At 39.0% G+C, this 62964-nt stretch overlaps 1 protein-coding gene across 1 annotated transcript; it reads left to right on the top strand.

Moving 5' to 3' along the window:
* Nucleotides 1-15793: 15793 nt before the first annotated feature.
* On the top strand, nucleotides 15794-48403 carry SHCBP1 (SHC binding and spindle associated 1). Its single transcript, XM_032486242.1, has 13 exons — nucleotides 15794-15935; nucleotides 19023-19190; nucleotides 19360-19475; nucleotides 20846-21054; nucleotides 25226-25318; nucleotides 28471-28704; nucleotides 28796-28964; nucleotides 29256-29376; nucleotides 31727-31858; nucleotides 32508-32626; nucleotides 44858-44944; nucleotides 45311-45452; nucleotides 47050-48403. The coding sequence occupies exons 1-13, from the start codon at nucleotides 15827-15829 to the stop codon at nucleotides 47373-47375; spliced, it is 2025 nt and encodes a 674-aa protein (XP_032342133.1). The 5' UTR covers nucleotides 15794-15826; the 3' UTR covers nucleotides 47376-48403.
* The last annotated feature ends 14561 nt before the right edge of the window (nucleotides 48404-62964 follow it).

Here is a 62964-nt window from a genome sequence, read left to right as displayed (position 1 = left end):
TTGTTTCTTTGCCTAGAAACACATGATTCTGGCTGTTTCTCTAGCCATGAGGTCGGGAGCCATCAGGTTAATGAACCACCTGTCCCTTAGGGGCCCTGACTAGGTTGCAGGCTGATATAACTGTATCAGTGTAGCTAAAGGAGGTGTCTGACTTGATCAGACATTGTAAAGTGTTTTAAAGGACAATGGTGAGGGGTCAAAGTACAGCCCGTGTGCCACTCCTGGAGCCACTGAGAGATGCACAGACCGTGGGGAATGAATGGACCATCATCGTCACTGAGAGGGGATTTATACTATGTCTAGATCTCAGAGGGCTCTTCCACTACATTTGCTCTCTCTCTCTTTCTCATTGGGAATCCAAGGAACGAAGTTCAAGTAGGATGCAGTTGAAAGGATTCCTCCAAAAATGTCTCTGATGATGGGACCACATACTATAAATGAAAGGTGCTAGGTGACAAGATCTGAGGAGGCCTTCCTGTTTGCCAGGGTGGGTCCCGTGGGGAGGCCCTGGGGACGGACAGCAGACACTGATTCAACTTACCAGTATCTACTCATTTGCTGCACACTTGAGTGACCTGCCCTAGTTTTGATTAAAGACATACGTTTCCTGGCTTGTGGTAATTCAAAATACGTGATTTGTAAGTGGCCTGGGATAGATCTCTTACTGCTGTTCCCTCTCCCACATCACCCTGCAGGGTACTAACAAAACTGGGTCCAAGCCTCCAAGACCTCGAGGTGGATTGTACAGTTTACCACTCCCTGCAGCATTTAGCCTTAGGTCAGAAGTGTCTTCTGATGTAGTAAAATCTTAGGCTGTGACTTAAATCCATTTTCCTTCAGCAGAGAGAGCTAAATGCAGAAACAGAGTGACTAGCTCCTGGCCATCAAGTATATAATCTCTTGCGTTAGAAAGGAGCACATTTGTCTGGTGTGTTTTTATAAATGTAATGTGAAATGTGTTTCCCATGTTTTGTAAACAAGTTCTATTTTTTCAAGACTTACTGTCTTTAATTATATACACAAAAGCAGTGGAATACTTGCTATTGGAAAACTCAAAAAGGTTGAGCCTTATCAAGAAATAAAACGGATTGATAGGATAGTATATGCAAATTTGGTAAAATTACATAAACTTGAGTCACAATGATTTTAAGCCTTACATTGGATACCTCCACAGGAAATGGGGGTCACAAGACCATTTTTGTCAATTATTTTTATCTTCCTACACATCCTCTGGACCAGTGATTTTCAAGCTTTATTAAACATACAAATCACATGGATGTCTTGTTAAAATCCTGGAATTCACCAAGTCTGGGGTGGAGCCTGAGAGTCTCCATTTCTAGTAAGCCCCCAGATAAACCTCCTATTGCTGGTCGAGGGACCACACTTTAACAAAGCCCTAGATGACAGTTCCATAGACAGCATTTTAACAATACTTGCAGTAACTTGTTTCACTTGTTTCTTAGATGGCTCTCAAGTTTCCTTGTGGCAAAGAAGGAGAAGGGGGTGACAGTGGCCTAGGGAAATGTTTGTGACTGTCTCCCTTTGTGGGGTATAATGGGCTTAGGCAACCTAGTACAGGAGGCATTTCTGTCACGTACATACCGAGACTGAGCAGAACCCTGTGGGACTCCCCAAGTACGGAGGCCCCTCCCTGTCCCCTGCCTCTTGTTTGTAGGAAGGCTGAAGTCTCTCAGGCCTCCCTGAGTCATAAAAGAGCAGGCTCAAGCAGTTAATGATTAGGACAATAGAGTCACAGAATCTCTCAGTGTCTGATGCACATTCCTGAGCTGTTTTACAGACACTAAAATTGTCACCAGAGGGAAAAACTTCATAGTGACCAGACTGCAGCCATGACATAAGCTGCTCCATCTTGAGCAGGCAGGACTGAATCTATGGCCAGCACAATTCCCAGGACTGGCTTTAAGACAACGGGATTAATACTCTTGCTAATAATCTGTATCTTTGTGGGCTTGAAAATAATTGTAGCTTGCTCTACCCATATGTGTAAGTGGGCAATTAAAATTGTCAGCAAAGAGATGCTGCAGACCTGCGTCACCATCTTCTACTCTGAGAATTCAGCACCTTATATCAGCGTGAAGAACTTATGGAAGATGGACCTTTACCCATGATCCCAAAGCAATGGCATGATGTCTGACAGTAGGGATTTGTAAGCAGCTTTTTGTAAGAAAGAGCTCTTTACAGAAAAGAGCTCTCTACAGGAGGCCCTTTTTGTCTTGTCACTTTAGCAAAACTATGTTTTAACTAACCTGTGGCCCAAGCACACCTTTCATATCTTTTGATAACATAATACTTTGTCTAACCTATTGGTTCTTCCCTTAAATAAATAAAAAAGAAAGAAAGAAAGAAAGAAAGAAAGAAAGAAAGAAAGAAAGAAAGAAAGAAAGAAAGGAAGGAAGAAAGAAGTGAAGACATAATTAATGAATGACTAAATCTTTTCCTCAGCTTCCCGTTCAGTAATCTCATGAACAAGCACGTGAATGAGACAGCATCTAAAGAAAGATCTCAAGCTGCTGACAAGCCTGCTGGCAGTGGGAGATGGGCTATGAATCTGATCCTCTATCTCAGTGATTAAACTGAGATCACTTCCCATTTTCCCTTTAAAAACTGTAATGGCCAAGTAGAATCTTCGAAGTCAGTTCTGGGACACAAGTTTGCCCTCTCCCCAGGTAGCCAGCTTCCTAATTAAAGCAACCTTTTCATTCCTACCAGCATTTGGGACCTAATTAAACTTAAAAGCTCTTGCACAGCAAAGAAAATCATAAGCAAAACAAAATGACAACCTATGGAATGGGAGAAAATATTTGCAAATGATGGGACTGACAAGGGCTTAATTTCCAGAATATATAAACATCTCATGTAACTTAGGATCAAAAAAAAAAAAAACCCAATCCAAAAATAAGCAAAAGACCTAAACAAGCAATTCTCCAAAGAAGAAATACAAATGGCCAACAGGCACATGAAAAAATGCTCAATATCGCTAATTATCAGAGAAATGCAAATCGAAACTACAATGAGGTATCACCTCACACCAGTCAGAATGGCCATCATTCAAAAATCCACAAATGATAAATGCTGGAGAGGCTATGGAGAAAAGGGAAACCTCCTACTCTGTTGGTGGGAATGTAGTTTGGAGTAGCCACTGTGGAAAACAGTATGGAAATTCCTTTAAAAGCTAAAAATAAAGTTACTATATGATACAGGATTCCACTCCTGGGCATGTATCTGGAGGAAACTCTAATTCAAAATGATACAATAGCCAAGACATGGAAACACCCTAAATGTCCATCGGCAGATGACTGCATAAAGAAGTTGTGCTTCCTAGGAAGCATAATTAACTGAGAACCTTAGCTGCTGTGCTCTGACATCCATCCTTGCATTGCTCTGAGGCCATGTCTTGCGTGGGCTGCTCCCAGCCAATGACCGTGCAATAGGCATACTAAGGCATTCCTGGGAGACATGGGACTCCTCTGGTGGCCAATTTTGGCTGAAGGACTCCCGACCACCTTGACAAAACTTAGTCTGCTCAGCAGTTAAGGATGCTCCTACCCATCCTTCCTTCCCTCTAGTCTTCATTTGGAGTCAGACTTGCATCATGTCTGATGGTTCTCCCAGCCTGAGTTCCCTCCCTGTTTTCGCTCATAAGGGTTTTTCCCTAATAAAATCCTAGCATGTTTAATCTCACCTTGGCATCTGCTTCTTGGAGAATCTGCTTTTGTTGAGAGGCCCTTCATCTTCCACCACCAGCTCGCCAGTTCCCAGGACCTGCTCCTTCCTCTCACCTCCTTAGGCCTGGCTGTGATTGCAACTGTTGCTAATCCCTGGGTGGTGTTTCCCTTAGCCCAGCTAGCAACTTTTCAAGAAGTCCTGTTAAACTCTTTAAGTCACTGCTATAGACTGAATGTTTGTATCTCCCACAAATTCACTCGTTCTAATTCTCACTGTGATGGTATTGAAAGTGGGGCGTTTGGGAGGTGAGTAGTGAGCCCTCGTGGATGGGATTAGTGCCCTTACAAAAGACACCCCGGGGGGATGATCCCTTGTCTCTCCACCATTTGATGACACAGTGAAAAGGCAGCTTTCTGTGAATCAGGGAGTAGCCTCTCACAATATATGGAATCTGCCAGGACCTTGTTCTTGGACTTTCCAGGCTCTAGAATTGTAAGAAATAAGTTTCTGTTGTCTACAAACCACCCAATCTATGGTATTCAGTTATAGCAGCCTGAATGGACTAAGACAGTTACCCTTTTTGAATGTTACCACTTTTTTCCTGCCAGAACTCTCACTGATACAGTCTTCCTGCCCAGAGAATAGCCTGTGCAACACCCTGATGTGAGGAAAGACTTGGTGTATGTGTGCAACTGAGGATGGTCGGTGTGGCTAAAATACAGAGAGCAAAGAGGTCAGGGGGAGAGAAGTCCGAGATGATTTGGATCTATATCCAAAAAGCATTATAAAAAACCTTTGAAGAATTTTAAAGAGGGAATAACATCACACTTGCATATTGAGAAGATGATCTGATTGTATTGTGAAGAATAGATTTGGGGTGAGCACAGAGTGGATGGAGGGATAGTAGTTAGAAAGCCATTGCAATGGTCCAGGTGAGAGATGGTAGTGGCTTGGACCAGGAAAACGGCAGTGACAATGGAGAGTAGGAGGTGGAGTTGGCAGTACTCAAAGGTGGATTGGATACTGGGGTTCAGGAAGAGGGAGATGAAAAGAATGACTCCTAGACTTTGGTTTCTACACTTGAATGGAAAGACATAGATGCCATTTGTTGAGATACTGAACACTGGAAAAGGATCAGCTTTCTGAGGGCAGGGTGAGGAGATCACGAGTTTGATCTTGGACATGCTCAATTTGGGGTACGTCGAGACTGCCAAGTAGAGAGACAAGTAAGCTGCTGAACCCAGATCTATGCAGTCAACAGAGGAGGGGCCTGGGGAGGAGACAGACATGCAGTGTCATTTACATTTGGTGTCATGCACAATGAGATTTCTTGGACAGAGAAGAAAACAGAGGAAACGATTTTAGGACCTTCATGACCTCAGATTTGGCAATGGATTCTTACATATGACAGCAAAAACATGAGCAACAGAAGAAAAAGTAAATTGGACTTCATCAAAATTAAAAGCATTTGTGCATCAACAAAGTGAAAAGACAACAGATTCTCCCTACAGAATGGGAGAAATTGTTTGGAAATCATTTATCTGTTAAGGATTAAATATAAAGAATATATAAAAACTCATACAACTCAACAACAAAAGACAAACAACCCAATTTAAGAATGGGCAAAGAACCTGAACAGATACATAAATGGCCAATGAGCTCATGCAAAGATGCTCAGCATCCTTAGTCATTAGGGAAATACAAATTAAGCCACAATGAGATACCACGTCACACCTACTAGGATGGCTATAATCCAAAACATAGAAAATGGTGTTGGTGAGGGAGTGGAGGACTTGAATTCAAGTCCAAGCACTGAAGCCCGAAACTGGGTGGGACCTGAAGACGGATCACTGAGATTCCTGGGACACCACCCGTCACCTCACCACTAACCAATCAGAGGGAGGTCACACGCCCTACAGATCTCCCCCCACCCCACATTTTGCCTATGAAGATTGTCCTGAGACTCATCAGAGAGTTTGGGTCTTTTGAACATAAGCTGTCCAGTCTCCTTTTTGACCCTTGCTATAGACCTTTCTCCCCTCCAAACTCTGACAATTTTGTTTGTTTGGCCTCGCTGTGCATTGGGCACACAAAATTAGGTTTAACAACTTATGGAAAGATTTCTGAGAGATATTAAATGAAAACATCAAGGTGCAAGTTATATAAACATACATAGGAGCTTATCTCTGGGAGCATAAAAAAATAACAGCTCTTTGTACGGAAGTGAACTAGGTGAGTGCAGGATGCAGGGAGCAGAGGAAATTTTTTACTGAAAATGCACCACACTTTTAAAATTTGGAAGCTTGTAGTTTATTATTTATTCAAAAAATTAAACTACAACTAAAATAATAATACAACACAACACATTTACAGCACAGTGCCCCGTACATAGCATGTATTCCATATAGGGTAGCTTATTAGAATCCTCATTATTATGGAATGAGAAAGACCTTCTCCAATTTGGAGTCAGATATATAAATCAAAGGCAGTTATGACACGAGAATGTTCTTTGAGGTTTTTGCTCTTTTGAAAGAGCAATTGCGCATGTGCATTTGGACTTTGGCATTTGAGGTAGACATAATTTTTTTAATGCCTATTGTAGCCATCTAGAGTGGCATTTTGAGTGGCCTCTGCCCATCACAGCAAAATGAATGCCAATTGCCTGATTGAGGAAGAAGAAGAAAAGCAGCACAATACAGCATAAAAGTCAGAGCAAAGTGCAGTGGGAGTGAGAAGATTGCAATTTAATGGGGCTCAATTATTTGATTACAATAGACCTTTCAGTTGCCATAGAAACAAAACCACCTCTTCAAATAAGACACTGATGGGGCTAGGCACATCTTTAATAAAAAAAAAAAACAGACTAAAATGATGCAGACAATGGAAACAAGTGTTCTCGAAATTGTTCTATCTGGATGAATAAATAAGGAAAGAACGAAGATAACAGGCAGGGCAAAACGCAGACACCTAATGCAGGATGACTGAAAGAGCCTCCAAACTGCAAGAGAAATATGATATTTGAATCTTGGGTTCTTTCTCGGTGACCAGATCCCAGGCGCTGGTTTCCTCTGGATTGTGGATGGGTGGGCCATCTTGGGGGTTGGGGTCAGGGCACCATCAAAACAGGAATCTGGATGACATGGTGGAAGAGAGAAAAAAGGAGGGAGGGAGGGAGAGAGAGAGATGCACAGACAGACCAAAAAACACCCAGCATGGTATTGGTACAAAAACAGACATAAAAATAGACATAGGGATCAATGGAACAGAATAGAGAGCCAGAAATAAACCCACAGACTTTGGATCAATCTTTGACAAAGGAGGCAAGAACATACAATGGAGTAAAGACAGTCTCTTCAGCAAGTGGTGTTGGGAAAGCTGGACAGCTGCATTTAAATCAATGAAGTTAGAACACTCCCTCACACTGTTAGAGCAGGCAGATAGCTAGATATGAGCAGAGAAAGGGAGACACAGACCAAATGGCAGGAATTGGGCAGAAAGGAGGGGCACAAGCCAAATGCAGGAAACTATACATCATGTAAGCACCAGGAGTACCGGAGCAGAGAAAGAAAAGCAGGAAACTTTGGCCTGATAAGTGGTCACAACTTTTAGGGGTGATAAGTGGCCTGGAGACCAACAAAGAAAGGTGAGAAAAGGCAGGAATTTCCAGTGTCCAAATGTAACCTTTTGCTCATTTTGCCCTCATTTCAATAAAATTAGCCTTGCAGATCAAAAGTACCCATCATGCACCGACACCATGACACTTCTGATCCAGACTAAATAAGGACAAAAATCCTTCCTCCCTTTGGGAGGGTGGAGTTGGGATGATAATCAGGGAATATGACCCCAAACCCTTCCCTCCCCAATGAATGTTCTGCCCATTCATTTTTACACCCTATGTAGCTAACTTGCCAAAGAAACATAGGGCAGCCACTCACCTGAGCCTGCCCGCTCTCCCCTTGAGAGTGTACTATCCATCTTTTAATAAATTCTCACTTTACTTTTTTTAACCACTATGTCTTGTTTCTGAATTCTTTCTAGGACGGGACAAGAACCTGGAACACTGGCTACATCCACCGGCAACAACACCATACACAAAAATAAACTCAAAATGGCTTAAAGACTTAAACATAAGATAAGACATTATAAACTATTAGAAGAAAATATAGGCAAAATACTACTGAACATAAATCTTAGCAATGTTCTCCTAGGGCAGTCTAATCAGGCAATCGAAATAAAAAAAAATGGACCTAATTAAACTTATAAGCTTTTGCATAGCAAAGGAAACCATAAGCAAAATGAAATGATAACTTACAGGGTGAGAGAAAATATTTGCAAAAGATGAGTCTGACAAAGGCTTAATTTCCAGAATATATAAACAGCTCATGCAACTTAATAATAAAAGAAATAAACAACCCAATCCAAAAATGGGCAGAAGACCTAAACAAGCAATTCTCCCATGAAGACATACAAATGGCCATTTTTAAGTCCAACAGGCACATGAAAAATGCCCAATATTGCTAATTATCAGAGAAATGCAAATCAAAACTACAATGAGGTATCTCCTCACACCAGGCAGAATGGCCATCATTCAAAAGTCCACAAATAATAAATACTGGAGAGGGTGTGAAGAAAAGGGAATCTTCTTACACTGCTGGTGGGAATGAAAATGGGTGCAGCCACTATGGAGAACAGTATGGAGGTTCCTTAAAAAACTAAAAATAGAGTTACCATGTGATCCAGGAATCCCACTCCTGGGCATATATCCAGAAAAAACTATAATTTGAAAAGATACATGCACTCCAGTGTTCATAACAGTGCTTTTTACAATAGCCAAGATATGGAAAGAATCTAAATGTCCATTGACAGATGAACAGATATAGAAAAATGTGGTATAAATATAGTGGAACACTACTCAGCCATAAAAAAGAAATGAAATAATGTCATTTGCAGCAACATGGATGGACCCAGTGATTATCATACTAAGTGAAGTCAGTCAGAGAAAGACAAAATCATGTCATATCACTTACATGTGGAACCTAAAAAAAATGACAGAAATGCACTTACTCACAAAACAGAAAGAGACTCACAGACAGAAAACAAACTTACGGTTATAGGGTGGGGAAGGGGGAGGAAAGGATAAATTAGGAGTTTGGGATTGGCTGATACAAACGATCATGTACGGAATAGATAAACAACAAGGTCCTACTGTATAGCACAGGGAACTATATTCCCTATCGTATAGCACAGGGAACTATATAGCTTGTAGTAACCTGTAAGGAAAAAGAATATGAAAAAGAAAATGTGAATCACCATACTGTACACCAGAAACTAATACAAAATTATAAATAAAAAAATAAAAAAATTTTTTTAATGGGCAGAGGACTTGAATACTTACTTCTTTAAGAAGCATATAAAAATAGCCAAAAGCACATGGAAATCTCCTCAACAGCATTAGTCACCAGGGAAATGCAAATCCAAACCACAATGAGATATCACTTTATACTTATCAGAATGGCTACAGTAAAAAAGATAGACAATAACACAGGTTAGCAAGGACTGGGAGCAAATAAAATCCTGTCACACTGCTGGTAGGAACAGAAAATAGTGCAGTCACTTTGAAAACAGTCTGTCATCTCCTCAAATGATTAAACACAGAGTTACAATATGATCTAGCAAGTCCACTCTTAGGTATACACTCAAGAGAAGTGAAAATATTAGTCTACACAAAAACTTGTACATGAATGTTCATAGCAGCATTATTCATAATAGCTAAAAAGTAGAAAACATTCAAATGTTTATCCGCAAAGCTTTCTCCACACAGCAGCCGGAATGCTCTTGCAAGAGCGTGAGCCAAATCACATCTTCCTCCTTGAAGCCCATCAATCACATCTCATCAACGTGTCGAATGAAATCTGAACTTTTCACAAAGGATGGCCCTGTTACTCCGGCAGCCTCATCTCTGGCCACTGCCACTCTCACACTCTGTGCTGAAGCCTCAAGGACTTTTACCTGTTTCTGGAACACACAAAACTCTCCTGCCTTAGGGCTTCGGAGATGGGGCACCCCTCTTCTTGGATCACCCCACTCTCCTTCCTAGATTCCCCCTTCTTCCTGAATCTCCCGCCACCTCCCACCTTCTGCGTCTGTCTTATCCTGAAGGTTTTAGCCCAACACCCTCTCCTCTGTGAGGTCTTCCCACAGCCTCCCCTACAAATAGGGCCTTGCCTCGGAGTCTCTCTCCTTGGAGGCATTAATTCCAGGTCTGACTACATTCAGTGGATATTCTCTGTTTACTGTGTGTCTCCCCTACCAGCTGGTGAGCTCCATGGGTAAGAGCTAGGTCTACTTGTTCTGTTTTAATCCCCAGAGCTTTGTGCAGGGCCCAGAGGCTCTAGAAGAGACTTGCTGAAAGGACTTCTCAGTGGTTTACCAAGTGCCAAAGATTTATTTTCTTTTGAAAGTTTAAGCTGCCCTCTAGTGGAAAATACAAGCCAAAATTTGGGCCTGGATTTTGTTCTTTGTTTCTGTTTTTATCCACAGGAGCCCCAGACTCTCTTTTCAGCGTGCTGGAGACCTGGCCTCTCTCCTCCCCCTGCAGCGGAGTGGACAGTGTGGACCACCTGCTCACCCTGGGTCCACGTGGGGCTCCTCACAGCTGCAGATGGAGGGACCGGCTTCCCCCAGTGGGACCCCTCCCAGGGTCTGGGGGTCCTCCCCACCCTGCTCTGATGTTTAGAGCTTGTGCTGTCTGTCCTGGTCCTTGTCTGCTCTCAGAAATCCATCCATATAGATGTGTGGGCACATTCTCCAGTGGGACACTGGGGCCTCGCTGGGCTTCTGTCCCCCAGGGGTCAAACCCCTGAGCTGCACACTTTAGAGAGTCCTAGCTGAGCTGGTGGGCGGGTTTGGGGGCAGAAATTCCCCCAAAAAGGCAGCACTTGCAGACCCTGACTTAGGTAATAATATGAATCTGTGATTCTGGGCAGGCGGTCTCTGGGAAGCAGCAGAAGAAATGGCCCAGGCCCAGGCCGCTGGATTCTAAACCTGAGCCTTTGGCTAAGGGCATCATAATATTACATTCTACATAAAAGGAGCGCTATTAATTTTGTTTGTCCCTTTACTAACGGAAGTTTAGTAGTACGTGCCAGCAATACAAAGATGAACATGACAAGGTACTTACCTTCGAAGAGCCCGCAGCCTCTGATGCAAGGTCACGAGTAGACGAGGCCTCGAAAGTTGTGTTACCGAAGGCAAGTTCATGTGCCTGCTGCACTGCAAGGCCAAACAAACTGAAACATCAGAGTTTGGAGCAGAGAAAGATTTATTGCAGGGCCGAGCAAGGAGGATGGGGTGGCTTGTGCCCAAGAAACCCCGAACTCCACAAAGGGTTTCAGCAAAGCATATTTAAGGCCAGCTAAGGGAGGGGGTCACAGGTACGTGATCAGCTCATGCATAATTCTCTGATTGGTTGATGCTGAGGGAACAGGGCGGTCAACACTATCAACCCTTAGGCACCAGAAGGTCTGGAGGCCATGGGCTCTCAATCATCAAGCAGTTAATTTCTTCCCTTTGGTGGTGGTTTTTAACATCTGAAAAACTCAGGAAATATACATGAGATACTATTATCTGGGTGCTTCAGAGAGGAGATGTGGCAGAAGATACAGAGGAAGAATGTGACCCTGGAAGGCCCCACAAGGTCCTACTTGGTTACAGTTGCAAACTGGTGGTCTACAGATACGTTTTATTTGGCTGGCACAGTGTTTATGTTTTTAAAAATTATTTACCAACCTTTTAATATGGGAGATTTCTTAATAAAAATCCAGACTTCTGGCTTCTCTTGGGAAACCAATGTGGCAATACTGGGTCCATGCCCACCACTTTCCACGGGACTTTCTCCTTATGTCACCAGCCTGGCCATTCCAGGCACTACGTGGAGACCCCTGTGCCAGGAGTAGTGAGAGAGGAGCAATTAACACTGGAATTGATGCTGGTGGATGCAACCTGTGTTCCAGGTTCTTGTCCCATCCCAGAAAGAATTCAGAGACTAGACTAAGAGGTTAAAAAAAGTGAAGTGAGGATTTATTAAAGGATGGATAGTACACTCTTAAGGGGAGAGCGGGCAGGCTCAGGTGAGTGGGAGCTCTGAGTTTCTTTGGCAAATTAGTTACATAGGGTGTAAAAATGAATGGGCAGAACATTCATTGGGGAGGGAAGGGTTTGGCGTCGTGTTTCCTGATTATCATCTCGACTCCACCTTCCCAAAGGGAGGAAGGATTTTTGTCTGGATCAAAAGCGTCATGTTGTCAGTGCATGATGGGTACTTTTGACCTGCAAAGCTAATTTTATTGAAATGAGGGCATAATGAGCAAAAGGTTACATTTGGACACTGGAAATTCCTACCTTTTCTCATCTTCCTTTGTTCCTCTCCAGGCCACTCATCACCCCAAAATGTGTGATCCCTTAACAGCCCAAATGTTCCTGCTTTTCTTTCTCTGCCCAGGGACCCCTGGTGCTTACAGGATGTGTGGTTTCCTGCATTTGGCTTGTGCCCCTCCTTTCTGCCCAATTCCTGCCATTGGGTCCGTGTCTCCCTTTCTCTACTCATATCTAGCTATCTGCCTGCTCTAACAGAAGCAGGTGAGAGGGCAGGTGAAGTCTTCCCAGGGGCAGTGACTTCCCAGGTGCCATCTCAACACCTGAATGGGAGATGGTTGTGCCCGTAGGAGCTGTGTCAGAGAGGGTGGGATGAGATGTGAGTCTTACAAGCTGGAGGGTGGGCTGCACTTGGCTTTGCAGCATAATGAATGTGAATGATGCATGAGAATTGCAGGTCAAGTCTTCCAGCAAGAGACAAAGACTGAAATGTCCTCAGGAGAGGAATTGGGTCTGAAGACTTTTGTATCAAACATGTCCCCTGAGGACGGGGGATCTTGTTGAAATTCAGATTGTGATCCAGAGATCTGGGGTTGGGGGAGGGACTCTGCATTTCTAACAAGCTCCTGGTCCCTGGACTGTACTTTGAATAGTTGAGCCTTAGAACACAGTTTGCAATCTAGTGGACTGTGAGCCAAATTTGGCCCAGGAAGTAAGGTTTCTCTGGGTTGCATAGTATTTATATTTTTCTATCATATCACTGTGATATAGGAAAACAAATGTGGGGGCCAGAGGATGGCCATGTCCCAGGTCTCAGTTGCATCCCTGAGACGTGCCCCACCTTGGCTTCACACAGGAAAGAACTCAAGTTCAAGCCACAGTTGAGTAAAGGTAGATTTATTTAGAGACATACACACTCCATAGAGTGCAGCCTATTTCAGAAGGCAGGAGAAAGGCAACAAGGTGTGGGGTTGTTAGTTTTTATGGGCTTGGTAGCTTCATAAGCTAACAAGTGGGAGGATTATTCCAACTTTTGGGGAAGGGGCTGGGATTCCCAGGAATTGGGCAACCGCCCACTTTTTGACATTTTATGGTCAGCTTCGGATCTGTCAATGGCGCCACTAACATTCACCATGCTAATAATATATTACCATGAGTGTATAATGAAGTTCAAGGTCTATTGGAAATTAAATCTCTTCCATCTGGCCTCAAGACCTGTTGGAAGTTGAATTTTCCACCACCTTGGTGTTAATTACTGTGTTATTCCTTGAATGGCTGTGCCTTGACCCCTCCCTTCCTGTCTCAAATAAATTTTATTTTATTTTTCATAATTGAATCTTGCTTGTTAATTGATTTTTCACTTGTTCATTGTACACCTTCCCTAGGCTGTGAAACTCCATGCAGGCAAGGACCTTGCTGTCTTGTTTGTCCCTGTTTCCACTGAGCCTAGAACAGTGTCTGACATGCAGTCTCTACTCTCTACAGTCAAGTCTTATTTATCAAGTGAATTAGCAAGTCTGCTTTCCTGTGTTGCTCACAGTGAGAGCCACAGCCCACACTTGATCTTCTTCACTCACTTATGTTACCTCCTGAGGAAGGTGGACTCAGGATGAAGCCCTTGGGGGCCCCCTAGGTTTAGGGACTCTGAGGGGGAGGAAGAGGAATGAGGGCAGGAAGGAGGACCTGGAGAGTGAGGACCCAGAGGCCAAGGGAGGAAAGACTACAGAGGGTGAGTGCTAGGCCTTCAGTGCTGCAGTGGTGGCTTTTCATGGGAGGGAGGGAGAGAAGGAGGGGTGGCAGGCCTCTGGAGAGAGCTACTGGCTGTTAAGAAAGTAGGAGTGCAAAGGCACTAACTGGAGCAGTTTGGTGCTATCGAGAAAGAAAATTTGGAGGCAGCATCTCAAGATTACAACTGGGCCTTGAGAAGTTTTTAGGGGAGGGCAATTAATTTTGATCCTGTGTGTAGACAGAGGATAGAGACCTAGTGGTGAGAAAGAGAGTTAAGATATAAAAAAGGCTGGGAATAATGGCTGTCACCACACCTTAGGGCAGGTGGAAGGCTGTGATGGGTTGTGGGTAGAGGGATTGGAAAGGAAGAATTTAAAAAAAAACCTTCCTTTAGGATACGGGGGCGGGGCGGGGAGTGGGCAGGCAAAGCAAACTCCAGGAGGAATGTGTGCTCCGCAAAGGTTTCCACTTAGGGGGAATCTCTAAAACCTTTCAAAATAATCTATGCAAGAGTAGGTTAGGAAATGTATCCAGTTTAATAGATGATTTGTCCTTACTGGTGTTTGCAGCAGCATAGATGCTTTGTCTCTGACCCTGTGGCTGCCTGTTCATTTCCAAGACTTTTCCAGAAGCATTGGTTTGGGTAATATCTTGACGGTTGATGAACTGTTCTTGTAATTGAACAAGAAGAGAGTTATGTTATCTCCAGTGTTGAGGGAGATGGGTGAGTAGAGATCCTGCCACTTGTGGAATTTGTGGGCAGGAGGGTGAAAAGGAGAATTATGAGAAAGCCCAATGCTTTCAAGGCCCAATGCTAGTCTTGATTTTATTGTTTTGTGTGTTTTCACCTCGTAGTACTCAATAAACATTTGTTCAATGAACAAATAAATGTTATGTCAGACTCTGTACATCAGAGTCAAAGAAATCTTGTATTCTGGAAAATCGAGCAGGTTTCTCCTGGCTCCATTTCATTGCAACTGTGAGGGATCTGAGAGAATTTAGCCCAAGGGTTTCCTTTCAGGCAGTAAGTGGAAATGTCTTCCCTAGGATAACACTGTCATCACCAACCAGGCTCTTGGCCTTCTGTGGGACTCATCCCACCTGGTGTTCTGGCTACCTTTGCTGTCACTGGCCATCTCTGCTCTGACTAATCATGGCCTGGCAGAGGCATTAAAGGGTGGATTCAGGAATTTGGTTGGTTTCTAATACAGCCTTACTGGGTTAAACTGGGCATTGCTTAATTTCTTGGGGACTCCATTTCCTCATCTATAAAATGGGAATAATAATATCTCCTATCTTATAGGATGGTTTTTGCAAGACTGAGTAAGATACTGCAGATAAAATGCTTGCACACAGTACTCAATAAATGTTAGCTGTTATTATTGGAGATTAATAAACGTGGGTAAAACATACTTTTACATACTAAATACAATTTGACATTCTTTGAAAATACCCTCTATGTGTAGGTACTGAATGAAAGAGAGGAGGGGAGAGAGAGAGAGAGAGAGAGAGAGAGAGAGAGAGAGAGAGAGAGAGAGAGATTGAGAGAGAGACTGAGTTTTGTTGGTGAAAGGTCTGGAGCCGTCTAGGCCAGTATATTATTAGAACTGAAGATGATCTTCAGAGAGTTGAAGTGACGTGCACATGGTGATACCAGTACTACTGGCAGAAATACGTCTAAATACTATGTTTTTTGACTGTCAAGCTAGTGCCTTTCCCGCTCTACTCCATTTCCAGGTGTGGATTTTTAGTTTTTCAGAAATCATGCCAGATTATGTCCCAATTCAACTTTGTCCCAGTTCGTCCAGTAAACAAAAGGTCAAGAGCTTGGCCAAGAACAGCAGTCCGCCAGGCCAGTAGATGGCGCCGAGGTACTGTCACCGGTGGTGGGTGGTGGCTGAAGGGGGCGGTGCTCGTGCGGAAACGGGGACCGAGCAAACCTTCCTTTAATTGGTCCAAGAGCCTCGGCCCACTATCCAATCAGAAGCGCCTGCATCATCACATTACTGGGCTGGGCGGCCGCCCGCGGAAATTTGAAATGGCTGACGGGTTGCTGGCGGGCGGCGGTCTGGGGTTGGAGCTGATGTCGCCCGAGCCCGAGCGCACCGGCTGGGCGGCAGAGGAGGAGCAGGCGGCCCTCGAGAAAGGTGAGCACCCGCCACGCCGGGCTGGAGGAGCTGCCGCCTGCGGCAGACCGTGTCCGCGGCGGTGGGGGCGTCGGGACCCCTGCCAGGGCGCCCGGAGCCCAGGCCTTCCGGACCTGGCTGGTGTGGGTGGCGGTGGTGGCCGGGCGAGCCCCTGACCCACTCAGGACGTTGAAGTCGGGAGGCTCCTTGGGTTCCCCGCCTCCCCTCCCAGTCTGGCCTCAGCTTCCGCGAGCCTGGAGGGAGTTGGGCGGGGCCGGGAATTCCCACTCCGGCTGTCTGGGTGGGCTTCCGGGGGCTTTGCGTGCGTTTGTCTGGCGCATCTTTTAAATTTGCATCCCAAAGGGGATCCTGAACCACACCCCCCTCTCCCTGAAATCTGTTGTCTGGAAAATCTAGCTGAATTAAGTGCAGGTTTCCACAGTCACCCTTCCTGGCTCCATTTCATTGCAGCTATGAGGTATCTGAGATTTTAGCCCAAGGGTTTCCTTCCAGACAGTAAGTGGAAATGCCTTCCCTGGGATAACACTGTCATCACCAGCCAGGCTCTTGGCCTTCTGTGGGGCTCATCCCACCTGGTGTTCGGGTAACTTCTGCTGTCACCGGCCATCCCTGCTCCGACTAGTCATGGTCTGGCAAAGCCGTTAAAGGGTGGATTCAGGAATTTGATTGGTTTCTCCTCTTTCAGGAACGCTTGGCCTAGACAGCTGCACTGAACATTGAGGTCAGGTGACATGCCCAAAGGGAGGGGAGCCAATTTGGGACAGAGTGTAAAAATAGAACTCAGGTCTAATTCTCAGTCCTTTCCACCTCTGCATGGAGATTCCATTTTTCTCCCTCTGATATTTTAAGCTGGTTCAGGTTCTGCTTTAACATTTTTAGTTGTATTGTGTAGTGGAAAGGGTCCTGGCGAAGTGAGAAAACATAGATGTGACTTAATTGCACTAGTAATCATAACCCCTCTTGTGAACTGGCAAAAGTCACTTGGCTTCAGTTTTCCCATTTGGGAAATAGATAATGGTGCTACAGAGTGGTGAAGATGAAGTGAAATAATGTGTGTAAAGTAATACTTTCAAATTGGCCCTAAAGAATTGTGCTCAAGTAAGGTATTCTCCTTTCTTTTTATTGCATTAACATACACGTAACATAAAATTTACCATCTTAATCATTTTTAAGTGTACAGTTCAGTGGTATTAAATACATTCACATTGTTGTGCAGCTGTCACCACCATCCATTGCCATAACTCCTTACACCTTGTGAACTGAAACTATACCTATTGAACAATAACTCCCCAGTCTCCCCTCCCCGCAGCCCCTGCCAACCACCATTATACTTTCTGTCTTTGTGACTTTGACTAGTCTAGGTACCTCCTATCAGTGGAATTGCACAGTATTTGTCTTTCTGTGACTGGCTTATTTGACTCAGCATAATGTTCATCGTGTTGTAGAACTTGTTGTAATTTCCTTCCTTTTTAAGGTTAAATAATTTTCCATGATACGTATATGTTACAGTTTGCTTGATACATATACATATATATTTTTATTTCTTTCCGTTTATATATATATATATTTATGTATCACACTTTGCTTATTCATTCAGCCATCGTTGGACACTTGGATTCGTTCCATGCTTTGGCTATCATGAATAATGTTGGCTGTGAATGTGGGTGTACATGTATCTCTTGGAGACCCTGCTTTCAGTTCTTTGGGGTATATATCCAGAAGTGGGATTGCTGGGTCATATGGTAGTTCAATTTTTAGAATGTTTGAAGAACCACCACACCATTTTCCACAGTGGCTATACCATTTTACATGCCTTCCGACAGTGCACAAGGGTTCCTAGTTCTTCACATCCTCGCCAACACTTATTTTCTTGATAGTTTTTCTTGTTGTTTTTTGGATAATAGCCACCTAATGGGTGTGAGGTGAAGGTATTATTTCTTTAACAAATGTTCATATCTATATATTATGTGATGGGTACTGTTGTAAGTGATTAAAAATAGTTTACTTCTCTTAATTTAATGGAAGGAGGCATATGATTTTCATCTTTCCTTTGTAGGTGAGGAAACTGAGGCACAGTGAGATTGTCAAACAGCAAGTAAGGTCATGATGTGCTCTGAGGCTCAGGTGCACTGGTGTCTGTGAGTGGGAGACCCTTGAGTACACATCCATGGGGGTCACATAATTCTGGTGGCCTGAACAGGGGCAAAGAAATGGAAGGAGGGAGGAAAGGAAGGAGAAATTATGAGAGGTGAGGGAAGAGAAAGACTGCTGCAAATAACAGTCTCAGATACCCTCCCTGAAACCACTGGAAACGACTTTGCCAGTCTAAATGCTACCTACCCTCAACATTGTTTATTTAGTAGTTGTTTTGTCTATTAAAAAAGATCGTATTACCCAGAATTAGATTTGCCACTGACTGAATTGCATCTTGTAAAACATAATTACAAACACCCTAAACCTAATGCGATTAGCATTTTCTAATCCTTTCCTTAGACACAGGCATTGAAATTAGTGAGGAGGAACCTAGTCGCTTTGGTGAAGTAAACCTTATGTGTTATTAAGAATCTCTCATCCTTGTTTATTGAGGGGCACTGGCCAGCTGATACTGTAGAAGGTAAAGGAAGTCTTCAGTTTGTCTGAGGGGGAGCATAGGAAATCAGCTGTTTTTAAATGCAGTTTTATGGAATTGTTTCGGGGAACAAATGACCAAGGTGTTTGACCATTATGTTGCTAGCTCTAGTAAGAATCACAGATAGCTGTATCCTTTGAAAGAGAACTTAGGGCAATTTCCACTGAATTGAAAAACAATCCTGTTCCTCTGCCTTTCTGAGAAACCTCACAAGAAACCTAACTTGTGAAGGAATTTAAGTTCTTATTGTTTTGAAGTAGAATTTGAATTTTGAGATATTTTTAAATTTAGAAAACTGGTTTCTTCTGACAATGATAGAGGTAAGTAAAGGATCATACCCGAATCCTCGTTTATATTTTGTTTGGGATTTCTAAGTAAGGATGTGAAAATAGAAGCAGTCTCTAAGCACCAGAAGGGTCTGGGATAGTTGAGCCTGCCTATTTTTGTCGCTCTCTTAGGTTTGTTCCAAGATGAAGATTCATGCAGTGATTGTAGCAGTCATGATAAGCCAGGTAGTAGTTTACAGAGTTTTGTGCCTGAAGGAAAAACTCACTTTCCAGAAATGTTCCAGACAAGTCAACTTTTGTTCTATGAGCGATTCAGAGCATATCAAGATTACATTTTAGGTGAGTAGGTTCTCTCTTTTGGTTTCTTTTATCTTTTAATTTACAAGTAGATTGTCTCAGTTCCTCAGCCTGCCGTTTGTTGGTTCTGAGAAACTAGATTTAAGAGGATTTATTAACTTCTCTCTGCTTTATGCAGTCCCAGTTCTTATTGTGTTCAATTTGTTTGTAGCCGACTGCAAGGCCTCTGAGGTAAGAGAATTCACAGCTGAGTTCTTAGAGAAGGTCCTCGAACCATCTGGATGGCGGGCAGTCTGGCACACTAATGTCTTCGAGGTGCTGGTTGAGGTAAATTTAATTCTGTTGTTAAGACATTTATTTCTAGCTAAAAACACTTTCCCTCAGACTGTTATGACCAAAATGCTTATTTTTAATTAAAGTTTATGAGCTGATTGAAAATAGCATGTTTTTCACATCTAATTGCCGTGGTGTATGAAGTGTTCTGAGAATTTTAAAGGCAACTGAGGAGGAGCTGGTGGCTTGTCAGTGTCCTCTGACAAGGGGAAGCGGATTATAAGCCTATGATGTGGGGGAGGTACTTGAGACCACTTTAAAAACAATCAGGTCTAATTATAAAGTCAATGGAGTTTGATTTAATTTTTTACCTTCTTAGCTGTAGCCCATTAAAGTAGCTCAAACCAAACAAACATTTTAAAACTAGCCTATTTTTTGCTTAACAAATTTGTAGATATGTGGTTAATCTCTTGATACTGTGTCCCCATTGCAGAAAGTAAAAACAATCTTATTTTTCAACTGCCTGGGTCTTTTACATTAAATTTGCACTCTAACTACAGCTGTGAATTTTTCCCAGCGTTTGTTAACTGGACCACGAAAACCCCAGTTAAACTAAAATGTTAAACTGGGGAGTGTGAATATAAGTTGTGGCTGCAGCTCCTTTAGAAAATGACATCACAGACTGCAGTGATTATGTATGAGGCAACGGTCTGCGAGTAGCTGTTCCTTGGGAATTTTTAAACTTTGGATTACGTGAATATCTTTGGTTGCAGTTCAGGCCTATCAATTTGGTTATGATAGTACCTGCCTCCCCCGCCCCCTTCCGCCAACCTCCATTCTCTAAAAGCAGTGAAAATCATCGTTTTAAAAGAGAAATGAGCCTTTTCTCTACTTAAAACTCTAATGCATTGCGTTTACCAAAGGCTTGGTATTAGCTTTCTGGCTTCTCATTGTCCTTCCGAAGCCCCTCCTGCCGTGGTCTCCTTGCCCCTCTGTCACCTCACCTCCTGCTGCCCCCACCTTATTTCTTTAGTTCCACCAAGAAACACTGCCTCTGCTCCTCCAGCTGCCAGGCTTTCTCTGCCTCAGGGCCTTTTGCATCTTTCCTGCCCTTTAGATTGCTGCTTCCTGTTTTCTTGAAGCTTAGAAATAACTTCCCCTGACCCGCCCAGTTAAACCAGACCACCGCCCCTGCTAGTTACTCTCTGTCACATACTTGTAGCCATCTTGTTTGTTTATTTGTTGCCTCCATTACAGTGTCATCTCCATGTGGGTACAAGCCAGTCCTGGATTGTTTATCCTTTATATTGTGGAAGAAGGCTCCCCATTCCCATTTCATGCTTTAAAAAAATCAGGTTATTAGTAAAGTTTTAGATGTGTATCTTAATTTTGATTTCTATAAGTCACGTTATTTTAAATTTCAGGTCATAGATGTGGACTTTACAGCCCTGAAGGCGGTGGTGAGTCTTGCCGACCCATACCTCTGTGAATCTCAAGTGAGCACTTTTACTTTGGAGTGTATGAAAGAGCTCCTTGATCTGAAGGAACACCGGCTGCCTCTGCAGGAGCTGTGGGTAGTGTTTGATGATTCTGGAGTATTTGACCAGACAGCACTTGCAGTGGAGCACGTCAGGTAGGCAGGAGGTTGATTAAAATAACCTTGTGGCCAGAAACTGGATGGAATGCAGTAATTCTGGTCTGTATTATACCTAGATTTAAAACTCAAACTGTAAGCCTGGTTACTGCAATATTTAAAGACAGGAGAATCTTTTTTAAATTAAAAAAAAAAGGATTTAATGTTTAAGTTTTTCATTTTAAGGTCATTTCAGACTTACAGAAAAGTTGAGAAAAATAGTACAAGGGATTTCTGTATAGCTTTCTCTCGGTGTCCCCAAATGTTAAAAGATGCATGCCTGTGGTTGAGGTACTTGAATATAAGAGGAAAAGAAAGAAAGTGGTATACCATCACCTATGCACTGATGAGACTGACATACAGTGATTTCACGGGTGTGTCTGGCCAAAGAAGGTGTTTTCTCAGGCCACTTCCAGTTCATGCCCTTCAACCTTTTTTGCATAGTTGGCACAGTGCCTGCCTATTCCCTTACGTGATGAGAGTCCCTACCTGGATTAATAGCTATGCTTTTTTTAGTTTTTTCAGTTAAATTTTTTGTCAGATGGCTTCCTGAAAAAGACAGTTCTTTTGAATCTTCTTTTTAAAAATATATTCACTGAAGAAGGCTTATTTTTGGCTATTTAAAAACAGACATATTCCTCCGTGAACTGGAAGACTGGATAATGTAATGGTCATGTTAATAATGTTTCTTAGTGTTTTGTAGTTCAAAAAGTTCTTTCCAGTTTGTATACCATTAATTAGTTAACCTGGTTTTGCAAGGTTAATTTAGATACTCTACAAAGAAGCAGGGTGTCTTGCTTGGGTCCTGCTTCCGACATCCCATGGAAAATTTCTGACCGTGTGTATTCAATATTAGGCCAAACAGTATAAATCTGAAGCACTGGCTTGTGCCCAGAACCAAAATCACTTCCCTTTGTTTCTTTCACTTAAAAAACCTGTAAATTGAAGCATTTGACCGTAAAGGGATAATTGATGAGTTTAGGAAATGAAAAATCAGGTTGCTAATCTCTCATGGGTATAGAAGTAGGTAGAAAGACAAGTATCTGAAATTAGAAATAGTATCATTTGAAGGAGAGCCTGGCTAAATTAGCCTTCATTTTAAGGGCTCAGATTCTGGTCAGTGCCCAGAAAAGTTGAAATGATGAGGGTTTTCATTTGTTTGTTTTATTTAGTGAATGTTCGAGTGCCGGGCCCTGAGTTGAGGTTGAGGTTTGACTGGTGCAGAAAACAGACACAATCACCATCACCAGGGAGCTGCCAGTCCAAAAGTGGGAAACGAACCTTGGTGCAATAATCACATAAAGATGTGCGTGTGATTGGAAACTGCAGTGGGCGCTGTGAGGGACCACAGAGTGTTCTAAGACAAGGTCATGCTGTTGTAATGTGGTCATTTCCTGAGGAAATGGCACTTGAACTTGGGTGTGAAGGCTTGGCTAGGGGAAAGTGGTTGTGGCAGGGCTGGGGAGGGAGCAGGTTCCGCAGCTCAGTGAGTTTCAGGAGCCGAAAGGCCAGTGTGGCTCTAACACAGTGATGCAAGAGACTTAGGAAACCAGCTTAGAGGTTGTCAGGGGTCAGAAGATGCAGGGCTTTTTGCCAGCCAACGAATCATTTTTGTCTTTACGAGCAGTGGGAAACCATTGAAGGGTTTCCAATCAAGGGTGAATATGACCAGCTTTGCATTTTGAAGGTTCATTTTGGCTGCTGTGCAGAAAAGAAGTGGAGGGAGATGTGATAGGGAGACCAGTTAGGACAAGAGAGTGAACTAGAGTAGAGACATGGGGAATACAGATTAGGCTTATTGAGAAAGCAGGACGGATAAGACTTGGGGGTGGAGTGGATATGGGAGAAGTCAAGGCTGACTCCCAAGTTTCTGCCTTGAAAGAATAAACACTGGAGGAAGTGGAGATGTGAATGATATGTGATTGCCCAGTATTGTACTGGTGAGGATATTTGAGCTGGGTTGTGAAATGGAAAGAAGGTGGAAGGTACTTCTGGCAGCCTGACCAGCATGTCACAGCAGGTTTGAAAGAGCTTGTGAAATTGGGAGTTTGCATGCAGGGCTCTGAGGCAAGAGAGGTGCTCTAGAGCCAGATTGTGAGTCCATGTAATATCACCAGGCTCAGGAATTTGGGTTTTATTCTGAGGACAGAAAGGAGCCAGCAGCATTGTTTTATTGAGTAGAGGCATGCTCAGGTTTTTTTGTTTTCTGTTTTTGTTTCTTAAGAGATGGACTCTAGACAGTGTGGCAGTCTAATCTACAAAAATGAGGAGATGGCTTCATTTTCACTGCTCCTTTTCAGCTTTTTGACAGAGTTATATATAGTCACAGTATGTACTTCCTGGCATCCCAATAAAGCTTCTATCTCTGCACAGCATCACTGAAATTGTGCTTTGGTTAACCATATTCTCATATCCAGTCATCACTCCTCTAATCTCATCTTGCCCTGACCTCTTGGTTACGTTTTAGTTATTTGATCTTTCCCATCGTCTTAACACACACTCCTCCCAGCTTCCGGGACACCACCAGTATGATAGGGTGTCATGGCTTGCTTTCTTAGTGAACTTGGCTAGCTCTTCTCCGCATGCTCAAACTTGAGAATGTTGGAGTTACCCATGGGTCAGACTTAGGCTATCTATTCTTTTCTCTCTCTAATCAGGTTTGGAAGCATATTAGAATCTACTGGCAATTTTCTTAGTAGGAGTATTCCAACTATGCAGAAAGAATGATAAGATGAGACTATTAGTATTTTCCAACTCATAATAAAATAGAAGTTTCAGGCAATGATCAATGGCTGCCACAACCATTGGTGAAAAACTGACGAGGAACTTTGTAGTTGATGGATCAGTCTGACAATGTTTGTATCCATTGATCATTCTTAACCTCAGCAGGAGAGATGACCGGGTATCATGTGCTTCCTAATGGAAGTACACTATACTTCCCTTGAAGTATTCTTGCCAATAAGTCTTTCCTAAAGATGATGAAGTCTGTAGTTTTTACTGTCAATTTACTAGAAATAAAGGAAACAAAAGAACATGTTAAATGACCCCATGGGGATGCAATCAGTAAAACTCACAGAGTGTCGGAAACTATTACATAAATTGCAAGGTGGAAAAGAAGGAGGGGTCATCTATAGAGTAAAAATGATTTAATTAAATTTGATGGCTGACCCTTGTTTGGATCCTGATTTGAACAAGCTAACGGTAACAACACAAAAGAGAGAACACTGAACACTGGATATTTGGACATTAAGGAATTAAACTTTTTTTGTATAAAGATTCATTTTAGATTTATTAAAAATTTATGAATGATATGATATTGTCTGAAATTTCCTTTACAATAATCCACTGTGAGCTTGGTGGGGGTAGCAGAACAGAGAAAGAAGTAAGTGGGTAAGGTAGAGATGAAATAAGATTGCCTATGAGGTAATAATTGTTAAAGCTGGGTGATGGATACGTGGTAATCATCATACTATTTGCTTTTGTATGTTTGAAATTTCTCTTAATAAAAATTTTGTTAAATCACTTGGGGAGCTTTAAAAAAGTATGTGTCCTGCCTAGCTCCTCTCCCAGCCCCCACCCAAGAGATTCTGATTTATTGTTCTGAGCTAGGGTTGCAGATCAATTTTTAAAAGCTTCCCAGAGGACTCTAATGTGCAGCCAGGGTTGAGAACTACTGCTTTATATTATGTCCCTGGATGAGCTCATCTGTTGCTTTAATGCCATCAATATGCTGACAACTTCCAGATTTATGTCCCCAGCCCCGACCTTTTCCTTGAGCTCAGGTCTTGTATGTTCATCTGTGCTCCTGACATCATCCACTTGGAGTTCAAATAGGCATCTCATCCTGAACATGGTGAAAACGGAACTCTTTATTTTCAACCCTAAACTTGTTTCTGTCCCTGAACAAATGGCACTACCTTCCACCCAGATACAGATGGTCAGTAAATAGTTCTGATAAAAAGAAGTCCTAATGGAACCAATGTTGTAGAAACATTTCTGTAATCAATCTGAAGAAGTTCTTGTGTGACTCAACGACTGTCAGGTCTAGCTAATATGTGATACTCTCTACCATAGTTGATAGAATTGTTCTGATTTACTTTTTAGCCCTTACCCCTCCAAAACCTTAGCATTTTGCGCCGGTGATTGGATTTGATGCTAATTTCCTTTTCAGGTTTTTCTATCAAAATATTTGGAGAAGCTGGGATGAAGAAGAAGAGGATGAGTATGATTATTTTGTCAGATGTGTTGAACCTCGATTGAGATTGTAAGTATTTATTAGTGGCCTTGCATGTTGGAAAAAATAGCTATTCGTGGTTTCACTTGTGTTTTGTGTGTGTGTGTGTATATATATGTATGTATATATATATGTATATATATATACTCCAGGAGCCTACAGAAGAAACAGACTGATATACAAATATATCAGTATAACCCACTGATAAGTTATTAAATAAAACTCGTACAAGTGCAGAAATACCTACCTTTAGTATTTTTATAAATTGAGTCTAAAAGCAGAGAATTCAAGGACATGTGAATTAACAGCTCACTCTTCTGTAAATCGAATAAAACTCAATTGGGCTAATACATTAAAAAAACCTCTTTCTTAAATTCAAAGACAGTTTTTGAAAAACAGTGAAATTAATTGATTTATAGAAGAATTTCTTTTAAAGAGTACTTTTAAAGACATATGGCTTTACTCTAAGTTCCTGCAGTAAAATATACTAGGCCAAACAGACTTACCTCACGATGTTTTGTCAAGTTCTTGTACTTAAATCTTATTTGATAAGTAGATGAAAATACTAAATAGTTAATATTGATGGTGAATAAAAACTTCCCAAATACCTAAACAAACCTAATACCTAACACATACCTAAGCAAACAAAATACCTATCTACTTTCTTTTGATTTTTCATATTTTGGTAGGGACAAACCCTTCCACTATAAAAATACCCCAGATTAACCATGTAGCCTGAATAGTTGTCCTACACTTTGTTAATTGTGGTTTTTAGTCTTCCACTAGATGGTGCTGTAAGACCAGGTAATTTTTTGGTATTGGTGAGTGGTAACTTAATAGGCAATGCAGCATTTGTAAGAATGAAATTAGACCTTGCATGCCAAAAAAAAATTGTAGAAGGTAATTTTTTCCCCCAATGTGAAAGATTTGGTTACGTAAGATAAAGCAGTAACTCTTTACATTTCTCTGGAACCCAGTTTGATTTAGTAAGTTTCTCTTGGTTTAAATAGCAAATAAATAAAAAAAAAAGTGAGAAGTCTGGTTAATGATTTTACTTGGTTTAGAATTATGTATGATTTCAGCTTTTCATAAATTGGCTGTGATTTCTATTTAGCCTTTCCAGTTTTTCCATTGTGCATTTCCTGTTTTCCCATAGTATATTCAGTAAAATGCCAGAATTTCAGTGAGTTTGCATATTTTCTAGTTTTGATACACTTGCTCTTAAAGAGCAATGAATGGTTTTGATTAAAGTGAATGTAATGGTGGGTGAATATAGTGTATCTGGCAAATCTGATTTTTACTTGGGAAAAAGTTGTATTCCGATTTGACAGCCTTACATGTTCGAATAATGAGAAATGATTTACATCATATCTTGTACATCACTGGCAGGTGGGAAACATAAGGGAGGAATGTTATCAGTTGAGGAGAAGAAACTATGGTACTTGATGGGGAAACTGGACGGTTATCAAATGTAGGCAGACCCTTTGAAAAGGTCTCTGGGCTAAGACAGGAGTACAGCTATCCACAGTCAAGATTTAAAGAGACTCAAACCATATTGTCTTGATTTTTGCACTGTGAAATAAATATTATTTCTTGTTAATTTAAAGCTCTCTGCTTCAAAGGTTATGGGTCTGAAACACAGATGTTGGTTCATTGTTTCCAGACTATGAAGCATCAGTGTAATGAGGAGAAATAAACTGATTGGCAAGGATATTAGAAATGCTAAGAAACTTATTTTAAAATTTGAGTCTTAACCTTCATAACTTAATAGACCTGACCAAGCAGTCATTGGTTGGTCCCAATTTCATGTTTGCAAAGTGGATTTCTGGAATATCTTTAAATGAGTATGGATTAACCAAAGCAGACAAAATCCTTGCTTTTCAAGCTTCACCTAATTCATTTACTTGAAAAGTGGGAAAAAATTTTTTCATTCATTTAAACTACTATTTAAATGTTCCCTGTAATTTGATGTAAATTTGTTTAGCTTGTAGTTCTGGTTTTTTTCCTATCTTATTTATATTTAGAGCATGGCTAAGTTAAGAAGACGTTATCTAAGGCAATAGTTCCCAACCTTGGCTGTGCATTAGAATCCCTAAGGAACTTTAAAAAATATCCTTCTACTTCTAGAGACCAATTTAATTGGTCTGGATGGGGACCTGAGCATCTGTATTTTTGAAATCTCCCCAGTTGATTCTAATATGCAGCCAAGGTTAAGAAGCTCTGGCCTAAGTCTATATACTTTTAACTGAGAAATAAAGCAATTACTTTAAAAGTATAAGTAATGACAATAATAGTGCAGTTTATCTTCAAACTTATTAATTTCATATCCATTAACTTAGTTGTACATTTATAAATTATTGTATCTATAAATACTTTTTGTTCTGTCTGTATATTTGAGAAGGTATATAAATTAATAGTAAACTTTAAATGCCAATGAGGTTGTCCAATACAAGTTTATTTTGTTTTAATCACTTTCTAGTAACAGCTTTATTTTTGTTCTCAGAATCTCAAAGATTTATGTTTTTGAAATGTTCTAATAATCTTCCTGAGGGAATATTCAGCATAATTTTGCACCATAGTGCTTTAAATGCAGGGAAGTATTAGATGATTTGAATTATTTAAAGAAAAAAAATTTTTTAATGGAGGCACTGGGGATTGAAACTAAGGACCTCGGTGCATGCTAAGCACACACTCTACTACTGAGCTATATCCTCCCCCTGAATCATGTTAAATTTTTGATCCTGTAAGTGTGGTAATCTTAAACATTTTTATGAAATTATGTGTGATACTTTGCTCTCCACTTCTACCTCCAGATTGTCCTCTGTCACCTACTTATTAAGATTTTGAATCTAATATACGACAAAATAATTGCTTATCAAGTAATGATTACAAATTGTGCAACATAAACTTTCAGTGTTTCAAAGGCACAAGTGCTTGGATCTATGGAAAAAAAACCCAGACACCTCAAAAGAGAAAAATTAGTGACCTTAATGAAGTGGTCCTTAAAATTTTAATAGCTTCCACTTATAGTAAAGTGGTATTCAGAAAAACTTAACATGTTCCTGAGTTATACACTATAAAACACTTTTCTTACTGGATCTTTAAGAACTAAATGGGCTGTCTTAGTGATGGGAAAATGTATCTGAAAGGGAGTGGATTTCAATTTGCTTTTAAATTTTCAGGCATTATGATATTCTTGAAGACCGAGTTCCTTCAGGACTTATTGTTGACTACCAGAATCTGTTGACTCAGTGTGAGGAGAGTTACAGGAAATTTTTAAATCTGAGAAGCAGTTTGTCAAATTGTAACTCTGATTCTGAGCAGGAAAACATCTCCATGGTGGAAGGGTTAAAACTGTATTCAGAGATCGAACAGTTGAAACAAAAGCTAAAACTCATTGAGAATCCTTTGTTGAGGTATGTGTATCTTTGTTATTCTTAACTAGTCAGCATCTTTTCTAACCAGCTCTCTTACTGAGAACTGATGGGTGTGTTTGGTTTCTTTAAGATATGTTTTTGGTTATCAGAAGAATTCTAATATCCAAGCAAAGGGCGTCCGTACAAATGGTCAGAAGGTCACCCATGTGGTCTCCTCCACCATGACGACTGGGCTGCTGCAGGCCCTGCTCAGGGACAGGCTTTGTCCAGAGCCTTGTAAGGAAGAAATGGAAATTCAGGTAAAGGGAGAGTTTCTTGCTCCAGGTGGGCTTTTTTTCCCTTCTGATTCTCCCCCAGGCTTCCCTGAGTTCCACAAAGTGTTTACAGCAGTTTCCCAGAGCTTGTTCTCTGTGACATGGGAAGTGGTGAGGGCACTGCTTCATCAGCACTAGTGATTATCAAGCATGCACTGGGCTCATGGTAGCAAAGGGAGATATGCAGGTGTGGCTCCCTTTTCAAGTGAAACATGAAACCTGGGGTAATAGGTTGCTTTGAGGAGTATATCTTTGCAATATGTTGTCGTTTTCTAGTTCCACAGTGATCCGTTGTCTGCTATAAATGCCTGCTATGAGGGTGACACTGTTATTGTTTGTCCTGGCCATTACATGGTACATGGCACATTCTCCATCGCTGACTCCATTGAGTTGGAAGGTGAGTGTGGAAGATCACACAACCAAACTCCTGTGCTTGATACACTAAAGAAAACAGTAAATTGTTGATCTTGTTGAAACTCCAGGAATTTGATTTCAACCCATTTGATTTCAAATGAGTTTCCTTGAAACATTAAGGGTTTTTGAAACACAAAGGGGATTCACTTACAGTGTTTGAGCAACTTGAGATACGGTTCTTTGAGCATTTTAAGTATTGGGAAGACAGAGGGAAAAAAAAGATCATTAGGAAGAAGCATAATTCCAGATTATAGGTGGTTGATGAAAAGGAAATTTCATTTCTAGAATAAAAAACATTCCCAGCAACATTTAAAGTTTAGTGTCCTTAAATTTGTTGCTTACTCTTATTTCATATATGTTGTGGATATATTGGTGCATGGTTTTTGTTTTAAATTTAGCTTAGTTTTGTGAGAGGTATAGGTCCAACCTGAAGTTAGACCAAAATTTTTATCTTAATTCTTTAAATCTTCATGAATGTCACAAATCCTAAAGTGTACTTTGGAGAACATTAATTTTGAAAGATTCTATTGAAAGTAACTTTTTAGCATTTATAATCTTATTGTACATTTAGACTGATTCATAAATTTAAGTTACTTTACAGTAGTTCACCTTGGTCCTGTGTATTTCCAAAGCAGGTCAAATTTAGACGCATCTGTTCAACTATTTACCAGAAGAGCTTCAAGTTAGCAATAAAGCTTGTAATGCAAAAAATCGTATATCATTTTGGGATTTGTGCAGCTGTTCACAAACTGCTTAAGCTATGTTTTTTATCTTTATCTTGTCAAAACTTCTTAATGGAAGGAAGGCTGGAAGTTTAATTTCCTGCTGTTCACTAGTGTATCACCTCATCCCCTTTTTGTTTTATGTGTGTAGTTTTTGGTTTTTTTCCTCTCCAATATTTGATATATAATAGATGTTTGTGTATAAATAACACATCTGCAGGATAAATCACTGCAATAAAAACACTTTATTTTTTTGGCATAGTGCAAACAGCATTGATATTGTAGATTCAATGGTGGATAAGTGTTCTTCCTACATTGGTGAGGAAATTATGATGTAATTGCCAAAGTGTCATAAATAACCATATAGGTTATTCTGATAGTTAGGTATAAAAATGACTGTAAACTTATGAGCAGAGGGCATTTCTGAGAATTTGGAGAATCAGATGGTATCTCTAGTGTGAATATATAGAGTACTTGTTCATGAGTAAGATTAAAGCTTATCTAACAGCTTTTCCGATCTGTAGCTAACACTTATAACAAGAGATATATATTGAATACCTACTATGTGCCGGGTATTAACAGAACTTATAATAGGATTTTTCTTGTCTAGAAATTCATTCACTTAGGTGATGGCTTTATGTTTTAAACTTGTCTATATAGTCTTGGTCCTCATTATGGCCATTCTTTTTGTATTTTTTATTTTTCTGATACTAAACATAATTGTTATAAAAATGTGCAGAGTACAGATAGATGCATAAAAGGAACCAGGGAGGGAAGTACTCAATCCAGTCATCCAGGGCCCACCACTGGTGGTATTTCTGTGTGTGGAGTCCTCTTGCATTCTCTAGTGCCCCCAAAGGCTTACCTGTACTCTTCAAGTGTAGAAAACTTCAGTGGCTTTGTCTGTTTAATGTAGTTAGTTAACTACTTTCATTTACTCAAGCAAAGACTTAACTTTAGACAATTTCTTACAGCTTTTGTCTATGTGGTTCTGTTTTATGATGAAAGTTGGGCAAAGTTCTCTAGTTTTCTGATACTCCAGTTTTTTGTAAGCTCATTCAGAGGTCTGGCCTGCATTATTAGTTTAAGGTTTGTAGAGAACAATGCTTTTTATTGGTTAACAAGGTAGATTTATTTTTCCAGTAGCTAAAACTGTTTTAGTCAAGTTTGTCAATATTTTAATTCAATCTGTTTGAGAGAATATAAAAAATTAGAAAATCTTGAGAAATGCTTAAGCTTTTTCAAACCTAATTACATTAGAATAATATAATCTTAGAGTTAGGGAAAAAAAAACTTATAAGGGCTAAATGCTTTAAAGTCCTTTGGCTCAGCTGTGAGTACTTAAGATTATTATTTTTTGGTAGTAGTTTTATAAGTGAATTTAGTGCTTAACTGATAATGAGATAATTGATAGGAGGTAGTCTTCCTAATATGGGGACAAATTGAGGAGTTATTATTAAAAATTGTATACCTTGGTCTAAATTTTGTTTAAATGCAACTGGGTTGATTGGTGTCATTTGGAATCAATTGGAATAGAGAAATCTGTCATAGTAATTTTGGGTTTAGACATTTCCCCTCACCCATCTTAAATGTTCTTGCTCTCTTCCTTAGGGTATGGTCTGCCAGATGATATTGTGATAGAAAAGAGAGGCAAAGGAGACACATTTGTGGATTGTACGGGTGTGGATATTAAAATCTCAAGCATAAAATTTGTTCAACATGATGCTGTAGAAGGAATCTTAAGTAAATATCTCAATATTTCATTTATTATTTGTTCCAGGCTTTGAAGGAAAACTTTACTTTCCTTGGAAGGTAGAATTTAATAAAATACCACTCTTGAGTACTATGGAAAGCTGATTATTTATGTACATAGCTTGACAACTTAAGAAGCTTACTTTAAAGTGAAAAATAATTCAGCCTATTCTTGAAAATTTGTTAGTTTAATATTGGTTTCTGTGTGATCATTTTTTTCTTTTAAAACATTCCAACATTGTGGCCAGTGTTCTTTGCATTTCATTTAGCCCTAGGTGATAGTATTTGTTTCCTAGGATCAATATCTTCTAGCTTGCATTGGGCCTCCTTTTCTTCTCCCTTCTAAGATGCTCTTGAAAATCACCCTCTGATAACCTTTTTTTTTTTGGAATGAGAAGTACTTTATAACTTGAGTTTGCATTTCTGAGATCAAGTCATTCTTTTTTAAGAATGCTGCTTTTAAATTTTTAGAAAATCATTCAAAATAGTCATTATTTTATAAATTATGAATTCATAATTCCAGTAACAAAGTTTAAATGAGAAATATTTGGACTATATCTAATATCAACTCTGGGCCATTTCTAATGTTGTAAATGACACATTACTTCTGAAAGCATTTGATTGCGTGTTTTTATCATAGTCATTCACCGTGGCAAGACTACATTGGAAAACTGTGTACTGCAGTGTGAAACAACAGGAGTCACGGTTCGAACATCAGCAGAATTTTTAATGAGGAACTCAGATTTATATGGTGCCAAGGTATGATAATCTCCTATCCTTTGTGGGAACTAGTTTAAGTTAAGTTTAAATAAGTAAATAAGATGTGGGACAAGATGTAAACACATACTCCTGTTCTCCTTCTTCAAAGAAGTCAGTCATGTTATCTGTAAATAGAGACAGTCTATTTCTTCCTTTCCAATCTGTATGCCTTTTGTTTCCTTTTCTTGCCTTAGGGTACTGACTAGAACTTCCAGCACTAAGTTGGATAAGAGGGGTGAGGGTGGACATCCTTACCTTAGTCTTGATATTAGGGGGACTGTATTCAGTATTGTACCATAAGTATGAGGTTTTTTTTTTTTTTTAAAAGAATGTGAAAAATCCATTTTCATTGTTATTGAGGAATAATTGAAAATAGTTATATATTTAAGGTGTACAAATGTTCTGGTTTCCTATAAATACTCATTGTGAAATGATCGCCACAACTGAGCTACTTAGCATTCATTACCTCCCAGAGTTACCTTTTTTTTTTTTTGTTTTTCCACTCCACCTCCCTCCCTTCTGGCAACCACCTGTTTGTTCTCTATATCTGTGACTCTGTTTCTGTTTTGTTATGTTTTTTAGATTCTACATATAAGGGAAATTATACACTATTTGTCTTTCTCTGTCTTATTTCACTTAGCATGATACTGTCTAGGTCCATCCCAGTTGTTGAAAATGGCAAGATTTCATTCTTTTTTGTGGTTGAGTAATGTAAGCATACCCCACTACATCTTTATCCATTCATCTGTTGATGGGCACTTAGGTTGCTTGATCTCTTGGCTATTGTAAATAATGCTGTATTGAATACAAAGGTGCATGTATCTTTTGGAATTGTTTTTGTATTCTTCATAAATTGTATGGTAGTTTTATTTTTAACTTTTAGAGGCATGTCCATACTGTTTTCTACAGTGGCTGCACTAATTTACATTCCCAGCAGCAGTGCATGAGGGTTCCCTTTTCTCCACATCCTTGCTAACACTTAGTGTTTCTTGCCTTTTTGATTGTAGCCCTTCTGACAGATGTGAGGTGATGTCTCATTGTGGTTTTGATTTGCTTCTCCCTAATGATTAAGTGATGCTGAGTATCTTTTCATGTGCCTGTTGGCCATCTGTATGTCTTCTTTGGAAAAATGTCTCTGGATCCATATTTTAATCAGATTGTGGGTTTTTGTTGTTGTTGAGTTGTGTAGGTTCTTTATATATTTTGGATATTAACCCCTTATTGGATATATCATTAGCAAATATCTTCTCCCATTCAGTATATAGCCTTTTCATTTTCTTAATAGTTTCCTTTGTTATGCAGAAGTTTTTTAGTTTGATGTATCCCATTTCTTTATTTTTGCTTTTGTTTCCCTTGCCTGAGACATAGCCCCAAAAAACAACGCTTAGACCATTGTAAAAGAAAGCACTGGCTATGTTTTCTTCGAGAAGTTTTATGGTTTCAGTTTTATATTTAAGTCTTTAAGCCATTTTGAGTTTATCTGTGTAAGTGGTGTGAGAAAGTAGTCCAGTTTGATTCATTTGCCTGCAGACGTCTAGTTTTCCCAACGATCTCTGTTAAAGAGGCGGCCTTTCCTCTGTTGTGTATTCTTGCCTCTTTTGTTGTAGATTAATTATCCATATAGTGTGGGCTAATTTCTGGGCTCTCTGTTTGTCTCATTGATCTATGTCTCTATTTTTGTGCTAGTACCATATTATTTTGATTTCTGTAGCTTAGTAGTGTGGTCTGAAGTTAGGGAGCATGACCCCTCCAGCTTTGTTGTTCTTTCTCAAGATTGTTTTGGCTATTTGGGGTCTTTTTGTGTTTCCATACAAATTTTATAATTTTCTAGTTCTGTGAAAAATGCCATTGGTATTTTGATAGGAATTGCTTTGAATCTGTAGATTGCATTGGATGGTATGGTCATTTTAATAATATTCTTTCAATCCATGATCATGGTATATCTTTCCACCTGTTTGTGTCATTCTCAGTTTTTTTCATTAGTTTCTTAAGTTTTCCAAGTACGTGTCTTTCACCTCCTTAGTTAGATTTATTCCTCGATATTTTATTCTTTTTAATGTGATTGTAAATGGGATAGTTTTCTTAATTTGTCTTTTTGATAGTTGTTAGTGTATAGAAATGAAATAGATTTCTGTGTGTTAATTTTGTGTCCTGCCACTTTACCAAATTCATTAATGAGTTCTAATAATTTTTTGGTGGTATCTTTAGGCTTTTCTATGGATAGTATCATGCCATCTAAAAACTGACAGTTTTACTTCTTCCTTACCAATTTGGGTTCTTTTTATTTCTTGTCTGATTGCTGTGGCTATGACTTCCAATACTGTGTTGAATAAAAGTGGCAAGAGGCAGGCATCCTCATCGTGCTCTTGATCTTAGAGGAAATGTTTTTAGCTTTTCACCATTGAATATGCATATAGTGGATATTGAATTTTGTCCTAAGCTTTCTCTGCATCTACTGAGGTGATCATATGATTTTTATACTTTCATTTGTTAATGTGGTGTATCATGTTGATTGATTTTCAAATATTGTACCATCCTTGCATCCTTGAGATTAACCCAAGTTGATCATGGTGTGCAATCCTTTTAATGTATTGTTGTATTTGATTTGCTAATATTTTCTTGAGGATTTTTGCATCTATAACTGTCAGGAATATTGGCCTGTAATCTTTTTTGTGTAGTGTCTTTTTCTGGTTTTGGTATCAGGGTAATGCTGATTTCATAGAATGAGTTCTTCAATTTTGGGGGATAGTTTGGGAAGGATAGGTGTTAACACTTTAAATATTTGGTAGGAGTCACCTGTGAAGCTGTCTGGTCCTGGACTTTTGTTTGATGGGAGCTTTCTAATTACTGGTTCAGTTTCATTACTGGTAGTTGATCTGTTCATATTTTCTATTTATTCCATATTTAGTCTTGGGGGGTAGGAATTTATCCATTTCTTCTAGGTTGTCCATTTTATTGGCATATAATTTTTATATGTAATTTCATATGATCTTTTGTATTTCTGCAGTCAGTTGTAACTTGTCCTCTTTCATTTCTGATTTTATTTGGACCCTCTTTTTTCTTGATGAGTCTGGCCAAAGGTTCATCAATTTTGTTTATCTTTACAAAGAACTAGCTCTTCATTTCATTAATCTTTTCTATTGTTTCTCAGTCTCTAGTTCATTTATTTGTGCTTTGACTTTTATTATTTCTTTCCTTGTCCTAATTTTGGGTTTTGTTTGTTCTTTTTCTAGTTCCTTTAGGTGTTAGTTTAGGTTGTTTATTTGAGATTTTTGTTTCCTGAGGTAGGCTTATATCACTATAAACTTCTCTCTTAGAACTGCATTTGCTGCATCCCATAGATATTGGATCACTGTATTTCTGTTTCATCTGTTTTCAGGTATTTTTTGATTCCTTTGATTTCTTTAGTGACCCATTGTTTATTTACTAGTATATTGTTCAGCTCCCACATGTTTGTGTTATTTTTCGTTTTTTTTTCTTGTAGTTGATTTGTAGTCTCATACCATTGTGATCAGAAAAGATGCTTGTTATCATTTCAGTCTTCTAAATTTTTGAGATTTGTTTTGTGACCTGAAGAATGTTCCATGTGACCTTGAAAAGAATGTGTATTCTGCTGTGTTTTAATGGAATGTTCTTCATATATTTATTAAATCCATCTTGTCTAATAGGTCAGTTAAGGCCAGTATTTTCCTGCTGATTATCTGTCTGGATGATCTGTCCACTGATGGGGTGTTAAGTTCCCTACTATTATTGTGTTACTGTCAGTTTCTTACTTTATATTCTCCTGTATCAGTGCATACATATTTACAACTGATATATCTTCTTGTTGGATCTATCTCTTTATCATTATGTAGTATCCTTTGTTATCTCTTGTTACAGTCTTTGTTTTAAAGTCTGTTTTGTCTGATATAAGTATTGCTGTCCCAGCTTTCTGTTTATTTGCATTTGCGTGGAGTACCTTTTTTCATCCCTTCACTTTCAGTCTGTGTGTCTTTAGATCTGAAGTGAGTTTCTTGTAGTCAGCTTATATATCATCTCGTTTTTGTATCCATTCAGCCACTCTGTCTTTTGATTGGAGCAGTTAGTCCATTTACATTTAAAGTAATTATTGATAGGTTTATACTTACTGTTATTTTGTTTTGGTTGTTTTTGGATTGTTTTTGTAGTTCTTTATTGTTCCTTTATTTTCTTTTGTTCTCTTACCTTGTGATTTGAAGACTATTTTTAGTGTTATATTTGGATTCCTTTTTTTTTGTAGATGTGTATCTATTTCAGATTTTTGGACTGTGGTTATCATGAGGTTTATATTAATTTTCTGATCTCTAAATTTCAAACACATTTTAACAATCCTGCAGTTTACTCTCCTCCCTCTATGGTTACTGTTTTTGATATCGTATTTAAAATTTTTTTTATTTTGTGTGTCCTTTAACTACTTATTGCAGATACAGATGATTTTACTGTTTTTGTCTTGTAACCTTCCTACTAGCTTTTTACATGATTGATTTACTGTCTTTACTGAATAATTGCCTTTATCAATGAGTTTTTTCCTTTCGTAATTTTCATGTTTCTAGTTGTGGTCTTTTCTTTTTCACTTAGAGAATTCCCTTTGACATTTCTTGCAAAGTTGGTTTGGTGGTGCTGAATGAACACTTTTAGCTTTTGCTTGTCTATAAGACTTTTGATCTCTCCATCAAATCTGAATGGAAGCCTTGTCGAATAGAGTATTCTTTTTATTGCAACATATTTATAATTCATCTTATGTGAAATATCCAGAACAGGCACATCTGTATAGATAGAAAGTAGAGTAGTGATTGCCTAGGACTGGTGGGTAGGGTAGGGAAGAGGGAATTGGGGTAATTGCTGAAGGGTACAGGGTCTCTTTCTAAGGTGATGAAAATGTTCTAACATTGACTGTGGTGATGGTCGCACAACTATGTGAAAATATTGAAAACCACTGAATGGTCAAAAACTTTAAGTGGGTGAGTTGCATAGTATGTGAATTGTATCTCAATACAGCTATTATACATACGATAAGGGAACGATACAGTCAGGAAGGTGGGAAGCATCCTTTGAGCTCCAGCCTAGACCCCTTCTCATCCTCACTGTCCCTGCAGGGTGTCCTCCTCCCTTACCACATTTCAAGCCAGGAGGGTCATGATTTGTCCCTGCCTGTCCCTGTTGCCCTCCTGTTCTTTGGGTGGACCATGGAGTATGCTGGCCTTTCATCTCCTAGTGTCTGATATCAGGATTCTTTCTTTTTTTAATTGAAGTCTAGCTGATTTACAATACTGTTAGTTTCAAGTGTACAGCAAAGTGATTCAGTTATATATACATGTATTTTTTTCAGGTTACTTTCCAATGATAGAGTTTTCTTGATTTTAGGTTTTTCCATTTCATCACGTTGAATATATCATGACACTCTCTTTGACCTGCAGAGTTTCTGCTGAAAAATCAGTTGTGGGCATTCCATTATATGTAACTTGATGCTTTTCCATTGCTGCTTTTAATATTTTCTCTTTATGTTTAATTTTTGCCATTTTAATTACAGTGTGTCTTGGTGTAGTCCTCTTTGATTTAATACTGTTTGAGACTTTCTCTGCTTCCTGGACCTGCATGTCTGTTTCTCTGGCTAGGGAAGTTTTCACCTTTATGTCTACAAATATATTCTCTGCCCCTTTCTATCTCTGTTCTCCTTCTGGGATCCTGATAATGTGAATGTTGTTCCAGAGGTCACTTGAACTGTCCTCATTTCTTTTTATTCCTTTTTCTGTTCAGCTTCAGTGATTTCTACTATTCTGTCTTCCAGCTAGCTGGTCTTTTCCTCTGAATCATTTAATCTGCTATTGGTTTCTTATTTATTTTTCATTTCAGTTGTTGTATCTTCATCTCCGTTTGGTTCTTCTTTATATTTTCTCTTTGTTAACCTTACTGTGTTCATCCAGTTTTCTCCCATGTTCTTTGATCATCTTTTGATCATTACCTTGAACTCTTTATCAGGTAGATTGCTTATCTCCACTACACTTAGTTCTTCTTGTGTGATTTTATCTTGTTCCTTCCAATGGAACCTGTTCCTCTGTCATTTTGCCTAGTTCCCATTTATGGGTTGCCTATCCTGGGGGTGTAGGTCTTGACTCTAGTAGATCTCTGCGTCTCCTACCTGTCTCATTGTGGTTCCTTGTTTATATTGGAAATATTTTCTGCTAGTCGTCAGGCTGCTCTCATTGATAGTTGCTCTGTAAATAATTTTAATTTTGGTGTGCCTGTCAGGGTAGGTGCTCATGGGTCTTCCTACTTTGCCATCTTGGCCACCAGTATAAGGTTAACTGTAGATTATTTTGTTGTTGTTGATATTCTTAATCAAACTGAGAAAGTTTTCTTTCTTTTTGCTTTTTGAGAACTTTTATAAGGAATATATGTTGACTCTTATTAAATGTTTTTTTTCTGCATCAAGTTTTTATGGATTACAAATGATTGATTTTCAAATTTTGAACCAACCTTGTATCCCTGAAATAAGCTTCACTTAGTCATAGTGTGTAATTTTTTTTCATGTTGCTGAATTATATTGCTAATATTTTACTAAGAATTTATTTGTATGTCTATATTCATGAGGGATATTGGTTTGAAGTTTTCTTTATTTCTATTGTCTTTGTCTGGTTTTGTTATCAGAGTAACACTAGTTTCATGAAATGAATTTGGAGATATTCCCTTCTTTCCTGTTTTCTGGAAGAGATTGTATAGAATTGGTTTTTTTTTTTTTTTAAGATTTCTCTGGTGAAATCAGCTGGGCCTGGAGATTTCTTTTTTGGGAGTTTTAAAATTATGAATTGAGTTTCCTTAATAGCTATATGGCTATTCAGTGACTTACTCATATTGAGTGAGTCACTCAGGGTACAGAGCCCCCATGGCCAGGCACGGTTTTTGGTGAAAGGCTTTTCTGTTTGACAGTGGTGGCGGCAGGCTCTCTAGTGCACCAGGTGTTACATGCACCACCCTCAACACAGCCTGCTGGGCCTCACACCAGCCTGGAGAGGCAGGTGGACCATTTCTTCTAAATTATCAAACTCGTAGAGTTGTTTATGGTAAACCCTTATTCTTTTGATGTTTGCAGAGCCTGTGATGATATCCTACATTTTATTCTTGATATTTGTAGTTTGTATAGTCTCTCTCTCTCTTTTTTTTTTGCTTTGTCATTCTTGCTAGAATTGTCAATTATATTGATTTTTTTCAGAGTGCCAACTCTTTCATTATTATTATTCTGTTTCATTATTATTATTCATTATTATTATCAATTCTGTTTCATTATTTTGTTTTCAGTTTTATTTATTTTTGCTCTTGTCTTTATTGTTTCTTTCCTTCTGTTTGCTGTGGTTTTATTTTGCTCTTTTTCTGGGTTCTTCAGGTGAGAGCCTAGATTATTGATTTAAGACTTTTCCTCTTTTTTTTTTTTTTAACATTTTTTATTGATTTATAATCATACAATGCTGTGTCAAATTCCAGTGTAGGGCACAATTTTTCAATTATACATGAACATATATATGTTCATTGTCACGTTCCTTTCTCTGTGAGCTACCATAGATCTTGTATATATTTCCCTGTGCTATACAGTATAATCTTGTTTACCTATTCTACAATTTTGAAATCCCAGTCTGTCTCTTCCCACCCCCCACCCCCTTGGCAACCACAAGTCTGTATTCTATGTGTATGAGTCTATTTCTGTTCTGTATTTATGCTTTGTTTGTTTTTGTTTTTGTTTTTAAGACTTTTCCTCTTTTCTGATGTATGCTTTTAATGCTGTAAATTTCCCTCTTGGCACTGATATAGCAAATTTTGATATGTTGCATTTTCATTTTTGATCCATGTAGTATTTAGAAGTGTGTTTTTTAATTTCCAGATATTTGGAATTTTACTGTTATCTTTTGTTGATTTCTGGTTTGATTCCATTGTGGTCAGAAAATGCAGTGTATAATTTATTCTTTCAGTTTTGTTGAGGTTTGTTTTTATGGTCCAGAATATGATCTGTCTTGGTTCCATAGGCCTTTGAAAAGTAATGTGTATTCTGCTGTTATTGAATGGAATATTCTATAAATGTCAACTAGATCATGTTGGTTGATAATGTTTTTCAATTCTTCTATATTCTTTCTGATTTTCTGTCTAGTTCTTGTGTCAGTTGTTGAGAGGTGGATGTTAAAATCTCCAACTATAATTGTGGATTTGTCTGTTTCTCCTTTCAGTCCTTAGTTTTTGCTACACATATTTTGTAATTCTGTTATTTGGTGCATACCCATTTAGGATTGCTGTCTTTTTGGTGAATCAACCTGTTTATCATTATGTAATGTTAACTGTCTGTCTCTGGTAATTTTCTTTGCTTTGAATTCTACTTTATTTGATATTAATAAAGTCACATTTGCCTTCCTTTGATTAAAGTTTGCATCATATATATTTTTCTATCCTTTTATTTTCATCCCGCCTTTATTCTATTTGAAGCAAACTGTAGATAGCATATTATTTTTTAGTATTTTTTTAATCCACTTTGCCCGTCTCTGTCATTTAATTGGTATATTTAGACCACTTACACTTGATGTAATTATTGATGTTAAGTCTTTATTCTATCATTTTATTTTTTGTTTTCTGTTCTCTGGTTTTCATTTTTCTCTTTTTTCGCTGCTGTGGGTTACCTGAACATTTTTCAGAATTCTATTTTTTTTGAGTGTATCTCTTTATATGTCTTTTTAAGTGGTTGCTTTAGACATTGCATTATATATTCATAACATATCACAGTTTACTACAGTTTACTGATGTTGTCATTTCACCAGCTTAAGTGAAGTATAGAAACTTTCTTCCCTTAGCATCTCTTTACCATCCCCTGTTTATAATTGTCTTAAATGTTTTGTCTACATGCTTCTAGAACCACATTAGACAATGTTGTTTTTAGTTTCAAAAGTAATTTAGAAACTCAAAGAGAAGGAAACCTATTGTATTTACTCATATTTTTGTTTACTCAGCACTTTCTCCCTTTCTGATGTTCTAAGATGTCCCCTTTTATTGTTTCTTTTTTGATTAGAGAACTTCTGGTAGCTATTCTATTAGGGTTGGTCTGCTGGTGACAAATTCTCTTCATTATCCTTCATCTTAGACTGTCTTGATTCTTCTTATTCCTGAAGGATATTTTCACTGGGTATAGGATTCTAAGTTGACAGTTTTTTTCTTTTAGCCCTTTTGAACAATACTGTACTGCTTTCTTCTGGCCTCCATGGTTTCTGATGAGAAATCTTCCTCATTTGAATTTTTCCCTAATAGGTAAGACATTGTATTTCTTGGACTACTTTCATGATTTTTTTTTTCTTCTTTTTTTCCCCCTTTCCTCCCCACTCACCCTCCCTTTTTGGTCTTAAGTTTTCAGAAGTTTAATTATTATTATCTTGGAATAAATTTACTTGAGTTTATCCTATTTGGGGTTTTCTCAGCTTCTTGAATGTGTAGATTTAATATCTTGCCAAATTTGGGAGTTTTAAACTATTTTTTGTTTGTTTGCTGTTGTTGTTTCTTTCACACTTCTTTCTTTCTAGAACTCTGATGACACAAATTTTAGATCTTTTGTTTTTGTTCCACAGATCCCTGAGGCTCTGTTCACTTTTCTTTTTCAGTACATTTTTTTCCACTGTTCAGACTGGATAATTTCTATTGTTCTGTCTTCCATTTCACTGATTCTTTACTGTTTTTTCCTTTCGGCTGCTATACCCATCCTCTGAGCTTTTTATTTCAGTTATAGTATTTTTCAGTTTTGAAATTTCCATTTGGTTCTTTATATCTTGTTTCTTTGTTCAGCCTTTTGTTTTTCATTTGTTTAAAATATATTCATAATTGCTCATTAAAGCATATTTATTATGGCTGATTTAAAACCATTGTCAGCTAATTCCAACATCTCTGACATCTTGGTTTTGTCTTCTACTGATTACCTTATTCACTTTGACGTCTTCTTGGTGCTTGATACGACAAGTGCTTTTCAACTGAAACTGGATATTTTATATTGTGTTGTGAGAATCTAGATCTCCTGTTTTAGCTAGGCTTTTCTTACACCATTACAGGAGTGGATAAGGTGGAGGATACTTCCTTGTTACTACCAGGTGGGGGTAGAAGTCCAGGTTCCCCATTTGGCCTCTGTCGACATTTTAGTTGAGTGGGGAAGCTCCTTGTTAACTGCTGGGTGGGGGTGAGAATTTCAGCTTCCCACATGTCTCCACTGATGCTCTGGTGCATGGCAGTGGTCTTGTTACCACTGGCAATGATGAAAGTCCCAACCCTCCACTAGGCCTGCTCTCACATCACTGCAGTGGGGAGGGAGTGCAGCACTTTGTTACTGCTGGGTAGGGGTACAAGTCCAGGCTCCTCATGTAGTCTCCATAAGGGGGAGGGCCTTGTTACCATCTGGTGGGGATGAAAATCCTTGGCCTTAACTGATACCATCTCATTGTGGGTGTTGGGGTGCCTGGTCACAGCCTCAAGAGTGTGGAAGTCTAAGCTCCTCTTTGGCACTTGCCAGCATGGGTTGGGGTGGGCCAGTTATTTTCCTATGGTATTTAGCTGGAATAAAGCTATTGTTTCAAAGTTTCTGTCCTCCTAGGCTACCTGGTCCTTTGGCTAGAGAGAGCAGGCTTTTGGGGAGGCTTTTCTGGTCTGTGTCTGATGTTTATGGATTTCCAGCTTCTTTAGCTTCTTGCCTGGGAATATGAGGCAAAAAGAAAACCCAGGGAATGCACCACTGTGTTGGTGTCATTCTTAGGTGTTGAAGTGTGTAGCTGATCTGCCTTCTTTACTCCACTTTTCTTCTCATATTTGTTTTATATGTAATGTCCATGGTTTTTACTTGTACCATCATCTTAGAAGTGCCACCTTCTTTGATTTCTTTTTAGTTAACCAAATATCTGTTAAGTTTCATAGCATATTTTGAACATGATTGTCCCATTTACTAGGTGGCTGCTGGCTTAAATTACTCTTTTCTTTAAGTTTTACATGATCCTGATAATTTCATATTTAACTTTAACTGTCTTGTTGTATATGTATTTTTAATGTTATTGCCCCTAAATCTTTTTTTGTACATAGCTTCTAGCAGAAAATCTCTTAGCTGAAGGCCTATTTCTCAGATCTTTTTACCTCTCTACAGAGAGTTAGGTAAAAAGATCCCACTACATATGTTTTAGTAATCCCTAAAGGAGGAAGTCGTAATAAATTTTTCTCATGGTACACTACTATTCCTAGAAAAACGACTCAACATACATGTGATAGATGTGTCATAAATGGTTAATAGTGACTCTTCTTCATCTAGCATATTGTGTATAAAATTATTCCAAAAATGATTTTTTAAATAATCACAGAGGTTTGAGTGAATCATTTTTTCTTACCAAAGTGCCTAGCATAGCATCAGGAAATAAATTATTCCTGTTACTGTTACTTTTTCTTTTGGTACCATGTGGTGCCAAAGGGCAGTGTGAGAGACTTGGGCCATGCATAGGTCTTTCTTTCTTTCTTTTTTTTTTTTTTGATATAAACAAGATTTTTATTAGTGAAGTAAAAAAAAATAGTGAAAGGGAGTACACTCCCAAGAATTGGAAGCAGGTCAGTCCAAGAGGGGAAAAGTGGCCATGCATGGGTCTTTCTGGTTACTATATACGTATAAACAAGACATGTGAATTGGCTGCTAATTTAACATGTGTGTAGTAGTGGAGACCATTAATTGCTTTAACTCATAGAAGTGATTTTCAAGTTAGGTTGGGATATTTTTAAACTGGTGTGCTTTTAAAAATACAGGGTCATATTTCTATCCACAACTTAACAATATTTTATAAGATTTGAATACTGTTCTCTAATTATCTCTGAGAGGATGGTCATTTTGAATAAGTGTATCTTTCAGCAAAATTGTTAGATGACTTTTTCGGGCAGAGTCAGAAAACTGATTTGTCCAGATGATAGAGAGTTAAACAGATAACAAGTGTTGATACTCTTAGCCATTGTTGTGTGTGTGTGTGTGTGTGTGTGTATTTGAAAAGGTAAGTGATAGACAACTTGCTGGAAGTGGAGCAAATGGAAATGTTCATTAAGATACCCATAAACCTTTCTGTCAAACACTTTGTATATTTGTACTGTGTTAATGTCTAAGAAGTGATATAGTAAACCTTCTCTTACAGTCTTTCTTATTTAAAACTGATTGTCATTATCTTAAAATATAACTTATAGGGTGCTGGTATTGAAATATATCCTGGGAGTAAGTGCACCCTGAGTGACAACGGGATCCATCACTGCAAGGAAGGGATCCTCATTAAGGTGAGCACCTGCTGAGACACCCTCTTTCCAAAGGCTGGAGTGATTTCACCTAAGAAATAATTGTTTTATTAAATTCCCATGTTGGGTTTTGTTGTTTTCTGGCTTTGAAAAACATAAACAGTATGTAAATTTTAATAGCATCAATAGTTAGTGGTTGAAAGTCTCTTGTGAGAACACTTTGCTGTCTGTAGATCTGTAGAAATGACGAGGAATGCTCTGTCACTCAGAGCTCAGATTGTGCTACCACATATTAATAAGCATAGCTTTCTATTCCATTTTTAGAATAGCCTGAAAAAAGTGAGATTTTTTAAAGCAGGCAGTGTTGAATGTGATAGTTTCTTAAAACTTTTGTTTTCAATGTCATAGGACTTCTTAGATGAACATTATGACATTCCAAAAATATCCATGGTGAATAATGTCATACATAATAATGAAGGTTATGGTGTTGTCTTGGTGAAACCTACAATTTTCTCTGACCTGCAAGAAAATGCCCAAGATGGAAGTGAAGGTATGCTATATTTAGTACTTTTCAAAATAAAAATCAGACCTAACTTGTTTTATTTCAGCATTAAACTCTGATTAAGGATCTGAATTGTCTTTTCCACACCCCCACCAAAAAAAAAAACAACAAAAAAAACTGGCATATGCTTGGATGTGGAGATGGAGAAGCTTGGTAAAGCTATAACATAGAATATCCGAGTGAAAGAAACTTTCAAGATCATCTAGTTCAGCTACTCATTAGAACCTTGATAAGTGGTTTCTGAGGTCCTGCAGTTCCCTTCTTATCATGCTTGGCTCTCTAAATTTATAGAATAAGGATGGACATATGATAGCAATGATGGCTCCTGCTGGCATTTGTTAAGGGTGGAGGCAGAGAAATCAATGTGCCAAGAGGTAGCCTGCATTCACTGGAGGGGATTGTGGAGGTTGCCTCTATTTTTTATTTGTAGAAGTAAATGCCTCCCTGTCAACTGTCTTTCTTGGCAGCAAAGCTGAGCTAACTCAGTGGGAAATTCATGAATTTCAAGCCATGACTCAGATCACTCTGAAATCTCAGTCATGGAGAAGAATTATGCATTGGCATTGGTGAGGAAAGTTTAAAGGGTAATGAGTAGTCCTTGTCATCCTTCAGGATCCACTCCAGTTATCTGTGTGTTCTTTTTCTCCTCACAGTTCTATAGCTCAGAAGTTTAGGTAGGTTTGGCCAGGTTATCTGCTTAGGTTCTCACAAGGACGAAATTGAGGGATCAGCTGGGCGGGGCTCTTATCTGAAAGTTCTTGGGGGAGAATCTGCTTGCAAGCTCATTTATGTTGTTGGCAGAATCAATTTCCTTGAGCTTGTAGGATAGAGGTCTCCAGTTTAAAAATTTTTTCGCTGGCTGTTGACTGGGGATTGCTCTTAGCTCTTCAGGGCCACTCTCAGGTCCTTGCCCTGTGACCCTGTCCATTTTACCAACAGAGAACCTCCGTAAGCAAATCTCTCATGCTTTGAATCTTTCTCGTGCTTTGAATCTCCTCATGCGTTCTTCTTCATTCAGCCAAAGAAAACCCTATTACAGGGTTCATAGGATTAGATTAGGTTCACCTGAATTTTTATTCTTAAGGTAAACTGATTAGTAACCTTAGTTACATCTGCAAAATCCTTTTGTCACTTAATAGTCATGAAAGTAACACTAAGGGGTAGGTATCATGGAGGTCGTCTAGAGTTCCGGCCATCACAGGCAGTCACTTATAATGTTATAATTAGCTGCTAAATTAGGAGTTCCTTTAGGGAGAATAGCACTGTTTTACTTATCTTTGCATCTGACTCCTAACATAGTGCTCAGTGTATATTAGATATCCAAGAGATGTCTGTTGAATGAGTGAGATTTAGGATAAAAAGAGAAAATTCAAAATTGGTAATCCTGTATGAAGGTCAGGAAACCTTGGTATGAAAAATAAGACAATGGCTCATTGAGATACTTAAGACTTGAGAAAGTCCAGTCAGATGAGTGCAGGAATCCTTGACAGAAAAAAAACTTGAAATACGTTATGTTTTATATAGATAACATATGTTTCAGTTGGGTTTGTATATTTAACTTTTTTGTTGTCATTTGTTTCTTCAGAAAATAAAGCACTTAAAATTCAGACAGGTGGAGATGCAGATGTAGCTGAAAGAGTGGATCTAGAAGAGCTGATTCAATGTGCAACTGGTAAAATGGAGCTTTGTGAGAGAGCTGACCTCTCTGAGCAAGTCGAAGGCAATTGTGAAATTGTAAATGAACTAGTTGCTGCCTCCACACAGAAAGGCCAGATGAAGAAGAAAAGGTTGAGTGAACTGGGGATCATGCAAGCTGATGACAACTTAATGTCACAGGAGATGTTTGTTTCAATTCTGGGGAACCAGTTCAAGTGGAATGGGAAAGGGAGTTTCGGCACATTTCTTTTCTGATGTAAAGAGATAGCAAAATACTGACTTTTGCATGTGCTGCCCCAAGAATCACTGCTGCTATCATACTTTGCTTCATGTCTATATTTTGTAGCTGATATTCAACTGGGTTTGAGTGAAATGCAGATTTATTTTAGTCTGCAGGTGTGGCACATAAAACATTCTTTATAAGCAAGGTCATAAAAACATAAGAAATCTCCAAGTATTTTCTATTTTATCTAGAAAGTCTTGACTGAAAACATAGTCTTTCATGTTAACTCTATTAACAACTTTCTAGTATAAATACACTTTAATCTAGCACTTCAGAGAGGAGGAAGAAAGGCAGAGAATGCAAGCTGAGTGCACAAAAACGCAGTAGGTGTCAAATGTGCAGTATTCTTACAATTGTCTTTTTATCCCAATTATAGTGAGTCTGATATCCATGCTTTATCTGCCTAATACTTGTCTTAAAAGCTTTTATGATTGGGAGGTTATCTGCCTAATCAGACTATTGAGAATCTGAGTGGGATGCTTTTTTATGTTGAACTATGTAATCATCAAAACAGTAATAGATAGCATAACAGGTTTGAATCAGAAATGAAATCAGTTATTCAGAGCCAGTGTGTACATAGAGCATTTTCACTATTGCTGAATATAAGTGATGAAAAAGGTGCTTTTCTTTTACCAGAACAGTATTCTGATCAAATTTCTTACACAGTCAAAATGATTACCTATATAACCTACATCAGCTCTGTGTTCTTGATATCATATTGTAAAGCACAACTTTAAAAAATATTTATATTTTAAAAATATATGTGACATTAATATTCCACTGAGTAAAATTATAATGATGAAATGATAAATCAAATCTTGTTATATCTTTCCAAACGCGTTATGGGCCGGAGTGCCTGTGTGGCATGTGTGACCCTTTGAAGGACATACAGTATTTTGATATCTTTTTAGTGTTTCAGAAAGAGTATTAACATTTTTCTCAGTGCAGTTGTTTCTTAAATTTGAATAAATCATAATTTTTATATTTCAGATGCTATCAATTGTAGAAGGATCTGTGTTTGATTTTTTTGTTTGACCGTTGAAAGGTGCTTTTTACTCTTTAAATCCTGTTGCAAAAGTAATGCTAATTAATTCTGCATCAACTTGACCGAAATACTTATTTAAAAACCATTTATTCAACTTTAAAAAATTAAATTGGTTTTCCAATTGAATTTCCATTTTATCTTGGAGTTTAGACTCTGTATTTCTCTTATAACTTGCTAGAACGTCAGGAGAATGACAAGTAGCGAGGTAAGTAAAGTTAATACCTTCTTTGTTCCTTATTATAGCATGATAGTTTTTCAGATTTCATTTATCATACAAAAAACCAAATTACAGTTGGATTAGAAATGTAAATTTAAGCAAGCCTATAAAAGTACTAGAAGATAATATAAAATATTTTCATAATCTTCTGATAGACAAGCCCTATGTAGATAAGTCACAAGACCCAGGAAAGTAGATTTGACTATACTTTAATACTTAAAACTTAAGTGAAACCAAATACAGTTGGCCCTCCATATCTGCGGGTTCCACATCCATGGATTCAACTGATCAGATTACGGACCAAAAATATTCAGGAAAAAAAATTTCCACAGAGTTCCAAAAAGCAAAACTTGAAATTGCTGCATGCCAGCAAGCAGCTACTTACACAGCATTTACATTGTGTTTACAACTATTTACATAGCATTACATAGCATTACATTGTATTAGGTATTATAACCAATCTAGAGATGATTTCAAGTGTATGGGAGGATGTGTGTACATTATGTGTTAATACTACACCACTTTTTTTTTCTTCTTTCAATTTTATTAGGTAGAATTGTTACAATTTGACTGCACATATACAGTATGTTGCATGTAAATACATATACACAATATACTGCACATATTTTTAAAAAATTTACGTATAGGTACTGTTCATTGTTTTTAAGAACATTTAGAGCTTTAGCTTTTTAAATTTACATAGTTATCAAAGGAATAAAAGCAAACCACAAAAAAGAATTAATTTGAAAAGCTACATATACCACACTATCAACAGCAACATTATTTACAATTGCCAAGATATGGGAGCATTGTAAGCGCATATTAATGAGTGGATAAAGAAGATGCAGCATATATAAATAATGAAATACAACTCACCCATAAGAAAGGAGGATATTTTGCCATTTGTAGCACTTTATTCCCTTTTTTTTCCACTTCAAAAACCAGAATTTTATAACTGGCATTAAGCATTTTCATTGCACAAAAACAACAAAATACCTAGAAATAAACTTAACCAAGGAGGTTACCTGTATTCTGAAAACTGTAAAACATTGATGAAGGAAATTGAAGATACAAAGAAATGGAAAGATATCTTGTGCTCTTAGATTGGAAGAATCAACATTATCAAAATGGCTGTACTACCCAAAGCAATCCACAGATCCAATGCAACCCTTGTCAAAGTACTCACAACATTTTTCACAGAACTAAAACAAACAACTCTAAAATTTATACAAACCATAAAAGAACTACCAAAGCAATCTTTTTCTTTTTTTTCTTTTTTTTTTCTCTTGTTCTCTTTCCTTATGTTTTGATGACTAGAGAAGATCCTTTAACATTTGTTGTAAAGCTGGTTTGGTGGTGCTGAATTCTTTTCAATTTTGTTTATCTGTGAAGCTTTTGATTTCTCCATCAAATCTGAGTGAGAGCCTTGCTGGAGAGAGTATTCTTGTTTATAGATTTTTTCCCTTTCATCACTTTAAATATATCTTTCTTCTCCCTTCTGGCCTTGAGAATTTCTGTTGAAAAATCAGCTGATAACCTTATAGGAATTCCCTTATGTTACTTGTTGCTTTTCTCTCACTAATTTTAATATTTTCTCCTTATCCTTAATGGTTGTCAATTTGATGACTATGTGCCTCAGTATTTTCCTCTTTGGGTTGATCCTGTGTGGTACATTCTGTGCTTTCCTGGACTTGGGAAACTGTTTCCTTTCCCAAGTTGGGGAAGTTTTTGGTTATTATCTCTCCCAAAATTTTCTCAGGTCCTTTCTTCTCTTTCTGGGACCCCTATAATGTGAATATTACTATGCTTCCTGTTGTCCCAGAGCTCTCTTAAACTATCCTCATTTCTTTTCATTCCTTTTTCTTTGTTCTGCACTAGTGATTTCCACTAATCTGTCTTCTAGCTCACTGATCTGTTCTTCTGCCTCATTTAGTCTATTCTTGGTTCTTTCTAGTGTGTTGATCATTTCAGTGATTTTATTCTTCAACTCTGTTTGGGTATTCTTTATCTTTTCCAACTCATTGCTGAAAACTTCACTCTGTGCATCTATACTCCTCTTGAGTTCTCTGAACATCTTGGCCATCATTACTTTAAACTCTTTCTCAGATAAATTGCCTATCACCTCATCACTTACGTCTTCTGGGATTTAATCTTGTGCTTTGGCCTGGAAGATACTCCTCAGCTACCTCATATTGTCTGTCTTTCTATTTATATTTTTAGGTAGGTTAGTTACATTTCTCAACCTTGGAGAGGTGGCCCTCTGTGAGAGACGTCCTATGTGTCCCAGCAGTACACCTCTCTTGTCATCCAAGGTCCAGGGTCCAGCCCGTCCCAGTGTAGAGTCTGGCCTTTGTTTGTGGATTCCTTCCACAGGCTTTGGGATTTTGTTTTCTTATTTCTGGTATCTGTCTCTGGTGGATGAGGCTAAACTAGAGGCTTATGCAGGTTTCTGGCAGGAGGAGCTGGTGTCTGCCCACTGCTGGGTGAAGATTGGTCCTGGAGCTCTGGTGGGTAGGGCTGTGTCTTAGTGACTTAGGAAGTGCCTTTGTGACTTACGAAGTCTGCTGATGGGTGTGGCTGTGTTCTCACCCTGTATGTTTGGCCTGAGACTTCCCTACAGGCAGTTGGGAAGGGCTAGGTCTTGGTGCTAAAGATCCAATCAAGATGTCAGCCTCCAGGGAAGCTCATGTAGATGAATATTCCTGGAATGTGCACCACCAGCATTTATGTCCCCTAGGTGAGCTGCTGCTGTCCCCTATGTCCCCAGGAGACCTTCCAAAGCCAGCAGCAGGCCTGGCCCAGGTTCTATGAAATCACTGCCTCTGCCCTTGGACTTGGTGCACTCGAGATTCTGTGTATGTTTCCTAAGAGAATGAAGTCTGTTTCCCTCAGTCCTGTGGGGCTCCTGGAGCTAAACCACTCTGGCCTTCAAAACCAGATGTCCTGGGGTCTCCTCCTCCTCCCAATGCCAGAAACCCTGGCTGGGGAGCCTGGTGTGGGGCTTAGAACTCGTACTCTTATGGGAGGGCCTCTGTGACTTAATTATTCTTAAGCTTGTGGGTCGCCCACTGTGGGGTGTGGGACCCAATTATATCGTGAGCGTGATCCTCCTACCATCCCACTGTGGTTCCCTCTTTTTTTTTTTTTAAATTTTTTATTGATTTATAATCATTTTACAATGTTGTGTCAAGTTCCAGTGTAGAGCACAATTTTTCATTCATACATGAACATGTATATATTCATTGAGACATTTTTTTCTCCGTGAGCTACCATAAGATCTTGTGTATATTTCCCTGTGCTATACAGTATAATCTTGTTTATCAATTCTACAATTTTGGAATCCTGTCTATCCCTTCCTACCCTCTGCCTGCTTGGCAATTACAAGTTTGTATTCTATGTCTATGAGTCTATTTCTGTTTTGTATTTATGCTTTGTTTTTGTTGTTTTTGTTCTTTGTTTTTTTTTTTAGATTCCACATATGAGCGATCTCATATGGTATTTTTCTTTCTCTTTCTGGCTTTCTTCACTTAGAATGACATTCTCCAGGGACATCCATGTTACTGCAAATGGCGTTATGTTGTCGGTTTTTATGGCTGAGTAAGTATTCCATTGAATAAATATACCACATCTTTATCCTGTCATCCATTGATGGACATTTAGGCTGTTTCCATGTCTTGGCTATTGTAAATAGCGCTGCTATGAACATTGGGGTGCAGGTGTCATCCTGAAGTAAGGTTCCTTCTGGATATATGCCCAGGAGGGGGATTCCTGGGTCATATGGTAAGTCTATTCCTAGTGTTTTGAGGAATCTCCATACTGTTTTCCACAGTGGCTGCACCAAACTGCATTCCCACCAGCAGTGTAGGAGGGTTCCCCTTTCTACTGTGGTTCCCTCTTTATGTTTCCAATTGAAGAAGATCTTTTTTGCTAGGTTCCAATCTTTTTTTCATTGGTTGTTGAGCAGTCAGTTGTGGTTTTGTTGTAGTCACAAGGAGAGGTGAGCTCGTGTCCTGCCATTCCCTACACCACTTTTATAGAAGGGACTTGAACATTCCCAGATTTTGGTATCTGGGGGAGTCCTGGAACCAATCCCCCATGATACCAATGGCCGAATGTAACATAAAGTTCAGACAGCTCAAGAGAATATTGTATATGTAATTATGTGTATTATCTAGTATTTATAGCATATAAAAATATAAGTATACTTATATATAATATATATATGTCTGTAATATTAAATAATTAAAAACCACACTGTATAAAGCTATAAATCAATAACAAAGCCAAACTACTCAATAGAGCCATAAGAAAAGGATATAAACAGGCAATTTTCAGAAAAATAGATAAATGAAAATATAGTTAATGAACTCTTGGCTGATAATCTGCTAAATGTATATTCTGCTTGTAACAGAATCCTTATAAGATCCAGAGCACTAGCACTCAATCAAATTTGACTAGAAGAACTGTTTTTCAGCCACCTACATGTTGCGAGTTTAACGTAGTGATGACTTGAGGAAGATGCAGCCTCACTTCCAACTCCATTCTTATTTTTCAAAACTTTGGCTATTGAGTTGCTTTTTTTTTTTAATTAGCATTTATCAGCTTTAGACAAGAGTTTTTAAGGGTCAGCTGTAAGCAAACATGGGAATTTATTATGATTCCAATTAAGTAGGGGAAAAATGAACTATTCAATAGAGAGAATTATGAGAACTCACTAACCATTAATTTTTTCAGATATTTTTTCTGTCTTACCCTGTCATCTCTTTTCCTTGACTATAATTACATACAAGGTACTTGGTTTTATTTTGTCCCTCAGGTCACTGATGCATTATTTATTTTTCAGTCTTTCTTCTTTCTGTTTCTCTTTGGATAGTTTCTATTGCTCTGTCTTTAAGTTTACTAAAATTTCTTTCCACATGGTTTAAACTGCTATTAATCACATCCAATGAATCATTCATTTCAGATATTATATTTTCTTCATCCCAAGATGGTTTTGGGGTTGGGGGAACTCTTTAATATCTTTTATTTCTCTCTTCAACATGATCATGGTTTCTTCAACTTTCTTGGTCATGTAGAGCATATTTATAATAGTTATTCTAGTATCCTTATTTGATAGCTTTATCGTCTCTGTTGCTTCTGGGCCTGTTTCTGTTGATTAATTTTTCTCTAGGAAATGGGTCATAATTTCCTGTATCTTTGCTGTCTACTTATTTCTGATTGGATACTTGTCCTTATGAATTTTATGTTATTGCTATGTTGTATTGTTTTATTCCTTTAAAGTGTTGGCTTCCCCCTCCCCCCACCAAGAATGTAGTTCTTTAGAATCAGTTGAATCCTTTCAATGTTTGCTTTTAGGCTCTGTTTGGGCAGATCCAAAGCAGTATCTAGGGCTAATTTACAACCTCCCTCCCTCTTTTAGAAATCTATCTGGTGCCCCATGTATTTATGATGTCTTTTCACTCTAGCTGATAGGAGTGAAGTTTCTAATGTCATTCTTTTCTGGTGGCCCTTTCCCCAGCCTTGGGTAGTGTCTTCTGACACATATTCAGGTTGGTACTCAACCACTACTTAAGGGGGCCCACGACAGGTTTCTGGAGCTCTCTTTCTGTGCACCTCCCTTCTCCAGTACACTGTCTTGCAAATTCTGGGTGCCTTGGCCACTAAAATCTGATTTCTGTTTCCTTACCCTAGAGAATCAGCTGTGCTCTGTTCCCCATCCCTGCATTGAGGCCTGGAAACTGCTTCCAGGCAGTAAGCTGGTATAGTTTGGTTTTCCTTCTCAGGTATCAGAGTCCTGTGTTGCCTATTGTCTGATGTCTGGAAAACCATTGTCTCATATATTTTGTCCAATTTTCCAGTTATTTAAGGCAGGTGGGTAAATCTGATATTTGTTACTCAATCTTTACTTAAAAGTGGGAAGTCTTGAATCCTCCAGGTTAGAACCATTTCTAAAGGAAATGAGGGACTCTATACTAGTAGCCAATTGGTAACCAGGTCAAATTTCTGAGTTTCTCTAGCTTATTTCTGTTGAAATCTTTACTAGAATGGTTGGCATTTGACCATGAAAACATTCTTGGAGCATGTAAGTAAGGGGGAGTGTGGGCAGGGTGATGTCACAGGGCATTAACTCACATTCTAAAATCTTAGCCAACCCCAATTTGGCTTGCTTATACCCCAAATTAGGAGTTTTCTGCATTCAGACCTATTTGTGTGGTGAGGTCAAGGCTGGCTGGTAAATCAAATCCTGTCTTATTAAGAAGCACATGTGAGCTCACTCCTGGAGTTCTGGCATGCTTCTGGGGTTCAGCTTTTATTACTTTCAGGCCAGGTGGGCTGACAACTTTCTTACTGAAATAATCTTGGTGTGTAGGTCTTTAAAGGCCATTTTGAATAAAATTGGACCAATTTAGCAAACAATTAAAAACTCACTAGAATCTTTGTATTATTTTCATGGGAAGCATAATACATCGCAGTTACTTCTGAATGTTCTTGCAGAATAAAATATCCCTAATTTACAGTTGGTCCTTGAGCTAGAGGCAGCTCTCTTAGGTGATAGCTGGTGATATTTTCCATCAAGGCTTTTAGGAATTCACATACTATTTTATTTTAGATCTCTCAAAAACTTTCTGAAGTTGTTAGGCATGCCAAGGCTTCTGGTACATTAATAAAGTGCTCCTGCACTTAGTTTTTCTTCAGTGCTTACAAGGTACCAAATGAGCTGCAAGGAAGATGAGCAGTTTAACACTTTCTAAAGTAATATTAAGCTTTATAGCACTAGAAATCTATTTAATTCCCTTTCATTGCTTCTAAAATGCATTTCAAATCTGTTGTCATTGGTAAAATGCTCAGAGTCATTGGAGAATTATTTTTGACGTGGTGTTTCCATCTAAAATTTGCTAGTGAGACAAATCCTCTCCAGTGCTGGAGGAAATTAACATTCTGGCTTTTCAACATAGTATTGATATTAGGTTAGAGTTTATGGTTCCCTGGGGTCTTTCAATTTTGTGCGTTTAGAAAGGCTAACAGATTTTATATTCCTTGTTTCTGGAAAGTCACATTGTCTTGATCACAGAGTTTTCCTCTAAATCCAATTTTCTGTTCTTTTAAATAACCATTTTGTTAAGCCAAGTCTCTGTAACTCCATATTACATAGATGTTATCCCTTAATTTGAAAAGCAGAAGCAACGGCTGTAATTCTTTTTTTAATGAGTGTGAAATGCGTTTGTCCATACTTTAATTGACTATTCAGCAACTGACAAGGGAGGGTTCTGTGGAATGTAATGACTAATTTGCTGATGGCATTATACTGTGATGACGGGAGGGAGGAAATCAGCTCTGAAGAACACTGCCACCTAAAAGCTTTTCTGGGGGAGTCTGATATGCACTGGTAATGTTAGATAAGTGCATACAGTATGAAATTAACTGTGTAATGTCATATGGAAAGATCTAAGAATATTAAAGCGAAAGTTGACAATAGTAAAGCTAAATCATTTTCCCCACAACAGAAATGTGGGTCTGCAGGGGTTTTTCTGTAGTATGTGTTAAAGCATCTAGGTGCTTGAGGAAAGAGATTGGGTCTCTTTCTGCATCCAGTTTTTGAAGATGTTAAGGATGTGGAAAATGGCAGAAGTATGAGAGGCTCTCAGAAGATACTATTTTACAGATCATAGAAATGTATGAATGTCTCATGTTTATCCAGCACTTTTGCTTCTAGAGACTCTAAGGATAATTTCCATAGAACATAAAGGTAGAATTATTATTTCAGTTTCATCACTGGTTGTGAATGCATGTGAGTCTGAGTCGCCCAGAATTACTCTAGTCATTTCTAGAGACCAAGCATTCAGGGGCATTATTTCAGCCCCTTTATGTTCTTCCATGCCAGTTCTATAAAATGATAAGACTAGAGTATTGGACAATGTTTCTCAGCACTTAGCTGCATTTAGAGTCACTTGGTGCACTTTAAAAAAAACCCTTAAACATAGCTCCCCCACCAACCCTCCACTGCTCTCAAGATTCTGAATTAACTGGTTGAATCAGTTCAGGCATAGATAATCTGAAAGACACCCCAGGAGATTCTGATGTGTTGTTAGGATTAACCACTGGTATAAGGGAAGGTTATGCAGTAGGGGTAGTACCTTAACACAATTAGAGGAATAAGGATATGAGTTGTGCCCTACATTCTTTCTTTTTTTTTTTTAGTTGAAGTATAGTTCATTTACAATGTTGTATTAGTTTCTGGTGTATGGCTTAGTGATTCAGTTATACATATATATGTTTCATATTCTTTTTCATTATAGATTATTACAAGATATTGAATGTATTTCCCTGTGCTATACATTAGGACCTCATTGTTTATCTATTTTATATGTAGTAATTTTTATCTGCTAATCCCAAACTCCTAATTTATTCCCCTCTTTCCCCTTTGGTAACCATAAGTTTGTTTTTTTTATTTCTGTGAGTCTCTATTTTATAAATAAGTTCATTTTTATCTTTTTTTTTTTAGATTCCACATGTAAGTGATACCATATGATACTTGCCTTCCTCTGTCTGACTTACTTCACTTAGTATAATGATCTCTAGGTCCATCCACGTTGCTGTAAATGGCATTATTTCATTCTTTTTTATGGCTGAGTAGTATTCTATTGTATATATATCACATGTTATTTATCCAGTCATCTGTGGATGGACATTTAGGTGGCTTCCATGTCTTGGCTATTGTACATAGTGCTGCTGTGAACATTGGGGTGAGAGTGCTGTAGACTGGATGGTAGATTGGCCAACTCATCCAATTAACCAGGGACTTTCCTGACTTTAGCACTGGAAGTTCCATGTCCTAGGAAGCACCTCCTTCATCCTACATAGTGTTTAAGTCGTGGCAGGGATGGGAATGTGTCTTGGCAGGGCATTTTAGTGGTGGTAAAAATAATAACTTCCTCTATTAATTCTCAACATACACTTCTGCTATGACCCAGCAGTTTTACTCCCAGCATATTAGACCCTCAAAAAATGGGTTCCTAGCAGCATGGTTCACACTAGCCCCAAACTGCAGACAAACCGAATGTCTACCAACAGGAGAATGGATATGTAATCATGGTATTTTCATAGACTAGACTGTTACATAGAATATGAATGAATTTCTCATATATAATGTTGGGTAAAAGAAGCCAGACATGAAATAGCAGAGTCTATATGATTCTATTTATAGGAAGTTTTAGAAAAGGGAAAACCTAATCTATATAATAGAAGAAAGAGTAATTGGTTACCTCTGGTCGGAAGCTATTTCGAAGGGAGCTTGAGGGAGAACTCTGGTGTGCTGGAGAGATTTTTTTCTTGATCTGTGTAGTGTTTACATGGGGGGCTGTGTGTGTATGTATATATATATATATATATATATATATATATATATATATATATATATATAAATTCATTGAACTGTTCACTTAAGATTTGTGCCCATATTGAATGTATTATTTCTCAAAGAAATTTTAATGCTGCCATTTATTGGGCACTGCCTATGTGCCCTGTACTGTGTTCAGTGTTTTAATCCTCAGAAGACTCCTGCCAGGTGTGAGCATTGGCCACTTTAATTATTAGGCCCAGAAAAGTTAAAAGAATTTCTCTTGACCACTAAGAAAATGTTTCTCAAAGAGCATTTCAAGGAATAGCAGTTCTGCAGGTGTTATCTGCAAAAAGGGCTGGTGGGGAAATAAGTATGGAGGGCCCTGTGTTGAAATGGGTTCTGTGTACACTTTTACTGCAGGATTAATATGTCAGTGTGCACTGTGAATTCCCAAAAGGTGGAAATAAGGGAGGGGGATAGAGTAAACATTTCCCAGACTTACCTGATCACAGGTATTTGGGCGGTGGGCGTGGTGGTGGGAGCAGAGGAGGAGGAGGAGTTAAAGGAGTTTGGGAAACCCTTCCCTCTGCCATTTAGGCAAGAGCCCTCCCCAGGAGAGCTTTCTGGCTGCAGTGCTGGGCTGTGCAGGAAGCAAAGAGGGAAAGCCAGCAGTTAATTTGAGATCAGGCTATTGAGAGCTTTGACTACCAGGCAAAAGATGTTGAACATAGGACACAACGTTGAAAGTACTTTAAGAGACTTATTGTAGACACAATGACCTGGAGGCGAGAGGTAGGGCTTTAATTAGGAAGCTTCAATGTGGTCTTGGGGTGAATCAAAAAGGCCCCAAGCTGGAGAATGTAGTGGTAATGAGGGCATAATCTATAGCAGTTGTGGTGGAGAGTCTTAAGATATCAAGTCAATAATCACTTTCTAAGAAATGTTTCATTTTTAATCTCAAAGGCCATGCAGGTCTTGTAATGTCTTAAGTTACTATTTTTGTGATTTTTTTTTTGAGGCTTGATTTTTTTCATTACCATTTAACCTATTCTCAAAGTCACCAGTTTTCTTATGACATGGGCCCATGAACTTGCTCCAGCGCTCCCATTCCCTGGGCAGGGCTGGTGGTTTTAAATGTAGTAGGGCGGATAGAAGAAATGTCAGGAAGACTTGGGTCAAATCTTGTCTGGTTATCCACACTGAAGAGCAGTGGAGTTTGGGGACCAGGATGAGAGGCACCTGTGCAGGGTTCCCTTGGCTTTTCCCAAGGTGACTCTAATGAGTGAACTTGCCTTCCTGAACTGCTGGGTTACGGAGTTGGCTCTCTGGGAAGATTATGAAGGACAGAACTCGTGTTTTGTAGTGGGAAACAGCATAAGCCTAGTGGGAGAAATGGAGGATTTGGGGACAGAAGATCTGGACCCCAGACCTGGGTTTTCTGCTGCCTGGCCATGTGGGCAAATCCCGTCGCATTTCCCAGTTTCTCACACCTGTAGGTGGAAAGGAGGTAATGATTCCTGTCCCGCCTCTTTCACACATTCACCAGAATAAGGTGAGGCAGCATCTATGCCAGGGCTCTCTCCTTTTTTATGCTGTGGTTAACCTCTTGACTGAGTGAACCTTTTCTTTCTCCATCTCTTTTGGGGAGCTAAGTGCCCGCTAGTTAGTTACTAATGATGGTATTCAGTCCTCAGTGAATGTTGGCTGGCATTAATTATTGTCCAGGAGCTGAGGGAAGAACCACCATGTTGATCTGTGGGACAGTTGTTAGTTTCCTGTCCACGAGTCTGGGCCAGTGAACCTTGAGGATGTTAGGCTGCCTGCCTTGGGTCGCACAACTGAAAGTCAAGCCCAGAGCAGGCTGACCTCAGAGACTGAACTTTTAAACCCTTTATTGGCCTGTTGGGGCCAGATCTGACTGTATGAAGGCAATCTGGAGTATAGGAAGGAACCAAAGCAATGACCTTATACCCCACCTAAGGGCCAAGTGGACAAGCCAATTGGGACGCTCTTTTTTTTTTTTTCCTTTTCCTTGTTTATTTTTTTTTTAATGTGGTATAGTTGTTTTTATAATATTATATAAGTTTCAGGCATACAACATAGTGATTCACAATTTTAAAAGTTATGCTCCATTTATAGTTATTATAAAATATTGGCTATATTCCGTGCTGTACAATATATTCTTGTAGCTTATTTTGTATATAGTAGTCTGTACCTCTTAATTCCCCTTCCTCTATATTGCCCCTCTGCCCTTCCTTTCCTGTGTAAAATCTTTTAAGTTTAATTAGGTCTCATTTGTTTATTTTTGCTATTGTTTCCTTTGCCTTAGGAGACAGTTACAAAAAAATATTGCTACAGTTTATGCAATTGGGACTCCCATTTACCACATCACTCTCTGTTCCAAGGCCCTCACCAGCTTATCCTTAGAAAAGTCACATGTGGGCACAAGTCTGAGTTTTCTGCTAAGGGTGAAAACTCAAAAGACCAAGACATAAGGGCTGGAAAATTCTGATTTGCTAATTTTTACCTTTAGGTTATGAACTCAGGTTTCTCAGGGTCTTTTTTTTTTAACCATTGGAAAACCCTGCAATCCCTGGTGAGGTGGAGCAGGCCTCTGACCCGGCATGGAGGTTTCGAAGGACAGGAATGGAACGATGAATTGGAAGTTGCCGAGTTCAGCTGGCAAGCTCTAAGGTCTCTTTTTGCTCAAGAAACAGTGCAAGAGATATTCCAGAGGGGACTGGAGCTCACCTCCGCCAGTTAGGGCCTTGCTTTGGGGTGGCCTTGCATTGCCCTGCTCCTATATAATTAAAAAAAAGAAATCTTTCCTGGGGGGAAGAAGCATTTTCCTAATTTAGATTTTGTAATAACAAGGAAAGCTCTCAGTTGGGGCTGCAGACATTAGGAAAGTGAACCGAACTGACCCAAAGTTATTTTTTTACAAAGGTTGGAAAGGATGAAATTGATGTAATAAACAACCCAGTTGTCTCATTCCAATTTCCAAGTTTTTGTTTTTTATTAAAAAAAGAGAGGAGAGATATAGTTAGATATTAAACACAAAAACAAAACTAAACCTCCAAATTTAGTAAGTCCAGAAGCAAAATAGAAGATAAATGAACAGTAGCCTCCAGACTGGAATGATCCCACCTGGCGGGAGGGAGATGTGAGTCGTGGAGGAAGCCGATATCCGAGTTGTGGGCTGGCCAGACCCTTCCTGCCACTGGCTGCCCAGTTCCCAGTTCCCAGTTCACCTGCTGTGTGAGGTCTCATGTCCCTAGGGGAGTGTGTATGCTAGTATTTTATTTGGGGAGAGAAAATGAACTGAGAATGTGCTAATTCAGCATTTCTCAGTTTGATCTTCATAGCATTCCTGTATTTTGATGTTTACAGGTATCCTTTGTAGCCAAAAATAGGTAAGGAAACTTAAACATGCCTTTAACATGTTCATGACTCTGAGAGGTCCCACTGAAAACTGCCTTGTCAAACTCACAGGGGAGGATGTCTGTGGCTTTTCCTAAAATGCCTGGCTACTGATTCTTTTTCAGAATTCCTGCCAACACGTACTAGCACATCAGTGTCACTCACAGCAGCAGAAAGCATGATATCACTGGCCAGCATTTACTGAGCATTCACTGTGGACCTGGTACTGTGCTAAGCATTTCCCTCTCAGCTTGTCAAGGCTCTGAGATAACATGAGGATCGTTTCCTTTACAAACCAGAGATAACAATAGTACTTACCTGCAGTATTAAGAAATTTCCCCGAGACTGTACAGCTGATGAGGAGTGGGTGCCAAGATTCAAACCCAGAAAATAGTGCCTGGCATTTGGCCTACTTCCTGTCCTGCCTCACTTCCCCAGCCATCAGACTCTAACCCCTCATTCCCTGAGGTCGCATGGGCAGAAGTCTGTTCCCTGCAGCCTGGCAGAGCAGCTGACTTTCTGCATGTGGTCATGATGACCCACGGGATGCTATGGCCCAGGGCACCTCAGGCCACTAGCTGCACACAGGTCTACACTGAGCCCCCCTCTCCTCCAGCCCTGATGGCGTTGCTGAGGGTATGCAAGAGGGGAAACGTGGCTCCAAACTCAACCACCTTTAGTAATAAGGAGCCCTTTTCTGGCTTGCAGAAGACATCCAACATAGGTGGGAAGTTTGCTGGTTTAGCTAGGGAGTTCCCTGTGAGAGTTGTTGCCAAGCCCCTCCCAAGGTCAGAGACCCCTTAAGAGGGAAAGCTGGGAGGAAAATAGCCACACCTTTGAAGAGTGCTGAACTTGGCTCTAATTGCACCCTTCCTGTTGATTAGACTCTCTTTGCATTCATTTCCCTGCAGAAGGGTTTCTCTGCTTCCTCAGATGGCACAGAGCATCGAAGCAGGGCCACCTGTGCCGCTGATGACGTTGCCCGGGCGAAATTAGCCAAGGTGCGTTAGGCAAAGGGAAAAAGACCAGAGACCTTGGGAGGCTCACAGGCACGTACTGTGAGCTAGCTGCCTGCCATCCTCACCTCTTGGAGGCGGTGGTCTTGGTGGGGTTTGTTAGGACTAGCAGGGTGGAGCTGGTGGGAAGAGAGAGACTGTTTGCAACGATGAAAGGCTGCTTTGTAGTGCTGCACCTGCTCCCATCAAAGCACTCAGAAAGCTTTTGAAAACATTAACTCTTTAAAGCCACTCAGTCCTGGTCTCCTTGACTGGGAAGCCACTCTCCCAGCCCCCATTAGGCAGCCTGGATATGAGATGGTGATCAGTCTCTATCACTGTGGGCCATGGCTGTGGTGCAGGGGGGTGTTGGCAGGGTTCTGGCTCCAAAGATTTTTTGAAATCCCTCTTTCCCAAGGGATTTTTAAAAAAATAATATTTATTGATTGATTGATTGATTGATTGATTGATTGTTTCATTTTTGGAGGGGGGAGGTAATTTTGTTTATGTGTTTTAGATACTGGGCATTGAATTCAGGGCCTCA

Source organism: Camelus ferus, chromosome 9 (assembly GCF_009834535.1).
Source record: "Camelus ferus isolate YT-003-E chromosome 9, BCGSAC_Cfer_1.0, whole genome shotgun sequence".
Taxonomy (NCBI): Eukaryota; Metazoa; Chordata; class Mammalia; order Artiodactyla; family Camelidae; genus Camelus; species Camelus ferus.
Note: the sequence above shows the minus strand (reverse complement) of the source record. Positions and strands in the feature narration are given on the sequence as shown.

Bases quoted from the DNA above. Each gene is read 5' to 3' on its own strand.
- SHCBP1 (XM_032486242.1), top strand. From the start codon at position 15,827: ATGGCTGACGGGTTGCTGGCGGGCGGCGGTCTGGGGTTGGAGCTGATG. The intron at 19,191-19,359 runs GTGAGTAGGTTC...ATTTGTTTGTAG, and splicing joins ATATCAAGATTACATTTTAG to CCGACTGCAAGGCCTCTGAG. The intron at 25,319-28,470 runs GTAAGTATTTAT...TTAAATTTTCAG, and splicing joins GTTGAACCTCGATTGAGATT to GCATTATGATATTCTTGAAG.